General features: G+C 43.8%; 1 protein-coding gene across 1 annotated transcript; it reads right to left on the bottom strand.

The window, feature by feature from the left end:
* Nucleotides 1-2,069: 2,069 nt before the first annotated feature.
* Nucleotides 2,070-54,749, bottom strand: JAM2 (junctional adhesion molecule 2). Its single transcript, XM_006264132.4, has 10 exons — nucleotides 54,547-54,749; nucleotides 24,598-24,669; nucleotides 17,587-17,700; nucleotides 15,251-15,403; nucleotides 13,745-13,947; nucleotides 8,338-8,440; nucleotides 6,553-6,660; nucleotides 5,401-5,416; nucleotides 4,045-4,084; nucleotides 2,070-2,906 (listed from the first exon to the last, which is right to left on the bottom strand). The coding sequence occupies exons 1-10, from the start codon at nucleotides 54,599-54,601 to the stop codon at nucleotides 2,874-2,876; spliced, it is 897 nt and encodes a 298-aa protein (XP_006264194.2). The 5' UTR covers nucleotides 54,602-54,749; the 3' UTR covers nucleotides 2,070-2,873.
* Nucleotides 54,750-62,576: the final 7,827 nt, after the last annotated feature.

Raw genomic sequence — 62,576 nt, 5'->3', positions numbered from 1 at the left:
CTTTAGATGCTTTGAACAGACTGAAGAAACAGGCTATTGCCTATGAAAGCTTCTATGAACCAGTTAATCTCTAAGAAACCACCCTGTTCTACCTTCTGCTTGGAAGTCCCCAGGAAAAGCAGGGTTACCTCCACTTTATCAGATTCCTGGTATAGGCAAGTTTCCCTTAGCTTGAACTTCTAAATATGTCCAGAATGAATATTTCAGCTCCTGTGCCCTTCTTGTAGCTTTTACTCCTGACAGGTGAGAAACCAGTTTTCCATGAAGGGGGCTAATGTCTTGTATAGCATACTTGAACATAACTATAAAGGTAATCTCTTTTTGACTGCTTTTAAGTCCACAGTGTGATTCTTCAGAATGTCAGTCCAGTACATAAATGAAAGAGATGAAGAGTGAAGGGTTGCAGATTCTTGGTGGAGTTAACATCTTAGCAAAGCTGCATCATTTATAAGCACTCTCCTATAATGTTGTGGGACAGCATATAAAACCCTTGCCAAGGAAAAAAGGGGGATAGGAAGAACATGTTTGACGGTATGGTTTCTTTAATCTCCCAAAGATTGGGAAGAGGGTAGAGCACGTACAATGTACTTGGTTGAGGGGAAGAGCAGGAGACTTGCAGTGAGACTGCAGCTGCAGAAGATAGGAAGGTGGTACACAAGGAGCTGGTGGAAGTGTGCCCAAATCACCTGGTACATGCAGTAAGGTTGACTGACGGACCTTACGAAGTATACAAGTCACTTCACATACCAAGTACTAAGGCAAACATCAGAATGCAGACAGCCTGAAACAACAGTTGAAATGGATGACATGCTATTAATCCTGATCAGCTGAGAAAGAGAGGTGTTTTAATGACAACCAATTCATCTACTGGTCCGGGCACGTGCCTGGTATTAAACAACTCAGATTCAAGCCCCTGCTCCAAGTGGTGCCTTAATTTCCTGTTTTCCTTGTAATATACTTTTTAAGGACTGAAATGTTTGGCTTAACCTAATGGCTTTGCACTTGATCTAATGTGTCAGGTAGAACTTCGTGGTGTGTGATACACAGATCAAACTTCATAGAACAGGCACTCTGATTTATAAATCTCAACCTGTTTATCTGGGTGCTAAAGAGTTCAGCCATTTAAAGCTGTTGCACTGTTTCTATAAAGCAGTTTTATATTGTTGATTTAAATAGTTGCAGCATGTAGATAGAAAATGTGAGGAAAAAATTGTTACCGAAGTGTTTCTGAAGCTTATTCTACAGTAGTAATTAAGGGCACTGACAGACATGGAAAAAAATAATGCACTACTACTTCCAGTAGAGCGCATTCTTTGACCCAGCTCTGCAGCATCTGTAGAGATTAGGTGCTTCAGCAAGGCTTTTTGGTGCTTTTAGCTAAAGCCGATTCAATCAGCTATTAGGTAAAAGCACCAAAAAAGCCCCACTAAAGTACCTGATCTCTTTGGAGTTGGGAAAGCTGGGTGCAACTAATATGCTCCCTCTTCTGGGCATATGCTGGGCTCGGCATGGGAATGCCATGAGTTTAAAGTAAAGCACCACTTATTTTTTTCCACATCTGCAAGCAGCCTATCTCCCCTGAAACTTCCAGAGTTATGCCCTGCTACCCCAGCATTTGAAACAATGCATGCTATCTGAATTTCAGCAAAAGGAACCAACCTAGAGTACTGTACCTGTAGTCAGGACAGGTGTTGGATGTGTTCACATTTATGTCAATGAAACTTAAGCACAAGTAGGTCTATGGTGTCCTGAATGCAAATGCCTTCCTGCAATGAAACCTTAATGAGTTCATGTGAACAAACCTATAGAATCATTGAGAGACTAAGCAGGTTGTGTACTAGTGCAGGTACTAAAGCAGATTTGGTAAACCTGTTACTTCCCCTCCCTGTGGCTAAGGTTCTTCATTACAGAGTTAGATTCAAAAGGGCTGGCGTTAAAGGTGACAGCTGCGGACAGAAGTGTTCTTGCTAAGGCAACTCCACAGATCTGGAAAGCCAAATTTCTACACCGTGGCAAAAGTAGTGATGTCTGCGAAGCACTGAAAACAAGTTTGCAATAGACCAATCATGTCAGACACTACAGGCCATTTATTTCTTAATACTGTTCTAACAGAAAATCCAGGCAATAATGCTGCATTAGTTTTGTTGGCACCACTTTCCATCACAGTGCAATGTACACATACAAATCTGTAGCAAAGAGAAAGCTTAACAAATCTTTATACCTTCCAGTAGAAAAAGAAGCTACAAACATTAACACTTGTTATACAGCATAACAGTGGTTGGAAGCTTTCTATTACACACAAGGTAAACAATACTTAGGACAGCCCAAGTTCATTCCTGAGCAGTTTCAGAGTACTTGTTCACTGACTGCCTGTCAAATAGGTTAGAAAAAGTTAAGGCACTAGTAAATGTGGAACACTACTACTAAACAGCAAAACTTGGAGCCCTTCATATTGCCCTTCAGGGGCAGACAAGAAAGACACTACTAGAGTAGCCTTCAATAAAGGGTCGTAGAAAATCCTAACCTGTAGAGCTCATGATCCTGAATTACTGACTTAGCAATAAATTTCTTTGCTAAATACGCATGTAAGGAGGATGAAGAGCAGCTTTCATAGACACGATTTACTTTATAATCCACTTACTGCTATCCATAAATTAAAGAAAGTGATATTTAAAAAAAATAAACATGAACACAGCTGGAATACTTTTCACAACAAAGTCTGTATCTTTTGATCCTGAATATTCCAACATTTATTTTCAGTATGTACCCCAAGAAGAACAAATAAAAATATTTGCAGAATAGAGTTTAAAAATCCCTTTGATGTTTTGTATAACAAGTAGGAATTTGGTGTCCCTCACAGAGGCTGAAATCTTCTAAATAACAAAAGACTTGGTGTGCTTGAAATCCTAAATGAAAAAAAGAAAAGAAATGGGCAAGGTGACGAGTAATGGCTCGGATATTTTCAGCAGAACATCCAGCTTAGCATTCATTGCATGCATTTCAGCAGAACTTTATTCAGGATTCCAGGCTGGAAAATGGAACCAACTAACACATCATGCATATTCTACCCAGAAATGTGATAAAATATAATGAAATGGAACTCCTCACAGCAACTGAATACTGGACCTTGAAGACTGACCTAGGTGTGTCACTAGGAGGTATTTAAGAATAAGAAACATAGTTAATGCATCTATAATAATGTTTGCTATCTTTAAAATACTTTTCTGTTGAAGTACAATTTCAGCAGAACACAATTATGTATATTGTCAAGGTCAATGAATATTCCTCAGATTCTCTTTCCCTTCCCTCTTCTTGGAATTAAATGAAGGGAGGGGGCATGCCAAGAAACTGGAAGAGGAAATAAGCCTTGTTTATAAGGTTTTGATTTAGGGGTAGAATAGAATTTCACATAAAAGCTAATACTTTTTGACAGAAAGTCTAATACATGTTCATTTGCTGGGATCGAGTACAGCAGTCTCATTTCAATGTTGGAGCGAGAGGTAAAGCTCCCCTCACTCTATATCCCTTCAAACAATGGAGGAACAGCTAAATCCCTCTCTCATGAGCTAGGAGAATGAAAATTAGCAAGTTTTGGACTGTTATGCAAGTGGTGTGGAAGATGAGAGGTGTTACTGACTGAAGCAGAAGAGAATGAGAATTGCAGATACTGTGTTCACAGGTTTTCAACTTGAGCATTGGCGATCATTTGGGAGGAAGAAACTGGTAATATGCAATGCACATGTCAACAAACTTCCATTTATTAAGGCAGGGCAAAGATGGTTCTGATTATATTCACCATACAGCATGGGATGTGTGGCATCCCAATATTTAATTCCTTTGAATTTCTCATTTTAACAAGGTTTTCTTGGGACAAACACTGTGTTAGTCTTCAGCTAAAATGAATTGGGACTAACCACTACATCTAAATACCAGTTGTTTAGCAGTCTTTACTCATTTTAGCATTAAAGTGGGTAGTTAGGAGAAGTGGATTGGTGGGCTCAGTGATGAGTCTATAAATACCCGAGTTAAATGTAAAATACTTGCCTTTTCACTTGCTGTAGGTGGATGGTCAGAACTCTTCTTCCTGTTAATAGAGCAAATAAAGAAAGATTAGCTGTTTGATGTCTCTGCTTATACTTTTACTTTCAAGAATAACTTCTTTTAGCACAGATTTGTCCACTGTACACAGAACCCCATCTTGACTTCCAGTGTATAACAGTCATTATGTTGCAGAAAGATTATTAACAAGACTTGGCAATCAGCAAACATTGAGTTTGGGAATCCACTGAATTTCAGAATAGAGTGTTTGGCAATGGGATTTTTCATACTCTTAAAAGTCAGATCAGAGCATCTCAGTTAAGGATAGAAACTTAACCATTTTTAGTGATTACAATTAACCAGCTCAGTGATGGAAGAAGGGGGGGAAATTTTTGCTAAAAAGAATATTCTTTTTCAGAGGCACAAAATAATAGCAACATTTTCTATTCTATACTAAGGGCATGTTCTTTGCCACTTGTCCACTACGATACCTGTAATAAATACTCTGGAAGCAGCTATGCAGCCAAGTCATAACACCAGACTAGCTTTTACTAGCTTATCATATTAAGGCTCCTACATGTGCTGCATATGCAGTTTGTAACCACTGAAAATAATTTCCAAGAAGCTTTTTAAAGTAATCTTTAAAGATAAATTAATAAATTACTTGTTTCCTTTTTTTTACCCACACATGATGATGCAAGCTATAAAAACTGAACTTAGCAAGCCAGAAAAAAATGCCAGCCTTCATTCTAGCACAGAATTTTAGCTCCATATGTGGATATATAACTCAGACTGTCTCATAAAATAGACTGGCAATTGTCAATTTCTCAAAACACATAGTCTGGTATATTTCCTAGGGAAAGACTGAGGAATATTATTTCATCCTGGTTCACAACTAATTTTCAGACAGAAAACACAGATGCAGATTTGGGTACCAATTTTTGACCTAGCTAATTAGCTACTAGGCATAAAGGCAGACCCAAATGTATGTCTGCGTCTGAATCAGGGAGCTGAATTATAATCCTGAAAGTTTACTTCTACGTGTTTCACAACAGTGTTTGGCTCATTTATTACAGCCAGTCTGAAGTTTGTCTACAGATTATTAGAAAACATACTGAGAAAAATCCAGACACTCTCAAGAGAAAGGAGCAACCTGGAGAATAGAGCAAATAATTAAAAGTAAGATTCAGAAAATCTCACACAACCATGTCTTAGGATCTCACAGAAAACCCTTCCTCCCACCCAAAAAATAAATCACATTTTGTACACCATCAGAAGTAGAAATGAACTTAACCCTTCCATTACTAAAAGTGATATGCAAGAGAATGAACAAACAAATGAACATCAAGTAATTATACTTACCCAGAAGAGCTTTCTTCTGGGGGCAGAGGGGGAAAGAAAAAGAAATATCTTTTTAATGTAAAATCACTTTCCCAGCTGACAAACATCATTTGATATATCTGCTGTGGACTGCTGATTCTTGCCCTTCCTTTTCCCTTAATTTCTGGCAGCACAAATTAAATTTAGCTTCTCACTTGTGGGTGTGCAAATGACAGACTCTTGCATTAGCCCATCACGACACTGTTCTAAAGCTGGACAACTCCCCTCTAAAGTTACTGATTTATTTCTGAAGGCTTTCAGCTGCTCGTTTCCCTGAATCTGATTGCAAAAAAAATCAGCCTGCCACCCTAAAGCAGGAATTTAATATTATCTTTCAGACACAGATTAATTTTCATGCATCAATGTCTGCCTACTGTATTATACTCTATGGCCTCTAATGTCAATAGCAAAAGCAGACTGCCCTGCAATGCCTGCAACTAGCTATATAATAAAACTCAATAAAAGCAAAAATTTTCTTGACACGCATTTTTATTACTGCCCAGCAGATGGAGCCAGCAAGTCCATCTTTATCCAAATGCAAGGGTGAATCTGAAGATTTGTCTGCAGGCCAAACTCCCCAGAGGTGCTCTCATAACCACAATGGCGCTCTCTCCTTCCATGGCATACTTGGTATATAACTTCTTTCTTCAGTTAGACACTTTGTACCTAAGTAGTCATCCAGGTTAGATTCTGCCTCTGTTGAAGTCAGAGTTAATTTTCTTCAGTGACTGACTAAGCTCAGTTCCTGAGCACTGGGGAAAGCCATCAGTAAAGATTTAACACTTTCTAATATTCCTGAACATTCTCATCTTTGCATAAGAAAGAAGCTTCAACTGCCTGAATTCCTGTTCAGTAGTCATATGAAACTAAGCTTGGCAATTCCATCTCTTTTTCTATTGCAAAAACCAAACTGGGAATGATAAAAATAAGTAGGCAGAACAATTAAATATAGATGAGCTCCTCCATTTTCAATAGCAATGCTCTTCTTAACTTTAATGGTGCAAAATCAGACCCTACAAGAATAGACTTTTCTTGACTACCGGCTATTTTTTTCCTGATTACAGTCAGTAGAAATATTTAAACATAGCAAACCTTCTGATGTTCATAACACAAGAAAGATTTCATTTTACTTACTTGAAAAGTAGCCCTTTCTTTGTGCATGAAATACCCCAAGTCCACATAATGCCATTATCAGAGCCACAATTACTACAGCAGCTATGATTCCGCTTACATTAAGGTCGTCTATAATTAAGAACAATGAATCCAGTGTTAAAAAATAATCTTGCCAAAGTAGCTATTTTACACTGTAAGAATTCCTGGCAGCAGAGGCACTGATAACTATAGAAAACAATATGTAGATGACTGGGACATATAAGTTATCAGCAACCCAAAATGTTGACACCCCCCCCCCCCCCAAAAGGAGAGTATATCCTGAAGCCTGTAAATGGAAACAGCTGCTCCAAGTAGATTTTTTTAAAAACTAGTTTGATTAAAATAGTATTAACATACCAGCTGATCAAAGTGTTGGGACAGAATTACATTTGTGCCACTAGGAACCTTACATGTGGGTGAACAGTATTTACTGCCCCAGGGCTTCTGACATGTGTAGAAGAGAGGTTTTTTAATAATGAAAACATCAAGGCCAAAACTTTCCATCCCCCATGCCTAAAGTTATACTCCCAGAACCACATTTGGCCACCTAAGTAGAAGCAGCCATATTTTTCAGGTGATGAGCAATCCTTAGTCCCACTAATTAAGGAGAGCTAAAGAGACATAGCACCTCTTAAAAAAAAAAAATCAAGTGACTTCTAGTGAAGTACTTTTTATTTCGAGGCCTGACTTCAGGCATGCACATTTGAAAATTTTAGCTCGAAAGCTTATCATTGCTCATCTCAAGACACACCAAAGTTTAACTTGGATTAATGTTTGCCTAATAGAGGAAGTCTTTCTTGATAAAATATAGTATTTGCCCAAATGTACTAGAAGTGGCTTAAAGACCCGATTAAAAAACAACATTCCATTCAGTTTAGTGGGCTTTCATCCAGGCCCTGAGAGTAAGAGATGTAAAGAACTATTTAAAAGGTTCCTGGCAAAATGCATCAACTTTCCATTGTTGATTATAATCCTTTTGGAAACCTAAAATATTTCCTTACTAACTTCTCTCTATCACATGGACAGCACTTATTAGTATTTTGCAGAGGTAGTCATAAATGCTGGCCTCCTGGCACAGATTTTTTTTTCTTAAGGGAAAAGACATAGTTGTACTTGTTTACAGAACAAAGTCTACATCCAACAAGTTACATGGATATTGTAGACTTGATAAGAACCAGAAAGCACAACATTTTTTTTGGTCTATCAAATTTGACAGTGTTCCCGTAAACAGATATAAATGTTACTTTTATTTATTTACTGTAGTTCTTTGTTACTGTTTTCTTATAAGAAATACTTTTTTTAAAACTTGCTACATTAAAGGTCTTTTTATAAAAGCATCTCAAAAGGAAAATATCTGTAAACCAAGACTTGCAGATAATGCTTTATCGTGTCTGCAAAAATACTCTTAAATGTTAATATATCCACAGAAGGCACTATTGTTCTGTGACGTTAATGCATAATAATCTTCTGGATGTTGGCCACTTGATCATTCTAAAGCACTCCCTACTAGCCAGCCTTTGGTAAAATTCGTAAATACAATCTTCTGTACTGCTGCTTTTAAAGTGGAAAAATATAAACATACAAAATGCCTCTCTAAATGGCACTCATAACAAACATCACATAACTGCCTTTTATTCTAGTACTAGGTGGACTTAATAATAAAAATACGTAACTTCAACCCTATCTTAGCTTTTTCTCACATGTAATGTACAACAGAATATTTCCTGTCAGAAGGTTTGTTGGCCTGGGTTCGCTTTTGACACTTACCCACTTGCATTCGCTTCACAGAGCACTTCTGGGGAAGTCCGACTCCATTAAAAGCTTCACAATAATATTCTCCAGTGTCTGTCTTTGAAACGGTGTTAAACAACTTTTAAAATAGAAAAAGCAAAAGCAGAAGAGGCATAGTTATCAAAAGGGATAAGGAAAATGCAGTTTCCTGCAGGATGAAATTCTGACCCATCTATGTTTATTTTTATCCCAAATTAGACAAAAATCAGGGCAGCAGCTTTTAACTTTTGACTCAGGGGTTTGAATCAGTGTCTTCCTCATCTTAGATCAGCTCCTAAACAGATACCCCACTATCTGCCTCTGCTAAGTTAACAGTTAATTTCCTTCAATATTCCAGTCAGTGGTTAGCCAAGGTCAGTTTATGAGCCCCCAGCCACAAAATGTTTTAGTCTTCATTCAGCATTTCCCAATGATAAACATTCCATGAAAAAAATCCTGAAACATTTCAGTTTCAGCATTCCCCAAATAGAAAGGTTTAATTCCATTTTATGGATTTTACCCCAAAATGAAGTGTTTCATATTTTTGGCAAATCAGTATTTTCTGGTGAAAAAAATGTCAGCTTTACAGAAGCTACACTTTCCACCAGAAATTTATCATAAAGGAAAAATCCCCAACCAGCTCTAGTTATCAAATACTATCAGTAGGTTGGTTAGAGCTAGAGAATAAAGGAAAGGGACCCAGCACTGACACCATCGAGACCAGTGGTTCTCAATGTTTTTTGTACCAGAACCCATTTGTAAACATAGATGGCCAGTCCCGACCTAGTGCCCCTCACTCCTGACCTGCTGCCCCCAGGCCCCAGCCCCCCAGTGTATGGGGCAGAGGGGTGTGAGGGGATTGGAGGCCCCAAGCAGCCCCTCGCAGGCTGGACCTCTGTCGGCCTGCAAGGGAAAAGCCATAGTTTCCCACTTTTTCTCCTTTAAAAGAGAATACATTTTTGAAGTTTGACACATTTTTTAAATTTGTTTGTGACCCTTTAATATATTCTTGCAACCCACAGGTTGAGAAACTCTGATCTAGACCAGACAGGGTTGGCAATCCATGGTGCCTGGGCCAAATCTGGCCCATGGAGTCATTGGATTTGGCTTGTGAACATTGTGCTTTGGCAGCAGTTGCTCTCCCCATTAAGCTGCAGGGAGAAGCAACAGCAGCGGGGTCCTAGTATCCATCTTCAAGTCTACCCACCTCTGATCGAGGCTGATTCATTCTGGCCTGTCTCTTGAAAAGATTACTGACCTTTGATTACACAATCAGTTCTCAAAATTATTGGTTATTTTATTCTTTTTATAAAATGAAGTATGCTGGTACTGATGTCAGTTTCATATGATAAATGTCAAGAAAGGGAGAGGTAGCTTTGATAGATAATCTTAACCTGAAATTAATGACCTTGGTGATTTAAAAACTGTTTCTGTCTGAGAGCCACAACACTGACATGTTCTCAAGTTGTCCACTAGCATATGTAGCAAGTCTCAAAGCTTTTGTGCATTTGTGTGGGGTTATTTGCAGCTTCTCTTTCTCTATAAAACAAACCCATATCATTGTATTTGTAATAAATCTTGTTAGGTTTTCCCCTACTCATTCTATACCTAAAGATGGTAACGGAGAGCTATGCAAAGTCAAGATTTATAAAATACACTAATACTTCTAGATACCCAGCTCAATGCACCTTAAAGAACCCTCATTATCAGACAGGCTTCTGGTCATCTACCCTCTAGAACAGAGGCATCAAACATGGCCTATGGACTGGATCTGGCGCATGGAGTCCTGCCACCTGGTTCCTGGTGCTACCCCTGGGTCCAAGAATACCCCAACAGGGCATGGTATGTGCTGGACTAGCCCCAGGGGTAGAGCCTGGGACACACCCCACACAGTGCCTGCCCCAGATGCTCTAAGGCTGCATCACATGGGTGGGTGCATGCAGCACAGATCCCACAGCAACCAGAATATGTGATACATATGGCACAGTCTGGCTGGGGGCTCTAATGTGGATCTTGGACAGGCCACAGAAGGCACCAACCTACAAGCAGTACCTGCTCAGGCTAGACTGTACGACATGGTGCCAGCTCTGGGATGCACACTGTACATGGTGCCTGCCCCAGCAACTCCAGGACTGTGTGACACTTGTAAGCTCCAACTCCATGGGTGCTTTGGGGCTCGAGCACCCATCCAAAAACTTAGTGGGTGCTCAGCACCCACAACCCATGGCTGTGTTGGCACTTGCAGATGTTAAAAACAAACCAACAAAACCAACCAACCAACCAAACCATGCTTTGCCAGAAGCAGCAGCACCTTACTTCAATCTGGATCTGTAGCATCTGTAAAGAATGGGCGCTTCAGCAGGGCTTTTTGGCACTTTTAGCTAAAGTAGATTAATCAGCTATTAGATAAAAGTGCCAAAAAAGCCCCACTAAAGCGGGCAGACACTGTGGGTTGAAGTAATGCACTCTCTCTTCTGGGTATTTATCGGGCTTGGTGTGAGAATGCACCAAGTTTAAAAGTAAAGCACCATTTTTGGCGGGGGGGGGAGGGGGGGGAGGGGTATTGCTGGAGGGTAGGGGGGGGTTGTTTTTTTACATCTGCAAGCACACACTGGCAAAAAACAAAGTCAGCACCTATGACCACAAGTGATGCCTGATCCAGCCAGTCCAGGACCCAGGCTGCGTGCAACTCTGACAAGCACTGCATGCATCATAGGTCCAGGACAAACTGAAGTGGGCACCATGGTGGCCACCTCATATGATGCATTCTGGCCAGGGAAGGCACTGCATGCAGCATGGCACCTGGTCCAGCTGCTCCAAGTTCTACACTACATAGAACAGGGGCGGGCAATTATTTTGGGCGGAGGGCCGTTTACCTATTTTGGCAGGGCGATTATTTTGTCAAGGGCCTCATGAGTAGCCCCGCCCCTTGACAGGTGCCCTGCCCACTGGTCACCATCTTGGGACCAATGTCCCAATGTCTTGGGACCAATGTCCCAGGGCCAGCACCAGTGGTGCCCAAAGCGGGGCACAGGCTGGCAGGGGTCTGTGAAGCCAGGCTGGGCTGCACCAGCAGGGAGAGGGGGGAGCTGACCCAGCTGATCCATAGAGCCGGCTAGGATCCTGGACTCCTGCTACCCTGCTCTGGGCCCTGCCGGCAGTAGCCCTGGGACACCGGTGTGGGCCCCATGCTCCCACTGGCTCCCCGCCCACTCACTCCCAGTGCCCCCCAGCCCCACTGTACAGGCAGGGGGACAGCACACAGCCCCTACCTCCTGCTTGCTGGCAGGGAAGAAGCTGGTGCTGAGCACAGGGAAAAGCAGCCCCTCGCTTGCCCCATGACCCTGCTGCAGGCGCTCGCAGCCCACGCAGGGCTGTCTGGAGCAAGCACAGGCAGCCCCACGTGGACTGCAAGCAGCTACATCATGGGGAGCTGACCATGGGGCGAGCGAGGGGCCGCTTTTCTCCACGCTCAGCACCAGCTTGTAACCTGGCCCTGCTGACAGCCTGGGCTCCAAACCGGCTCCGGGCTCGCCCATTGGTGGCAGCAGCTGCAGCCCCCCCACTTGCCATGCCAGGCAATGCTGGCTGCTGCTAGGCGCCCAGAGCTCATGTGCTGAGCAGCCCACAAGCGGCAGTGGCAAACACTGCCCAGCTCAGCAACTGGAGAGGGCCGCAGCTGCTGCTGCCATGAAAAGCCCCAATGGGCATGCCCAGAGCCACATGGGGCTGAGGCTGGTAATGGGGCCGGGTTACAACCTGGTGCTGAGTGCGGGGAGGGAGGGGGGAGCAGCCCCTCCCTGCCCCGTGGCTGGCGCCCCACACTGCAGCCACTCGCAGTCTGTGTGGGGCTGCCTGTGCCTGCTCTGACAGCCCCACACGTGCTGTGAGAGGCTGCAGCAGGGAGTGCCGGCCACGGGCTGCTTTCCTCTGTGCCAGGAAGGAGCAGGGAAGGACCCCGGGGAAAAGCTGAGCATGGGGGGAGTGGGGTGGGGGGGAAGCGGCCCTTCCCCCGCTCTGTGGCCAGCACTCCCTTGCGGGGCTGTCCGGAGCAGGCAAGGGGCCGCTTCCCCCCCGCCGTGCTCAGCTTTTCCCCAGGCTCATCCCCTGCCCAGGCTCCTCCCCTGCCCTTCCCCCTTCCCTGAGGTTCCAGCACAGGGCAGACATGTGGTGCCAGGCCAGAAGCGGGGCAGCCTAGGGCTTCTGGCTGGGGGGGCAAGCCAGGCAGGCCCTGCTGTTGTGGGAGCCCACTGGGCTTCCCTGGGTCCACTGCCCTTGGTTCCTGTTATTTTTGACAGGAACCAAGGGCAGATAAATATTAATTTTCTACATTTTTTAGAGGCCTTGCAGGCTGGATAGAATGGCCTCGTGGGCTGGATCTGGCCCGTAGGCCGTATTTTGGTCACCCCTGACACAGAATCATAGATAAGTTGGGCTGGAAGTGACCTCCAACGGTCACCTAGTCCAATTCCCTGTCTGAGGCAGGATCACTCAAATCCATAATCTTAGTAAAACTACAGTCAACCCTGACACAACACCCTAACCTGCCGCAGATAAAGCAGGGGGACCACATCAGCTACATCTTGGTATAAAAAAAAGAGATCCCAGGAAATGACCCATGCTCCCTGCTACAGATGAAAGCAAAACCCCCCACATACCAATTTGACCATAGGGAAAGTTTCTTTCTGTCACCAAATATGGTGATCCAACCTGGAGTGGAGGGGCAAGACCCTCTAGCCAAACTGCTCTGCATGCAGTGCCTGTCCCTGCCACTCCAGGATCCATGCTGCACACAATGCAGGTCCTGGACCAAATGGAACAGCCGCCAGATCAGGGTGGAGGAAGGGCCCATGAAGCTGGAAATTACTAGCCATTTTTAAAACCTTACCTTAGAAGATATCATTAATAAAAATAGGTTTTGGTCATCTTCCAAATGTTCTGGAAATGATGCCTCTGCTCACTTTGTACCTATTCCTGTATCCACTGATTTCACTGGTAAAGGACTGAACCCTTTCCGGTCCAGCTAGATATTTTTATTTCCATTCACAAGCTGTTTCTCCCATTGGCCCCTTCTAAAAAATCTCTAATTGCCATTTTATCTTATTAAAAGCCTCCTTAACACCTACCTCTGTGGAGAGATACCAAATCATTCACAAATGGCACAGTTCAAGTAAGTGACAACTATAATGCTGATTGTTTATTGCTACCTCATCCTTTCAATCCAGCCTCACTGGATTTTATCCATTTCATCTACTTGTCTTGTCATGTAATAAGCAAGTGATGTTATTCCTACTCTACGTAGCTCAATATAGCCCCTGTTCTCAAGCGAACCTCCCATACACTATTGTAATGCCTCTAAACTCTTTTTAGATAACAAGGAAAGAATTAGCTAAAATGATCTTACCAGGGTTCCAGATTTTTTATTTAGGACATAAGTAATGTTTGCTTTTGCACTGCCTGTTCCTGAAGTTTCCACTAAAGCGACACCATTCTTAAACCACTTGTACTCAGAAGCAGGAGACCCTTCATTTTCTTTGCATCGCAGTTCTACTACTGTTCCACTCATTGCTGAGCTGGGCACTTCGCATGTTGGAGTAGCTGAAGCCACTGAAGAACAAAATTATTTGTTTTTCCAGTTGTACAAGTATTGTCAAGTGGCATTCACAGTTCTATTGCAACTTCTACTTAAGCATAGAAGGAGTGTCGAAATTGCTCAATATTAAAAAGAATAAGATAGATGAATGGGGGCCAGCCAAGAAAGAATGGTGCTCATTGGGCAGTAAAGGCCAAAAGACCAGGAGCCAGGGATAGGAAGGAACAGCTTGCTCTCAGCCCCATAATGCCCTACTGCATCTCCCTTGCTCTGCCCCACTCATTACCATATAAATCTAGTCCTAGATCAGCTTCCAAACCCTCACTCCCTTACTCCATCTACCAGCACATAGCTTCAAACAGGAAGCAGTGCATCAAAAGAATAAGGAGATTAGAATTTTCCATTTAAATTTTCAACTTTTTATTGAAAAAAAAAAATTCTAATTTCAGTTCAATTTTGCTAGAAATACTTTTAGGAGTGGTGTCTCCTCCTCAGTCTATTCCTTTTTATTAATTAGTTGTGAGGACTGGTCAAAAGAGGGTAAGTGTTTTTTGAAGCTTTTTTTTTAACCCCTCCCATTCTCTCTTTAAAAGTTTTCATGTAAAAATTCATTTTTAAAAAATAGTTGTTTTGAGAGAAGAAAACCGCTTTTCCACTTTTTTTTCTTTTTGTAAGCTCTCCCTCCCCAAAGAAGAGAAGGATGGAGGAGTAAAAATATATGCATGTGTATACACATACCTGCTCCTTCCTCTGCACTTTTTCTTAATGGGAAATGCACAGAAAGTGAAAGAAAGGGCTCTGAGGTTGTCTTTAAAAATAGTCTAAATTTATCAACCGGTATCACAGTTATGTCAAGGGTTTACTTATTTAAATGCAGGGAGGAAATTGTGGCATCTCCAAACAACAAATAAGAAATGTTTGAGAAACTGATAATGGTGACAAATGCTGCTGACAAATAGATGACACTGTGATGTACTTATCTAAACCATCAACAACTGAATGGCAGTAATTTGGATAAAAGTAATTTTTCCACATAATGGGAATTAGTATGCTTGCTGAGTGTTGACAACTGGAATAATTAGTAACAATATTTATTACTGGTATTAGTTTCTTATTCATAGTAACGTTTTCAATCAAAGAAACTATATATTCAGCATTTTCATATTTACAAAATGCAAACATGAACAAATCTCCTTTGCTAACAAAGAGAATGCCTGAAAAACCCACCCCACACTGATAGTGGGAGGCACTGACACTGGTTGTCTCTACCTGCTACCCTCTCAACAAAAACCCAGACAGTGAAATTGAAGATTCTACCCAACACTGTGAGAGTAATGGTAGCCTCTGCCAGATCTTGTGCCTGTTTGCCTGGTGCACTAACTTCACAACGGTATTCTCCAGAATCCTTTCGGGTCACATTTCTAATGCGAATGCCGATATTCAACATTTCCGCTCGGCCTTTAAGGTCACCTTTAAAAAAGGAAACAAAAAAAGTAAAGAAAACAAACCAACCAACCAACCAAAAATCCCCAAAGATGATCTGACAGATAGAAGTGTATTTCTTAAAGATCAAGTCCATTCTAGAAATTAAATATGTCACGGATTTTTTAGCTTGTTTTACATAAGAACATTAGAAGTGCCATACCGGGCATATCTCGAGTGGTCTATCTCCTACCCATTACCCTTCCTGGTATCCACCAATGTTGGTTTGGAGATGCCAGAGGAAACATCTACAAGTCATTCTGTTCAACAACTACCTATCACCCATAAATCTGTCTCATCTCTAGTGTGGTACTGAGTTTTGACACCACACAAGACATTTAGATAGGAATTATTTTTTGCTTTTTGAGGGTTGAAAATATTTACATCTCACTTTTCAGTGATAAATATTTATTTTTTATACATATAAATAAAATATTAGGTATTATTCTAGCTGCCCAACTTTAGCTCAATTCCCCATGGGCTGGAAGTTGTGCCTGTGCCACAGACAAGAGGTAAGAAGAAATGGGGAGGGAAGCAGCAGCAGCAGTAGCATCATGGGTGCAGCTCCCAGATCCTTGACTCAGGTGCAGAAACAGGCACATATCTCAGCTTCTGATGTGCTGCCCAAGTTCCCCTGGCAACCCACGTCAAATCGGTGCAGGGTTGTCCCCACCTGCAACTTGTAAAGGTTGTTAGCTGCTGCTATAGACTATACAATTTCAGGATCAGAATGAAATACTCTAAGGTGAAGACTATCCCTGTTGAGCATAAGGTAAATTAATTACCTATGAAATGCACACAGTGTCCAGCAACTTAGGCGCTGGAACACTAAGATTTCCGATTTTGGCAGCACAGTGAACCTCCAACATGCTTTTATAGGACTTCGTAAACTCTCTATAGTTTAGAATTAGAAGGTTTAATATAATATTCATGATAGAAGATGTAGCCTTACAGGATGATTTTCTCCATAGTGGATGACTGAAAGATTTTTTTTTTTTTTTTTTTTGCAGGTGGCAAAATTCTTTCAGAAGTTTTAATTCTGAGAAAAACATGGGAGAGGAAGATAGAACAAAACCCTACAGTAATTTTTTAACAGAAGATAGAAAAAGTTCATAATAAAAAAATCTGAACTTTGTGATTATCAGTTTTCATTACAGACTAAAATTTTTGCTTGGCTTGAAAAAAAGTCAGTATCTGATGAAGTGAGCTTCTGCCTACGAATCTGTGCACTAAATATATAAATTACACACACACACACACACACACACACTTTGGTTAGGCTATATGGTACAAATCTACCCTGCCTTCTACTTAGAAAGGGAAAAAAAGTCACAAAAGTCACAAAAGGTTTAGTAAATATATGGCCATATGAAAGCTCCGAGTATATTTGGAATGAAATATGCAACATGGGCATTTAATACCTGCACGTAATTGCATACGAAGTTTATAATGTCTATTTGCCAAGCTTGCCACTTCCGTGGACAACACATCAGGAACGTGCAAGTCTAACAATAAAACCAGCACTGCTTGTAAGTTCTGCAAACCAAATAGCTCTAGGTTTATTATTTTCCTCCCCAACCTTTATTTACTGTCTGTGGTGCCATAAAGACACATTTCTTCCTCAAAATTTAAAAGCCAGATAAAATTATTTTAAAGATGTGCATATATTCTTGGATTCTACTCCTATAAAACGGGATGCATTTAAAATGTATTGTTGAATTGTATGCATGAACTGTATGTTGAATTGTATTCTAGCCATTCCTAAACCTTTGGCTTTATATTAAAAATATCTTTTAGATGCATATCTAGAGGATTGCAAAGCTGCAATAAGAATAGGTCATTTCCTCTTTATTGACGTATAGCTCAGTTTCTGGAAGGATATAGGCTTTTCAAGCCTAAACAAAAGACACCAAAAAAATTTAAAAGTTAACTTAATCTATAAATCAAGAAGAAACTCATTGTCAAAGGCTCAGTTAAAATAAATTTTCTCGGGCTTTCTCTTCTTGAAGATTTAATTAGTCTAGGAAGCCACTTACATGGTGAGGGATATTCTTCATCATGAAGAAAGTCTGGAAAGTTTGTTTGTCATTAATATTCAGAAAAGAAACCAAGTTGCATTTTAGCAGTTTCATCATTTTAACCCATAAATCTTCAGGTTTGCAGCCTCCTACCTGTAAATGCACTATTATAGTAGACAAATGAGACTCCACCAGGTCCTCTTTTCTTCCATTCTATTCTTGGAGTAATAGTCTTTGGAACCGAGGGTCGGCAGCTAAGAATAGCCTCTATGAAAAAGAAGCAAGGCAATGATCAGTATTTTACCCCAGATTTAAGCCTCAAAAAGATAAGAAATTATACTAATATTTCTTGTATGAAAGCAAAAATATTCAGTAAGAGCCAAATTGTCCTCTCAAAAGTGACTTCCAGGGTTTAAAAAAAAAAAAAAAAAAATGTAACAGAGAACAAAATATAAACAGTTTCCCTTGCCAGCCACAAATATTTGGGGTTAGATCCTCATGTGGACCAGCTCTGCACGTACTAGCTCTGGAACCACAAGTGATAGAACATTGATTCTCAACTTTCAGATGCAGAGCACGCCTCCACCACTTTTTCAAATGTGAGGCACCCCTGGTTGAGAGCCATTGTTGCTGTTGCCACAATTAACCTCAATGCTTCTCAACTAAGTATTAGTGCCTCCAGAAAAAAAAACTTTCCCCCATTGCCTGCTCTGGTCCACAGCCAGCCTGGGAAAGGCTGCAGCACATGTGCACTCCTCCTGCATTAGGGCTCTCGGAGAACCCTAAAGCAGGCTGGCTGCTTGGGCTGTAGCCCTTTCCAGTCTGGCCACCGCATGCTCCTCCCAGAAGCAGGTGTTAAAATGTGTGGAACTGTCCTGTACACTTGTTTCTGGGAGAAGGGAGAGAGGGAAGAAGGAGAGGTAAAGGAAAAGGAGAAAGGACCAAGCAGGGCTGCAGCCCAAGCCAGCTTTCCTGTCCTGCTTTCAGATTTAGAGAACCCAAATGCAGAAGTGTGTGCACGCTGCAGCCCTGTGCATGGGGCAATGGCTCTGTGTTGTGGCACTCCTGAGGAAACCTCATATTGTGAACCTCTGTTCTTAACCCCAGTTGAGAACCTCTGTGGTAGAACCATGTTCATGAGATGCTGCACGTGAGCTAATAAACTAGTTCCAGAGCTAGCGTGTAGAGATCCTGTTTTGGTAACCAAGGCACCCTTGCACCAAGTTGAATGCAAGTGTATGTATGTGTACTAGGATGTATGTGCCCTACAGCATTCAGAACTAGTTTAGGACCTCTGTTCTGAGCTACATAGATTTACAGACACAGCATTTCATTTCTAGGTTATCCACTATATGCAGAGCAGATTCAGAAAGACCAAAGGTCATTTTGTCTCCAGTGGTACCTATCTACTTTTCAGTGGACACATCACAACACACACAACCACCTGCATTAACTCTCACTTGTTGCCAATCTCAGAAAGTGTGCCTGAGGACTGAATAAGTGAAGACAACAAAGTCGTCCCTCCAGACAGAGACCAAGATGCATTAACAGGGTATTGTAGGGAAGTCTGTACTGTTGTTTTCCCTGCTCTGCCAGTGAATAGAAGGTTTCATAACTCCAGGGCTACCAGCAAGGCACCTTTCATGAACAGTGAGATTACATACAAAACAAGACTGCTTAAAAAAAAAATCCAGCAGCAGCGAGAGGGACTCCTTTTCTACAATAGTTTTCTTTACAAAAGCATGTGTGTACTCAGGAAGTCTGAAGTTCCTGAATGCAGGTTGAATGGGATGGGTTGTGGCCTTTCCTGCACTTCAAGATTTGCTTTAAGTTTCCTTTCCATTTTATATCATCTGCTCTGTTGCCTTTATAACAAGGTAAACAAATCCATTACTCACAGTCAGCCTGTCTTCACTTTTGGCCTCTGTGTGTGTTGGTTGCCTGACTGAGGTGGGAGCAGCTGAGTTACAGCATTTTAAGCTCATGAATTTACCTGTACTTTGTGGACAAGATTTACAGTATACTGTAGTTGTTTCTCTCACTTGCCCAGACTTTTTTTTTGTTTTGGGCATTTGTTTACTTTTACTGCAGAGCCAGGGCTGAAGCCACCATCAATGACCCTGTCCTATTAGGAGGGAGAAAGCAGAGCCCACTGCTGAGCTCACAGAATGCTTCCTGCTAAATTCAGAGGTTTATGTATAGCAATGAACGTGCAGCACAGGTCTCTTCACTGTAAACCCAGGGGAGGCAAAGAACTCTAATGCAGGGATGTCAAACATGCAGCCCGTGGGCCGGATCCAGCCCCTAAACCCAGGTCATCTGGCCTGAGGACTTTTCTCCTGCTCCTCAAACTCAGTATCTACAATCTCACAATAGCAGAGAGTGGATGCTAAGGGAAACCATATATATGCAGGGCCTACCGAAACTTATCTGGTACCCTCCCCTTTTTCCCAAATAGCCTCCAGTATTCAGAGGCCTAGGAAGTCCTCATTTGAAAGTTGCACCCCATGGCTATCATGTTTATTATCTGCTGATGGACCTATCCTGAACTAACTGATTCCATCCTCTTTTCAACCTGGTAAAATTATCAGCCTCTGCAACATCTTGTGGCAATGAAAACTGGAAGACAAAAACACTGAATGGTTAAAGGGAAAAGGGTATGAATGGAAATCCACTTGTTTACTTAAGTGTAAATTATTAAAGAAAAAAGTAACTGAAACTTACTCCTTATTGATTGTTTCCAATTGCTAAGTGAAAGGTAGGAAAATCTATTAATTTGCACACAGGAATGGTATTTAAAGATCAAATGGAAAATTACATATTTTATTTTTACAACAAAAAACTTATTTTAGAGGTAAATTTGCAGTATGCTTTTTCTCATTTCACTCCTCAAACTTCTTGGCATTATTTAGGTTTAAAATACACAGTTCTCTGCTCCAACATTATATATTGCCTAAATAAATACATTATTTTATTAGCACTGGACAAATAAAAAGTCATATTCTCATCATAGTCAAACACAGACATGGGCTGGTGGATTGAAAGTTTGCACACTTTTCTCAATATATATATCTTGATCTATATCTTGAGTGTGAAAGGATTTTCCACAATTCATAGTTGTGCTAAAAGCAGTTCATACACTTCCACAGCTGCTCCTTTGCACTAGATGCAGCGTGACAAACTTGGCACCATTTTCTATTTCCATTTTGTTCAGATACTAGTGCTGCTAATAAGGGAAATGCTGCTACATAAAGACAAAGATATCCAAATAAAATTCAACAGGAGGGGAAAGCAGAGAAGAAAAGGATTGAGATACAGGGAGTACAAGGAATGTGTTATTAGGCACCAGTGGGGAATAAAGAGATGATATATGAAACCAACACATAAAACACACTAAATTAGCGTTTGTCAAAACAGGATATGTAGTGACAATCTAGAAATTTTAGGATAGAGAGGAATAGGAAAGAAGAAAGGAAGGGGTACTATTCTTTATTTCTCTATTTCTCCATATATAACTATGATATGTAGGTTATTGGAGTTGCTGCAATGATATAAAATGTTACTTTTAACTTATCCATCATGTGGAATTATAGCAATAATAACCTTATAAATAATAATGATAGTTTAATAACCACTAACTCACTCCACTCATACATAGTATATATCTTGATCACCCCGCTAAGGGGTGTATTTCAGGCAGCTGCACACAGTGGGGAACCAAGTGGCTTATATTTGGGTTCTTGTAAAGCTTAAATCCGCTGTGTTGGTAGACAGCAGTATCGGAGTGCTCAGTCTAGTATATGGATTAAATAATATTAAACACAGTGTCTGAATGACAAGAAAGAACAATGGGATGCTGAGACATACAATTATACTACAAAAAAAAATGCATACCAGGTTTAAGAGTGCCTAAGAGCAAGGATAGTAAACCATTATTATTCTCTCACCCTTTCTAAGCCCTGAACACTTATGTTTTCAGCCTTCATTTTTTTTTCAAAAAACACTATTAATGCTTGTGAGAGATGCCAGGTTGATAGCTTTGTAGACTAAGAGCTTTTTCATCTCCAGTAATATACAAACTTTTCCCAACAATATTTTTCAAACTTGACTCCAAGGAACCATTTTTAGAATAAAAAAAAGACAGTTTTTGCTTATTTACTGTATTTGCCTGATTAACCTCCAATACCTACATCATAGCATTTCAAACAAATACAAACACACAATTGCTAAGACTCCATTCTCCACTAGCCAATGGGAATAGGCACCAGTCTGTCTAAATCCCTTCACCGATTCTTCTTCCTCCTCAAGAAACTCACACTTCTTGTGAAAACCTCTAAATCCCTACAAGAATCCTACCTCTCTAGGTCCAAATCTTGTCAGTCTGTTCATTCTGACAATGACACTAGCCATGTTACCTTGTTCTTCTGGTTCCCCCTCAGTCACCTCTACACTTTCTCCTGCTTTACTAACTACATGTGCACAACCTTCCCTAGCACACCAGACGAGTGCCCTCTCATTGAGATGCCTCTGGAAGGCCCACTGACTCCCCAAACTCTATGTGAAACTTGGAAAAACAAAACAAAAAACAACCTCCTGAACTCATGGAACAAGACAAAAAAACACCTCCTGAACCAATCCATGGGACACACACCAATGCAAGAGTCAGCCATTAATCTAACCATGATGGTGGTTCTATACAGGTTTTTATTTTTCCTCTTCCTCCTTTTAATTTATCGTTTTATTTCATATAACAAACACCTCTGGGCAGGAACTCATTTTACAAATTGGAATAAATTCAAATACAGAGAACAGTTCCAATCCAAATTCAGAAATAATGCTACTAATAGTTTCTTGGGTTGCCTACTGAGACAGCTAGTATTGGTGCTATAGTGGCGTGGACACTTGTTTGGTAGAAAAGATACCTGTTAGATTGCAGTTACTGACTTTGGTTGATTTTGACTAGAGTTTTTGAGCTAAAACATGTCTATGCTTCTCTTTATACTTGTTCTTCATCACTGTTTGGAGGATGATGTGCTAACTGTGACCAATCTCCTAACATTATAGGTGGGGCTGATAGCATCCCCAGTGATTAAGGTTGCCTGATGCTTTCCATTGTAATTCTAATTCTTTCACTTGCAAAAACTTGTTTAATAGCTTAGACTGAAATGTTCTATGCTGGGCATTTGCCTCAAGTTGAACTTTTTGCAAAATTTCAGCAAAACGTTTCACTTACTTTTGAGAACAAAGTTAGGGAAAATATATTGTTGTTTTTTTTCTATGTCATGTTCAAAGTTCTGGTGAACCCTAGTTTGAAAAACTCCAGTGGCCCCCCCCACACACACACACTCTGGAGCAGTAACTTGTAATTTGGCACAATGATAGTATTTGTGCCAAGGACACTCCTTGACATTTTTGTGAAATTCTCCAGATTTTAAAAGTAACAACATTTTCCAAAGATGCTATCCACACTGAGCATACTCCCACCTTCAGCTGAACAGGACTTCTTACAGCTGCAGTTTTCCACTGGTTCCAAACCTTGCCCCAAACGGCTGTTACTTCTGTGTTCCCAATGGCCTTGTCATGGGTCCAGACACCGCAGGCAAAAAAGCTGACTAATTCAAATGGAAAAGCAACAAGCAGCAGGGCTGTAGGGGTTGGAAGAAATGTGGGGCAACCCTGTGTGGGGGCAGACTAGAATTGGAGACTGGAAGGCAGAGTAAAATAGACAGAAAATATATGGGAGGAGTGTTAATTGGCTCTTGGAGGTGAGGAAGGGAGAATGGGACTGGCTGGTAGGACTGTGCAAAGCTGTGGGTGCTGATTTGATTCGGAGGAGATTCACCCAATTCGGTGGCCAAATCTCTGAATCTAATCAGGAGACCAATGAAAAGGTCCGAATCAATTTGAAGCTCTCCGAACTGATTTGGAAAAGATTCGGAGAACTTCGGAGATTTGGCCAGTGTCCACTTGCTGCCGCAGGGAGTGAACCCAGACTCCATGCTGGTAAGTAGGGGGTGGGGGAGGCTTGGCTGGAGGCAGGGGGAGGGAACCATGGGGGGGGGCCCCCACCAGGCCCCATCCCCTGCCTGCTCCCCCAGCCCCCCTGAGCATCCCCAACCCCTGCCCACTCTCCCAGCCCTGCCATGGCTGCCCCACCTGGCCTCAACTCCCAGCTGCTTTAAAAAAGAAAAAAAGCCCCCACTCACCGGCTGATGCCAGGTGGGGGGGCAATCCCCACTGCCCCATGCAGTGTGAGAGGCTCTGCCACAAACCCCGAGAGCGCTTGTGCACCCTGAGAGCCACCGTTCCATGCTTAGGTGATGGGCGGGGGGGCAGGTGAGAGTGCTGGTGCCCCCCCTGAGAGCACCATTCGGGGTGTGGGGACACAAGGAGAACTGATCCCCGTGGTCCCCCCGTGGCCAATCGTGCTGACCTGGTAAGTGCCAGTGGCATGCCGCTGACACTTTTGGGTCAGCACGATTGGCCACAGGGTGACCCCCTCCCCACCCCACCCCAGTTGGTGCGATCAGCCATGAGGGACCCCCCCCGTCACTGCGACTGGTTGCAGGGGAACCCTCCATCCCGGTTGCTGACTGGCCACTGGGGAGGCAAGTGCCCCCCCTGACTCCGGAGGCACCAGTCACCCATGCATGTGGCCTCATGGCAGAAGCCGGTGAGTGCATGGCCTTTTTTTTTTTTTTTTTTTAAATTAAAGAGCCAGGATGCTGGGGCCAGATGGGGCAGCCATTGACAGGGCTGCGAGAGTGGGCAGGGGATGGGGCCTGTTTGATTTGGAGATTTGGCTGATTTGGTGACGACCAAAACGATTCGAGACAGCGATTCAAATCACCAAATTGAATCACTGTCCCCTGAATTGGCTGAATAACTCCAAAGCGAATACTAGCCACTTCACACAGGGCTACTGGCTAAGTAAAAAGAAGACTAGGACTAAGATGTACCTAGGTGTATAATACATCTGCACAAGGGGCCTGAAATAGCATTGTACTGGGAGCCTTAATTCTGGCACTTCCTAACTTCCAAATTCTCCACTTTGCATCCTTAAAAACATTCTTTTTATATTTTTGGTGTTTCACATATAAATATTTTATGTGCATATATATGCACACACATACACACTTAAATGTAGTGATGCCCATACTGTACCCTTAAACTCCTCTGCTTGAACATGATTATTGTCCGTTCTGACAGAGATGCCATACGCCATACGATTATGATCTGTAATGAGATGGGAGGAGGGAAAGAATTCAGACAATGAACACACTTTTTTTCCATAGTCGCCTCATGAGATTTCATGCATTGCTTTTAAACCTGATTATAAAAAATAGACTGACCTTGCCTGATGGACCAGATGCTAAGCTAAAACTCAGGAGACCTGACACTTTCTTTCTCTCTTCATCACAAGCATCTCTTCATCTCTGTGCCTCAACTTCTCCATGTGCAAATGCAGATATTTTTAAAAGAACGTTTTCCTCTTTTGTAAAGTACTCATGGAACTACTGATAAAGAGTACTATATTGGTCCTAGGAATTTGTAAGTAAATGAGATTAGGCTTTTAAATCCATATACATGGATAGTGTCCTTCAGAATCTACAGTGTACAATACAGCAGAGCATCACTTTTTCTTCTTACATGCATTTCTTACTGTAATCAGGCCTGCTCTTTCATAAGAACAAATAGCATTATATACTCCAAAAGCAGGATTATGCCTGTTAGTGCATAAACTCTCTGAACAAAGGACCTTTATCTTTTACTAGAGAACTTCCCATCAAAAATGACAGATGAATTTCAAACAATAAAAACAAACAAATTTTACTTTTTATATTTATTTAATAAATATTTATATAATTTAAATAAAATAGGCTGAAGATTTGAAGATACCAGTCCCTTCCTGCACTTGCTCTTGTCCAGTGGACTGAAGGTGGACCTGCTCATGCTGCTGTCCAGCTGCCGCCTGCATGCCTCTTTGCTGGGCAAGGGCAAGGTCCACGCTTTGCAACAGCTTCTCACGCCCCGGGACTTACTCCGCGCTGCCCCTGAGCGCCTCCTTCCCTGCTTGGGTTTTGGGACGGGGCTGCTGCTGCTCATCTACTGTCTTGTGCCTCTGCCCGGCTCCCACTTTTCCTCAGATAGCCCCTCCCTCTGCCTTTCCCACTGCACCGGGCTACTAGTGCCCTCCTGGGATGAGCTCAGTAGAAACAGCTCTGGCCCCTGACTTTTTTCCCCAATTCTGAAAGTTGGGATCATCCTGATATGGTCACTAAACAAAAGGTAAGGTTTAGGAAAGACATTTCTCTGAAGACACAAATGTTCTCTCTCATAGTTTTCAAGCTATTCTCATCTAAAGAGTGTTACAGACAGACAGACAGACACACAGACAGATGGACTAAGCCTTTTATTTATATATAGATTCTCAACTCAATGCACTTTATTGTTTCACATATGCTTTTTCTCTCATACAAGTTCTTGGACATCTCTTGGGAATTCAATATGGCAGCTACAAAGACAATGCAGCCACTCATTTCACAGTAAAAACTCAGGTAGCACCCATCCTCAAATTATCAGACAAAATGTCGACACTAGATCTTCTGGACAAGACCTACCTGTTTGTGGAGGCATTCGCAATGCCTAGCACAATAGAACCTTGAACTCAAACTGGAGTGTTAAAGCACTATTGCAGTACAATTACAATAACTACCACCCAAGTCCAAACCATGCTAAACTATAAACATATGAAGCCACAACCACAGTTAAATGCTGTTGTTTCAATGCAGTTATTAAAATAGTTTTGTTTGTATTTTGCAGATATACGACAACATTTTCAAATGGCTTCTCCTATGGGTCTGGAGTACTTTTGAAAAATAGGATCCAGTAGTCAGTGTATTTTCATGGACTTTCTCCCCCATTCACCTTGAAACATATAATCACCTTTCCTTGAAACAAACTTTTTTTCTATTATATTGTATGAGCAAGTTTACAGTTACCATTAACTTGATCATGGCTACTCAAGGCTGGTGCCCACATATCTCCACTGCAGTGAGACCCAATATACTGCTGGTGGCTAAAATTCAGCATAGGCACCCTTTTTTGAGGCACACAGATCAGAGAGGAGATAGGCAGCACAGAAGCAGACAGGCCAGGAAGCAGAAAGCAGAGCCGGCAAGGGAAGGGAATCAGAGTGGCACCTGGGGAAGTTGCAGGGCCAATATGTGGCACACCTACCAAAAATGTTGGCCCCCAGTACACTACACATTGATGTAAAGCTGAAGGAATGTAGTGGTTAATCAGGCCTTACTTAGTAGGGTTTGAATTATGGCTTACTACAAAGATACTAAGGATCCTTTTTCTAGCTGCTACAGACTTGGTCTTGTCCTTGCTGATCCCACTTTAGGGAGCTTAAGGTGAGATGATCTAATGATCAATTCTTGCCTGAGCTCCTGTTTAAATCACAAGCCATTAATTTTTCACCCAGTTGATGCTGTATGAAGCCCCATAACCCAGCAAGAAAGTTAGATAAATCTTAGTAAAATAGCTACAATTCACACTGCTGTTTCACATTTTTATTAGTCAGAAATATATATACTGTTCTCACCTTGAAATTTTAAGTTTTTAGTAGGGGTGCACTGATAGCAATTTTTGGGGCCAATACTGATAGTCGATTTTCAAGGAGGTATATCGGCTGATACCAATCCGATTTTCAATACAGCATGGAGAACTGTGTGCAGCTGGTAAGTTGGTTGTGGTGGAAGGGAAGGGGGTGAGGTAAGAGGCATGCGGGGGGGGGGGGGGCAGATCAAGGCCCCTGCAGTGAGGGAGGGAGGGAGGCTGGGGCAGGGGCTGGGACAAGAGCTGCCCAGTGGGGCAGAGCAGGGCATGAGATGAGGCCACAGCCTGTCCGAGGGCAAGGCTCCCGCTGCTCTGCGCTCCCTGTGAGGGCATGGGGGGGGGTGCCTACCCCTCGGATCTGGGTGGGGTGGGTGGGATACCACTGCAGACTGGGGTTAGGGCTGTGCCAGGCCATTTCCGGAAGAGGCTGGGCTACACTGCACTTGGGGTGGGCGGTGGTAGCCACCTAAAAATTCCCCATACTCCCCCCCCATAACCTCCCCTCCCAGCACTGCCACTGCCAGCCCTGAGTGTAGCCCAGCCCAGCCTACACTGGGAAGAGCCCAGCACAGCCCCAGCCCACAGTGGCATCCTGCTCTGCCCCGTGTAGATCCAGGGGTACCCCCCACCCCATGATATCCCCGGGTGTGTGCAGCAGTGGGAGCTGCCCCCCTTCCCTGCACCCCACAGACAAGCCACAGCTCCATCCCACACCCTGCCCCACCCTGCCTCTGCTTGGCAGTGCCTGCCCCAGCCAGAGCCCCAGCCCCACTCCCTTCCTCACTGCAGGGGCCTTGATCTGCCCTCTCCATGCCCCTTACCTCCCCTCTTCCCTTCTACCACAACAGACTTACCAGCTACACGCAGCTCTCCAAGCTGCCAGGCTGTGCTCCTTGCCATCTACATGCTGTGCTGTGGCTGCACACATGCACGGGCCATTTATCGGCCAAATTATTGGCCACATCAGGCTGATTTCCGATACAGTCAATTTTCTTTATAGCGGTGCACCTCTAGTTTTTACTTCAACCTTATTCCAATGAATATCCTTTTACATCTACTGATCCTTGCTTCCCCATTTAGAGGATGTCAATTGTAATTTTAAATCATTGCTTTCTCACTAATTTGATTTATATTCTTTTTTGGGGCTAGGGAAGAATATAAAAACGGAAATATTTGTGTTTCTTCCAAGTCTAAAGTATGTTTCTGTTACTATAATTTCTGTTAATAAATATTACATATTTTTTTTTTCGTAATCTCCTGTTTCATATTTCCAAGGGGTGGGGGGAAAAAAACACTAAATATGGCACAAAGTGCTTTATTTAAAGCCTGGCTAACACTTTATTTGTAGTTGGTTCAGAAATTTTAGGAATCGTGGATATATGCCAGATTGTTAGGCTTAACTGTTTATAATAATTCACAACCATTTAAAATCTGAACATTTCTGTAGAGTTGAGTATGAAGACAGTTTTGCTCACCTTTAAAAAAATCTAACCTTTTAAATTCTCATAAATAATGCAATACCATTAATGCAATGCCATTCTAATACCAGTCAAAGTAGCTAAGAAATAGAACTGGGACCACAGTAAGAATTAATACATATTTTATGCCTACCAGAATGTGGCACATTCTTTGTGTTTCGCTATGAATAATGTTGTAATACCAATTTTAATTTAATTTAATTTTTTGCATAGCACATGCTGATCTGGAAACTACGTTTCCAGAAAGACTGCTTACTTTCCTTCATCAAATGAGTTGAATGATATCCAGTTAAAAAGTGTATAAAAATGTTAGTTTGCAGTGTATTATAATCAAGAAACATTTTTAAAAAATCCTACTTCCTTGAAAGGCATTTTGTAGCCCTCTAATAAGAATTTAAGTCAGAGAGCAGCAGTAGAGAGGAGGCTGTTTAAGATAAAGAAGCCAGTAAAGTATTTTGATCAAATACCAAGATGAGGAGGCAGCTCTAAAGCTATGGCAATTCCTTGTCTCAAGGGATGGGATGCTGCTGGCAACTACTCAAAATCTAAGACTTGCGTATTTTGAGGCTTTTTATCCTTTATGTAAAGAAAAGTAATGGAAAGATACTATATGACAGAACAGCCTGTCAATAAAACTTTCCTACCAAATATTTGGAGAAACATTTTACATTGCCATAATCTGTCCATGTGTTTGCAATCAGTCCTGTAAAGAACGCACATTTGCTCTTCGTGATTTGAACAAAAGAAAAACACATTAGGTACTTTCAAAACCACTATGTTTCCTCTGATTTGATTTCAGGAAACTGCAGGAGAACAGATTCAAAACAGTGATAGGGGTACAAATGAAAACAGTCATGCAACGTTTGTTTTGTAAAGTCCTAGATCACATGTTTATAGCAAAGGTTATCACAAGGTTTCTAAATATACTATAGGTTTAGGAACCCAGCTGTTTCAAGAATAAAATGATGGGAATGAAAGTTGTCTGTGTTAAAATCCCTAAATGTGGGTGGGAAAGACTAGCCGTCTATATCTGAAGTCAGCATCCCTACAAAATGTACAAAGTGAGTTAAAATATCTGTCTAGTGCCCTGGGTTAAACTGTCAGAGGTGTTCTTGTTTTTTGGCATAAGTCTTCTCAGGTCTGTAAATCCTTGCCAGAGATCGTCACATACAAGTCATCAAAAGAACTAACCCCTTTGCTAATATTTTCATGAAAGATTTGTTGTTGATCTTATTTTATCTATTTAAAAAAAATACAGGAATATAATGGGTACATTAAAATTCAGTCTGAAGTTGCAGGGGCTGACTATAATAACATTGTTTTCCCCCTCAAATAGGATGGATCATAAGTACCATAAACATGGTATAGTGATAGTGACTCCACACTTTTAGGAAGAAAGGAAAAAGCAAACGTTTGGGGAAATCAAACCCAGGATTTGATGTTCACACTAACTACTGGAGCTCAAGGCAGCATGGTAACTGCAAGACTCAATAGTCTGAAATTAAGAGTTTTCCTAAGACTCAGGCACTAGAATTTTTGTAACAGTGTATGAGAAGAGTTGGATACATAAATGCAAATCCTAACATTAAACAAAGTATCTGACAGTGCAAATGCATTAATTGAAAAAAAAAATCACTTTATAACTTTCACAGGTGTTAAAGTTAGAAAATTAAGTTTCTTGTAGGTTTCTGATTTTATTAAGAAAGGATGTATTCATGTGCATGGTATGGAAAAAAATCACTTTGCTGCAGGTGAGTAGATAAGAGAATAAAAACATCCCCTCTGTAGTGGGTTGAGGAAATTAAATTTATTATAAATTAAATATTTTTCAGGATTAAATTATTCTTTTGAACAGAAAAAAAAAGGGTGGCATGCTATTCTTCTTGGCTAAGTAGTCATCTACATGGCATTTTTGGTACTTACAAACCCAGAGGAATTCTACATCTCAATGCTTAGCCCTGTGCATGTGGACAACTACATATGCATACCAAGTGGGTGAGCACAGTTGCAGCCAGGGAATGTGTGTGCGCCCCTTGTGGATGCATAAAGGCCTTGGATGACCAAAATACAGTCAGCCAAAAAACCATAGAATCCTTGACTAGAATGAGGACTTGCTCCCCCTGGGTTAGCAGCAACCCTACTGAGCCACACACCATGAGCTCTCTTCTCCCTGCTGGTCCATGGTGTGATGGTTAAGAGTGTTGTGCTATGAAGTCAGATGAATCAATGTCCAAACCGCTACCTGTGTGAGGGCAGCTAAGCAAGTCAGAGGACCTGGGCTCCAAGGCGAGCGTCCTAGTCATTCAACTATTGGGGGCAAAACACAAGAGCTTGCTCACTCATATGTCTCATCAGTGCACACACCCAGTTTTCACATGTGTTGTTGTTAACACATGAAGGGCTTACACATCCAAGACTAGAACTCCTTTGGGTTCCTAAGTGCCAAAAGTACCAAAGGCTGGACACTTGGATAACCAGGAAGGGAAAAGAATGCCACTCTAAGTTTTCAGACTTTGCATTGTCAGAGAAAACTTTCCAAATATACAAGAAGATGTGATGCTGACTTCCTGAATCAGCTGCTGCTTCTTCTTCAGCAATGCCTAAAAGGCTGATTGTCTTCTGTGATGTCTTATCTGTGTGCTTAGCCAGTGACAGCTTATTTGTGAGAGTTACCCCTGCTTATTTCACAGCTAACCTTCTCTTCCACTACCCACCACCTGCAGATGCACTGGGTACCAGTACAGTTCTGCCCCACAGTCCTGAATCAGCAGACAAGTGGTCATTATTATTTCTGCTGCTGCTTAAAACTTTTACATTTTAAGCATCAGCAACAAGAAAGCATCAGTTAGCAATGACTAACCCTCTAGTCATTTTCACATATTATTTACAACCATAAATCAGATTTACTTTCCCTATTCTTGAGAAAGATGCAAGGAGAAGCAGCAATGGCAGCCACTTGCTGCATTTAAAAGGAAGGACTGTTAGGTAGAGGAGAGGGGGGGAGCAATGAAGGCTATCATGAAGCAAACTTTAAGGGTGAGAGAAAAACTGAATTTTCTCCGCTCCAACAGCCAGGAAGGTACGTATGCGCTCAAATTTGCTAAGTACCTACTAAGAAAAATGAAGCAGGGACAGTATCTGATAGAAATCTGAATACACTGCAATCTTGCACTGCTGTGCAGGGGGAAACAAGTCTGCAAGGCACTGCTAATGCACCTTGTTAGTGGGAACACTTTTTAAAAATCAGCTTCCCACTTGCAGTTGTCCAATAATTTCTCTCAAAGCCTTTTTTTCCAGTGTTTTAGAAACTTCTCATCTTAGGAGAAAAGTACTACATTGTAAAGAGGGAACCGGGGGGGGGAGGAAATATATTCTGAAATATACTGGAGCCAAGGGACTGGGTTGCCTGGTCCCAGACTTCTATTTGACCATCTGCCCTGCGGTATAACAGGTTTAAAATTCCAGCTCCCCGACAGGGTAACCTATCGAAAAAACCCAATGCACCGTTTACTTCTCTGCCCCAATCTCAGAGCCACACACATTAGGCTAATCCTCTATTTTTCCTGCTCATTCAATTCCTCTAAGCAGACAAGAATTTGAAGCTGATTAATAAGAATAGTATTTAGAAACTAGGGAGATGGATGGTGCGTATATGTAAACAGCTGGAACACTTACTCAATAGCAAAGTCATTTAATGCTGCCTTCACATTTAGTATTAAAGTGTTTTTTTTATTATTAGCACTCAAGTTAAAAAATGCAGACAATATGCATACTGGGTTGCCTAGTTAGCCAAGTGAGTCAGAGGAGAATTCTCACCAGTTTGATAACCCTCCAGGATGCCTGTACTAGAGGGAAAGTTTCACTTTCCAGAAAGACAAAAGGATCAGGAAAAAAAATGCCTTCTTCAGACATTCAGATCAGAGTTGTTAGAGACTTTTCTTTTCTGGTGGAAATTGAAAGAATCCTATATTTTTTAAATATAAAATTTAAATTGTGGGGACAGAAGAGGCCTGCTGATTAATACTTTCAGGTTTTTTGCAAAGCAAGTCTTTTTAAAACACCAGGCAAACAAAAAAGACACTCTTTCTACTAAAATGGTTTATACCATATAGATATTTATTCCTACTCTGCTTTCACAGGTCAGTAGGATAGATAGGTTAATGCAGGGGTGGGCAAAATACAGCCTGTGGACCAGATCCAAGGGATTCTATCTGGCTCACACCAGGACCCTCACCCTTGCCCAGCCCTGGTGCAGGGGCAGCCCAAGCCATAGAGCATGTGGCCAGTCCCACTGTCCCTGGGTGCGTGGCGAGTAGGAAGTGGCACAGAGACTTGGCTTCCTGGCAGCTCCCACGGTGGTGATCCTTCTAATTGCCACTGCCAGCATCTCCTTTGCTGCTGCTGGACCCAGCCGCTACCCAGGCACCCTGGCCCGCCCACCAGCAACCACTGGCAGGGGTCCCAGACAGAGCAGGCAGGTGGGATCTCCATGGAGAGCAATCTGGGACCCCCACAAGCAGGGCACGCTTGGCTAGGTGGATGGGATGGGGTGGCAGGTGGGCAAGGAGCAGTGTCTGGGAGTAAGATGGGCAGACAGGGGCCAGGATCATGGGACAGCGACAGTACAGGGCCAGAGCCCAGGGTACAGCCATGATCTGTTCCCCACACGTCCTTGCCCACAGACTCTGCACCTGTCAAAGGGACATGCAGGGAGTGGATTACAGCTCTGCCTCAGGCCCCAGCCCCACCCTGTAACAGCCCTGCGATGCCAGTCCTAGCCCCAGCTGCCTGACCTTCTCCATGCCAACCCGTGGCCCCATCCCATCTGCCCAGCCAAGCATGCCCTACCCACAGGGGATCCTAACCCAGTCTCCATGGAGACCTGCCCACCCACATGCTCTGTCCAGTGGCCCTGGCAGTGGATGCGGGGTGGATGGGCCTGTGGCCAGATAGGATCAATTGCCTCCCTCCCTCCTCCCCGCGCCAGGCTGGGTCAGCAACTTCCCCCCTCACCAGGCCCTCAACAGCTCACCAGAACTCCAGAAGTGCCTCTCCAGCCCAACATAATTGCCCACCGCAGCTTAATGTATCAATCAATATCTAAAGAATGGCCACTGTAGAAAAATAATGTCGAAAGAAGGATTAGTTCATCACAGTGACTGAGGAAGTACTGGTTACAGTTCATCCAAAGCTAATACATAAAGTGTTTGACATTTAATAGCATCCTTCAACATTTGAAACATAAATCAGTTTTGTCATTTATTTTATCCTATTCGATCCAATTTCAAATGCCACATGAGAGGAGCACTATATAACAATGTCATCAGAGAAATTACATACAATTTTTTTTGTCAACAAATCATAGCAAGAGAAATATAATTACATGTCCCCTGGATATACATTATGATAATGTTAATAAATATTTTTATGTATATTATATTGCGATGTAATACATATACTGTATGTATATTGTGGCATGTGAATTGTGCTGAGGGAGCTTGCAAACATAATTTTTTCCATATATAAATTTTCAATGTTTTGGTACAGGACAGTTTTCAAAGGAAATTTTTCTGCAGGTCTTCATGATCTTTCTTTGTAGCAGAAAACTATCATTTCAGTGCACAGCAACATTTTCCTCAAGATACAACTGCACAGCCAACTGCTGCCCCTGTCCCAAAAATAAGTCCCTCAACAACAAGAGAATCAAGCAGAGGGTAATGATAACTACATCATTGTTCCATCAGCACTATGCAGGAGTGTCATTCCATATTCTCACACATGATGTGAGAACATTACCAATCCCACTTTAGTCTCAAGGGGTGTTTATACACGTGCTCTGGGAGTGGGGGGCACTTTATTTAGAGCAGCTCTCAAAGAATGAATGCAGGATGCCGTCATTTTTCAGCATGGGGGAGGCCGATGCACATGACGCTTCAGGCCCTTTAATTAGAGCAGCTCTCAAAGAAATGCACAGCAACTTCTTTGAGAAGTTACAAATTTCAAAAAGTCTTTGACATTTAATAGCATCCTTGAACATTTGAAACATAAATCAGTTTTGTTATTTATTTTATCCTATTGTCACGTCTATCAGCCTCCCCCATGCTGAAAAAGTGGCGGCAGGGATGCTTTAAAGCTCACTTAACAAGCTTTAATTAAAGTGCCCCTGCCGCCATTTTTCAGAGCAGGGATGTGGATACACATGACATCGGGGTCTGCTGGAGCAGTCATTACCACACTCCAGCAGACTCAATTAATCAAGTCCGCTCCAACACACTGGAATTACAGCACATTGGAGCAGCCTTACTACACCTGTATAGGCACCTGAGGTGCTTTCCTAAATCAGGGCCTTCAATTCATGTTTAAGCTTAACTGTGAACTTAACTTTCACTGACTATCTGTAGGGCCCATATGCTATCCTGGGGCCAGAAAGCAGGCATAATGAAAAGCAGAGTGGGTGGGAGGGGGCATAAATGAATAATAAAAATAGCTCTCCTGGTTTCATTTTCAGCTACAGATATTACCCTTTAGCAGTCCTCAGGGTGGTATTGCCTGGGCCTGTGGAGGCAAGAAGCTACACTGCCAATGAGCTCTTGATGGCCAGAACCAGCATGAAGGTAGTGGGTCCCTGTATGACTAGACCAGGCCATTCCCTGGATTCAATGCACATATCTAAGTAACTGTTGGATCTGGGAAGGGCATTTAGCAGTTTTCCCAATATACAATTACTACATTTCCCAGAAGGGATGCCAATAGTTCTATCACCGTTACAGATTAACCAGCCAAGAACACTGCAACAATTCACACTGAGGTATATGTTGCTGTGACTCGTCAGTTAAAATAGACTGCTCCTGTGTCTTCTGAACCATTTGAGATTATGTCACTGTCTTGGATACACAATATTTATCGCAGCTTCCAGATATGGGGCTACCTATGGGGCACCATCCTGCAATTCATTTTACATTTGCCCAGTTGTGGCTTGCATCAGGGTAGAGTGCCATTGATTTAAATGGGACTCCGTGGCAGCACAGCCATCTATACATATAATGTAGGTACATGTACACACACGCTTATGAACTGCAAATGATATTATCAAAGCCATAGTTGGCAAGTGACTGAGACATCAGTTCTGTAATACGTTAAGTTAGCATTGGGGGCCATCTCCACAGGGACAACTGCATGCAGAGGCAAAGTACTTTAATTTAAAAGACAATTCCACAAGATTCAATTTGCATATGAAAGACAGCTAACTATGCTAATTTTGTTGTTAGGCTACAATCCAATGTTGTTTATTTATTTTACTAATTTTTATTCTGTTTTGTCTGGAAACTTGGAAACGCATACACACAAATCCCTAATGGAAAGAGCCTCAAACTTGAAAGACTTATGCATGCAAGTAATATGTAGTTAGATGTCAAGTTCAGTGACTTGCTGGTTATGTTCGCTGCTGTTTTACAAATCCACAAGCCAAATGCTGACAACAATCTAAACGCTATAGGATTTGCCACATAGTATCCGAGTTAATCCAGAGAACCTGGCTTCTTGAGAGATGCATTATCTTACTGCATGTAAAACAATTAAAAATATTAGTCCTCTATTTCTTTTAGGTATTAAAAAGGAAAGTTCTCTTCCCCTCCCCCTCCTCTAAAGAAAAAAAAATTAAATTTGCTAACTTTGTACAAGATGCAGATTTTAAAAGTCTGGGGGAACTCTATACCTTAACAGGTATAATTAGACAAATTATGAATATTATAAATATATATTTTTAAATGATCAATTAAAAAAAAAACTTTTTAACAAGTCTGCTACTGTTCCTGTTCCCATAGTAACCAACGGGGACCTAAAGAAAATGGGGGATGGTGTTTTAAACTAGTCAGTTTCTCACAAAAAAGCCTGTTTTCCAGTTTTCCAACACTTCTGCTCAAACTCGGTTTCCATAGCAACAACGTGGCAGCCCAGTTGTGGGACAGCTTGTAAATACAATGAAAGTCTAGTGCTGCAAGTGCACTGGCTTTAACCGTTGCCCATTTTAAGATGAAACACTTCTGAAGGCTGTATGTGTTACTATTGTTATGAGCTGCCCTTGAAAACCAGTAAGTCACTACAGGAAAAGAATCTGTCAGGTTACCCTCCCTCTGTATTTCCCTTTTAACCATAAAATGATGTGAAGAAGCAAAAATCATTTTACTAAGCACATTAAGTTCCGATTACTCTAGATAGCAAAATACCCATCTGTTGGTATCTCTTTTTTATAATACTTATCCATAATATATTTTAAATTAGGTAACAATTTCAGTAATAGTGATTAGCACTGAGACCTACCTTGTCAGATGTTATAGAATAACATAGCTCTTTTCAAGTTCAAGGTACTACACCAACTGAGATACAGGCCTTGATCATTTAAGGTTGCAAAAGAGTTAGGAAATTGAAAGCTACACCAATTTTTTTTCTAAATAAGAGCTGAATAGCAGATTTCCAAATTCATATATAGAAGTTCTTAAATAAAAGCAGTCCAGTTTTCAAAGGGGCCAATAACATAGCAGAACTTACTGAAGCCAACGAGAACTGAACACTTGAAAGAAAAATTGGGGGGGAAAAAAATCATTGGACCACTTATTTAAAAGTCTAGACATCAACTATTCAGCTCTAGAGCTGCAGCCAGCAACTTTAAGGCTGTAAGCAGAATAGACCCAGTTCAGGTCAAAGGCAAGCTGGTAGGCAGGCAGTAGGACCCAGCTGCCACCAGTACTTTTCCTCCAATGGCAATATGGAGAAAGTGCCCTCAGCTGAAACCCCCTACCACTGAATGCCACCAATTCCCCATGTCCATGGGGCTGAGGTAAATGGTACCATGGACTGAATCCAGCCTGCAGCTGTAGGCAGCTGACCCTGCTATAGAGATTTTTCTTCTAAGCAGGGATTGTATTTCCAATCAAGGCACAGGAGCATTTCATTATAGTTTTGCAATATTTGTATAAAAACTTTATTTTTTTCAATTTTTATTAATTCAATAAGGCAAGTAATTATCTACTGATAACAGATGACAACTGTGATGTTTCAGAAATTAATTGTATCTGAAGTTTCAAGTACAAAAAGATCCAACCTTTCCTCCCTCTAATACATGCAAAGCTGAAAAACACTTTTCACACACTGATTTTATAAAATAAGTTCTGTCGTTTTTGATTCTCCCTCCACCCCATCCCAATCTTCTAGAAAATGTCGTGCCCCATAGGAATATGGGACAAGATTCTAAGTCTCAGAAACTTGAGTTTTAGAACAACACATTTCCTCAATCTCGTGCAAGTGGCCATAAATATGAACATAAATGGTCCCCTAGACCAAAACTTTACTTATATATCTGTTGTTATTTAATGAAAGTTTACATAATTGATTTCACATTTAAAAACCCAATTCTACAGGAAGATGACTGAAAGCACAGTCTGTAACTGTAAAGGTCCATGATGCTAATTGAGGTCTGCACAAGTGCAGGAATCTCCCCAAGCCTTTCTCCTGCCCAACTTCTCTTCCCATATGCCTGCCATTACTGGATCAGAGTTCCAGCTTCTAAGGCATCTGAAAGGCTCTAAAGCAGCAGTTGGCAATGTCTTTGGGCAGAGTGCCAAAAACACCTTCAACCTCAACTTGCAAGGTCGGCAGGGGAGATACAAGGGGCCCGATGCTTGCTGTGGCAGCACAGCCCTGGCCTCTTCCCCACCATTCACCCTGAGGCATGCATGCCAAGCAAAATGCCTTTATGTGCCACGCTCTGGCACCTGTTCCAGGGGTTGGCTACTCCTGCTCTAGAGGTGCCACAACACTTAGGTTGAGAAAGACTGTTCAAGGGAAAGAATTAAGTTTCTAGGATAAGATATGTTATGTTGACTCCCACATTATTGCTTTCTTCCACTCATGGAATGACACTTCAATAGCTATTCCAGCTCATCTGACAGAAGACATTTCCTGATTTTATGATAGTTTTTCCTCACAACTAGTCCTTCCAATCCATATTTGATCAGCGTAGGCTGATTATTTTGACTGTGGAGGGTGAATGAAGAATGTGTTTTGACTTCTAATGCCAAAAAGGTACCAGACTTGAGAGGATTATACAGAGCAAGCAAATTTTACTAGCAGAAGGGCTACTAAATATACCCTATTCACCCAAACATTCCATTTAAAGGTCAATTTTGAATCAATCACAGCATCCCTGACAGTCAGCTGAGCTTGCCACTAAAGAAATATATATATATATTTTAAATTAAGGGGAAAATATATATACACACACATTTCTTTAGGGGAAAAATAATTTCAAATGATTTATCTGTTTTATGCTAATATTATAATGCTCAGAGAGTAATTCTGGAATAATCTGTGGGATAAGTGTGCAAAGCTTCATACTGACATTTACCTGCTCAATTCCCATTGAGTGAGGAAGTACTGAGACGTCAATCTATGAGACACCCTTACTGAATCAATGGAAGTGTTTCATACGTATCAACGGCAGCATAGGTGTTAAATGAAATAACTCTGGGCCCTGCTTATCTTGCTGGGGTGATCTGACCCCAGCGGACTTCCTGCCCCTTGGGCAGGGGCTGGACCTGATGGTCTTGTGAGGTCCCTTCCAGCCTTAATGTCTATGACTAATGCTTTGGAAATATAGGAGTTTTTGTTTTGATAGTTCTCTATAATTCAGTAGTTTATTTCTAAACCTCTAACTTCCAATACAATCCAAACATGCATTTTAAGACTGCATCCTACATAGGTTAAACTGGCACAGTGGAGCTAGTCAAATACTGTTTATATGTAATTTTTCTAGAATTAACATTTTAGGCCAAGTTCTCAACTGATACAGACCGATACAGATCCCTATTAGTTCAACAGAGCTGTGCCAAACTACACCAGCAGAGAATCTGTCCTCTCTAGTATTAAGCATAAGTTAGGCTGTACTGAAAACATTTGGTTGATCTTATCTTAATTTTGTTCAAAGTGTGTGTAACTTAACTTTGAACTTAATGTGTAACTTGAATATTCTTGATTCTTATCAAAGAACACAAGATGTTTTGGCAGTCAAAATTAAGGAGAAGTGGAAGAGCTTAATTAAAAGTTATATCCTGCATCATTGTTATTTCAACATGTACCACATGTCCCTTTTATAAAGCCATTTTTTTTAACGTTAGGTACAGACAGAAGGGAAATATCATATGATGATTTTGATCAGTACATATTCCTGTCCTGAACTACAGAGGACAATAGTGCAAAACAAACAAGAATAAAAATAGCACAGTAGTTTGCTTTGTATTTCTGTCATGTTGTAATATTAAACAGTGTGATCTTTACCTCTCAGCTTTTGAGCAAAAACACATGTTGCTAAAGATGAAGCATTTAAAACATTTGGGAAACACTAGTTACCAAGCAACTCTTTGCTGCTCTACTTGAAAAGAGGAAAGAGCTCAACAAGTAGACTAACATTCATCATGACTCACTAACTGGCCCAGTTTCACAGAACGGAGTTTTGAGGTCTTGTCTACAGACATTCAAACTCAGAAAGCAGTAACAAAATGAGAGAACAGCTTTCCCGCTCCCACAGAGACAAAAAAAGAAAAGGCTGAGATTTTTTTTTTAAATGCCGAAACACAAAGTAGCTGGAGAGAGATTAGTATGGTGAGACAAGGAATACGGAGCCAAATAAACTATTTGGCTGTGAAGGGAGAAAGACAACTCACATTTGTAAAACAGTCGTTTAACACACCCTAAAAATAAAAACATCCAAAAAATTACTTTTGCCATTCGTTTTGTGATTTGAGATCAACTCCGTTCATGAAGCCAAGTTTTATACTGCAAGGAAGCAGTTGATCAAGAGTGCTGTACTCAGATTACTTTATGGGTCACAGTTAATGCCAAGGTAACATTTATAAGCAGTTTAAAGTAGTGTTTTCCAAAATGTTGATATGTGGGACACACTTTCTCTGGATCAAAATTGGTGCCACATTTCACTCTTACACCCAAAAGGTTTACTTCTTGTCTTCAAAGCACAACATATTCCATTCCCAGGCCAGAGGAAATGATACCACTTCTGACATGTACTGTTAAAAAGTGATACCAATTACATCTTTCTTTAAGCAAAGGATTTAGGCTCTATCCCAGCGGTTCTTACCTTTTTTAGTGTCAAAGCATACCTTCATCATTTTTCTGTAGCCCTAGCCACTCACTTACGGGGGGGTAAAAGTGTTTGTTTCTCTCATTTGGTTGCCACCACACATACCTGGACTGCACACATTCATAGTCATCCACATGCATGGGGGTACACTCCCAAGAGTAGAATTCCTCTGGGCGTGTAAGTATCAAAACTGCCATTTAAACAACCAGGAGGGGAACAGAATAGTACAACTGCTGGATAAAAGCAATCTGCTCTTTAAAAAGTATTCATGTAAAACGGAGATTGTTAATTTAAACAAGACTCCTATCTGAATCTCATTTGTACTACTCCCAAGAGTCTTTAACACTGGTAGGTAAATGATTTGTGTGGAGAAAGAAACTACTTTTCCTTTGCTCCTGAAAGCCTTTGACAGCATTGTGTATATTACCTATTTCCCTCCACAGTCAGGAACTGTCAACATGCCCAGCTGCTCAGGTTTAACTATATTATTCAAAACATAAGAAGTTAACCCAGTGTAAAAGCCTAAAGGGACACACCTATATCCACCGAAGAGTGGCCCGATTTTTTTAAGGTGACTGGGAACAGGTTTGCCTGAACTAGAACAAACTAGTCTTAGGTGAAAAATGTGTGCCCATACAAGGAGTTACACAGGTTTAACTACAGGTGTAGTTATCCCTCACAATTAGCTCATGGTAATTTTAGTTGATGTTAAAATTAGCATGTGCTTTAAGCAGGCACTGTATCTGGCTGGCTCACCTGCTCTCAGAGGCAGGGCAGGTGTCCCCGACTGCGGGCAGCCAGGAGCTGGCAGGGTCCCCTCAGGCCTGCCAACCCATCTGCTGTTTGGGTCCCTGCTGCCCTCTACCTCGGGTTAGCCAAGGCTGTCACCCCATCCCCAGGGCTTCCCATCTGCCTCTCATCCCTCAGGGCTCCTCCTCCACATCCCCTGGCTTACCTTCACTGCTCCAACTTGGCTGCCACCGCTGTCATGGGGCTGAGTCCAGCTCAGAGGTTGGTAGCAGCATGCGGGAAGTTTTGCTTCCCTGCTTGCTCCCCAGAGGCAGTGCCAGCCACTCAGGTGAGCTGGGAGCTGCCAGGAGGGCAATGAGTGGGGATCTGGAATGCCACAGCTACCCCAGGCTGCCAGGGGAAGGAGGTACCATTCATTCCCTGCCAGCCTGGATCAGGCCTGTCATTCACCACTTGCCCCTCAAAAGCCTGCTTACCACTCCCCACTGCAGCTCCTGGCTTACCTGTGGCTGACAGTACTATCCCAGGGCAGCAAACAAGAAAGGGGAATCCACCCACCACTGCTACTGCTCTCTGGGCTGGGCTCAGTCAGAAGAGTAGCACCCCAGTGGCAGGAGCTGGGCAAGTGGGTTCCCCTTCCTTGCTTGCTCCCCCAAGGACAGCACTGAAAGTCACAAGTAAGCCAGGGGACACAGAGGGTGTGGGTAAGCCGTAAGGGCCTGGAGACAGCTTGGAAGGGGAGCAGAAAGGAGGGGGGAAATCTTACCTTTAGATGCTCCCTCAGGTGCCCTGCTGTCATTGTGGGGAAGACAGAGGGTGCCTACAGATGTTAGGGCCCCGTTTTAACTCATGGTGCTTTACATAAAGCACCATGAGTTAAGAGTTCCCCCACAACCCAACAATGTTGCGGGGAAGCAGGGGGGAAGGTTGGAGCCTGTCTTCACAGGCCCTGGCCAGCAGGTGCGGGGTGCTCACTACCTTTCTCCCCAGCCCTGCCTTCCCCTCCAGCTCCACGGCTGTCAGTGAAAAAGGGAGAGGGATGGGGGAGCTGCTGGCTGCTTTGAATGGCCAGAGCGGGGGGCTGGGGGCATGGAATGGAGCCACCTTGCCTAATGGGACCAGCCCAGCTCCCCCCAGTACCCCAGCTGGGGTAGCTGGGGGTGGCCTGCAAGGCAAGGGGTCTCAGTTCCATCCTGCCCCCCCTCTCAGCTCTAGCGCAACTCTGTAGGGCCACTCTCCTCCCCTCCCCTACTGACAGCCCTGCCTCAATGCGAAAAATTAACCCTGAAGGGAACGCAAGTGCACTGAAGTGCTCTGCTTTACAGTTCCTTAATGTAATACCTGTTCTGACCAGGGTTAATTTAAGTGATCAGCCATTTTAAAAGCATTCTGCAGCATGTTAAGTCATGGCTATAGAGCGCTTTCAGGGGCCTGATTGCGCAAAAAAAGTAACTTGTGTAAGCAAAGGGAGTGGCTGGGAGCGGTGCCTCCTTGGATGCTGGATGACCACTCCCAACTGGTTTTGGGCCCCTGGAGCAGCCACATGACTGCAGCACAAACTGCCCAAAGCCAGTTAGTGATAAACCTTGATGGAAAAAGATTATCTCTAATTTGCTTAGAGGGCCCTTTCCATGCATTTTCCTCCCCTAATACATAGATACTCCTGGTTAAAGGGCCATAAACACATATCCAAGTTACTGTGCAACAACATCCTAAATTAGCGCAAGTCTGTGTGCAGACCAGACCCCAATAACTTCCAATTTTGCAGCCAGCTCTATGTGGACAGCTTGCTATGGGACTTTGACAGAGCTCTACCAAGACATGGGAGTCCACATGCACTTGCTGGATTTCAGGGGTGGGGCCCGACTGATCCATTTCTTGTGTTGCTAGTTCTTGCAAAATCAGCAAAGAGAAAGTGTTGAAGGGAGAATTAAAACCACAAAATTGTTTTGGGATTGCCAACTTAAAGTTTGCTTGGCACCTCATGAAATCTACCATTTCCCATACTAAAGGTTCAATAATTTACTTTAAATCAGAGCTTGGAAGATTACCTTATCCTTTAATCCAGACCATAATGTGCATTACTTTTGTAATAGCCATTTGTTAAAAACCCATTCCTTTCTGAACTGCCAGTTTTAGATGACTCACTGTTGTTATTCATTTGGGTTGCAGTAGCATTCAGAGACCTCAGTTAGGGAATTAGCACCCCATTATACTAGGCAATGTTTACATATGTATTAACAAGGCAGGAGCAAGGCATAGGAAGATGGAAAAATGTATAAAAGGAAAATAAAAAAAGACAACAATAGATGACTGATAGGGACTGCAGACTGGCTCAAGTTCCCTAACAACTGAGATTTTTCTAACCAGCTCTACTCAGTGTTCAAGAATATTCCACGTCCTCCAAGAATTTCTCACAGCCAATATAAAGCACTTATTCTCAACCAAGGTGCACTGAAATCCTTTCAAAGATGCAACATAATGTTCACACTGTTAGGTGTATGAACATGATTCAGAAGATACCATAATTGCAGAGATTTCAAATAAATGCAGAGAATGCATAGTGTCAAAAAGATTTTGACCTGTTATGGGCTTTGAGTTCTTTGCAACAGGAGAATTGTTTTATTCTTTTTCTAAGGTCTAAAAAGGAGTGAAAAGTAAGAGCTGGCATTTCCAAGAGGCACCTTCAGATTAACCAGGGGTGCCTTGAGCCTAAGAACTGATGTAGAGTAACCATTGCTTTCAGTCCTTCAAGGCTTAGACTCATCACTGCAAGTAGAAACATTATTAAAAAAATAAGAAAGCATATTCATATGTGCTGCTTCAGGAGGGATTATATTCTGGTTTACTTCTATTATCTTGCCAGTCATTTATAACCAGTGAACAAAGTAGTCATTGACTAGTGCTAAGAATATGGTTAAGAAGAATATGTTTGTTTCCCAACAGATGATAATTCATCTAGTTTCTATACATGTCTGTTCCAATATGTAGGTCAGCTATAATCGTTCAACCTTTAGCAATGGATATAAACTACTGCTGTTCAAGTCTAAAGAGGCCTGATAACTTGGCAATTTTAAGTGCCACTCTTTTCCATTCAAGTAGTTAGTTGCCCATCTTACTTAGCTATTAGCTTCCTGATATCTTGAAGCTAATGTAGGTTTCTCATCCTTTTGATCCTGTATTTGTTGCAGCAGAAAGTCAGAACCTTACAATAAATATCTTATCAAATAAGCTTCTGCCATTGGAAGCTTAGCTTGGAGAGAAACAGGACACACCTCCTTTAAATCTTGACCATTGGCCTCCAATTAAACATTGTAGGAATATCTTCAAGGGCCTAATATGCAACTCACTAATGGATCAGCAATTGTAATTAAACTTTACATCTCATACAACATTGTTGTTTTGAACTGCCCATTTTTTCATCTATTGTATAAACTGAAAAAAAGAAAGAGATGAACTTCACCGTTGATCAGAAAGTAGCAAACCAGCTAACAGTTATTTGGCATACCCTTCTTTTGTCTCTCCCAAGACTTTTAGTTGTTAAGTCAACAGGGTTTGGGGAAAGGATTTATTAATTTGGCTTGATTGCTAAAACCATGATTTCTAAACCAAGCTTTATGCAATAGAGATCCCTGCACAATGCTCTCTACCAGTGCTAGTCAGCAGAAGACATGACAGCCTCTTTTAAAGAGTGGTGCTGCTTTAATTAACAGTTTTTGGTGAATACCTGAATTTCCAGGGTGTATGAATTTGTAGCAACTTGTATTTGCCTAGTGCATGGGCAACAAAGATACAGCCCATGGGTGAGATCCCACCCATGAATCCCTATCATCTGGACCATGATGCTGCTTGTGGGTCTCAAACCGATCTATATGCCGCACATGGGGCTGGATGTGGTATGTAGGATATGGTATGCAGGGCCAGTGTGCAGGGCCTGATGATTTTGACACCCCTAGCCTAGTTCCTGTCTTGCAGTGAGATTAGCTGACTGCGGTGTGCCAGGGGTGCAATTATGAGTAGTGCTTTGTTTCAGGTGGGCCTTGTCTGCCTACCTGAGGTGTAAACCACAAAGGCTTATAAAAAGGCACCCCTTGTAAACAGAGGAGAAGCAAACAAAAGGCACCTAGAGCTTATGTTTTTCCTTCTCACAGCACAGGTGTTTTCCAGGGACCAAGAAAGCACAAATGGAGACTGGATCAGCAGTTGTTACTTGCATGGGATGCACCATGTTTGTCCGCTTCCCAGAGGACAAATATGACTTAATCTGCACCAAGTGCAGGCTGGTGTCCTTTCTGGAGCAAAAGCACTCATTTGTCATCCATATATTTGTTGTCCTGTGAGGTGTGCTGTTTGCCTAGAGCCTATTTTCAAGATGTTACAAACCGATTGCCAGATCTTATCTGTCCCTTGGACCACTACTCCTTTCTGCTTGTTCATGTAGGCACCAATACAGAATGCAAAAGGTAACCTAGTTATGGACGATAAAGAAAAGGCTAAATTATTTAATGCCTTTTTTTTTTTTTTACTTCAGCCATCTCAAATAAGGTCAGCTAACAGATGGCAAGCATAGCTGGCAGCAAAGATAGGGAAGGAGATGAATAGCTTAAAGTAATGGCAGAAGAGGTTAGGAATTACTTGCTGCTTTCAAATCAGCAGGGCTAGGTGGGATAGCAAGGGGTGGCAATATTTTTGGGCTGTGCCAAAAACACCTGCAACCTCAACTTTCAAGATATTGGCATAACAGGGGCTGACAGTGGGGGAGGCACAAAGGGCCCAATCCTTGTTGTGGCAGCACAGCCTCAGCCCCTTCTCTGCCATTTGCTCTGAAGTGCACGTACACCTGCCACCAGCAGTGAGCCAGACCAGGGCTCTGCAGACCCTGGTGCAAGCTGCTTGCAGCCTCCTGGCTGCCTGCCACAGCTGGTTTGGGCTCTGGGCAGGACCCTGCCATCTGCTATGGAGCCCAGGCTGCTCACAGGAGGCAGCAGTGAGGTCTGTGGAACCCTGGTTTGGCTCATTACTGGCAGCAGGTACACACACACACCTCGAGGCAGACAGCAGGAAAGGGGCTGGGGCCGCACTGCCACAACAATGATTGGGCCCCTCACAGCTCCCCTGCCATTTGCTCTGAGGCACATGTGCCGAATAAAATGCCTTCTTGTGCCATGCATGCCAGGGGCTGCCTAGCCTTGCCCTAGGGAAGTGAAGGAATTGGTGGAGGTTATTTCAGAGCCACTGGCTATTCTCTTTGAGAACTTGTGGAGTTCAGGTGTGGTATCGGATGACTGGAAAAGGACAAATAAAGTGCCCATCTTTAAGAAAGGGAAGGATGACCTGGGGAATTACAGACCAGTCAGCCTGGCCTCAATACCTAGAGAGATCACGAAGTAGGTCTTCAAGGAACCTACTACGAAGCACTTGGAAAAAGAACAAGGTGATCAGGAATAGCCAGCATGGATTCACCAGTTGTAACTTGATTTCCTTCTATGATAAGGTGACAGGCTTTCTGGATATGGGAAGAACAGTGGATGTGGTATATCTTGACTTCAGGAAGGCTTTTGACACTGTCTCCCACAACATTTCTTTTTAACAAGCTAAAAAATAAAAAGATAGACTAGATGTAAATATGGTAAGGTGAATACACTGTTTGGATCATCGATTGCTCAATGTCTAGATGGGAGAAAGTATCAAGTGGGACCCCCAAGGGGGCTGTCCTGGGATAGATATTATTTAACATCTTCATTAACAATTTGGACAATAAGATTGAGTGCACACTTAGCAAATTTGTGGGTAACACCAAGTTGGGAGGAGCTGGAGAAAACTAGAGAAATCCTTCAAAGCAAATCAGATGAGATTCAACAAGGACAAGTGCAAAGTCCTGCACTTGGAATGGAATAATTACATGCACAAATACAGACTGGGGAACTATTGGCTACACTGTGGTACTGCAGGGGACCTGGGGGTTACAGTGGACCATCAACTGAGTACAAGCCAAAAGGACAAAAAAGCCAACAGCATACTAGCTTGAATTATTAGGAACATCACCACAACAATCAAGGGAAGTGATTCTTCTGCTCTATTTGGTACTGCTGACCCTCACCTGAAGTACTGCATCCAATTTTGAGCCCCACACTTCAAGAAGGATGTGGACAGATTGGGGGTGGCAGAAAGAGAGTCCACCAGAGAGCAACACAAATGATTAGAGGCCTGGAAAACATAAGTTACAAGTTAAGGCTGAAAGAGCTAGGGGTATCTAGCCTGAAGAAAAGAAAACCGAGTGCGTGGTGGGGGTGCGGTGATTAACAGTCTTCAAATACCTGAAGGGCAGTTACAAATGATGGAGACAGACTGAAAGGCCTCAAATTGCAGCAGAAGAAATACTGGTTGGAGACTGGGTGGTCAGGCATTGGAACAAGCTCCCTAGAGAAATGGTAGAATCTCCAATCCTGGAAATTTCCAAAAGCAGGCTAGGCAGACACTTGACAGAAGGTTTAGTTGTGACTGATCCTGCCTTGAGAAAGGGGCTGGACTAGATGAAGTCTCTTCCAGCCTGAGTCTCTTAAGTAGGACAGAAGTGGAAGAAGTACAAAGATCATGCACAAATATGAGATGGTATTAATGGGGGGGGGGGGGGCGTTAATACTCCAGATAGCTGCTGGAAAAATAACACAGCAAAACATGAAATTTCAACTCAGCTATCCCAAACCTACATTGGTTCTGTGAACTGCCAGGAAGGAATACATCCTTATACTTCCAATAGTTAAAGTAGATCATGTGGAATACAAGGAGTCTCAGCAAGAAGAATTCTGTTGCTACAGTTGTTTTCCAGAGTAAATTTTGATGAGCTATTCCAGATAACTCTAATATATAACTAGAGATAGTCTTCCATGACAAAAATGATGGTTGAATTCATTCATTAAAAAACAAATTAATCATTGTGTGAACTGCTGTCATTCTGAATATGCGTTTAAATGAACCTATGCGTTTAAATGAACTGGACTCATCTCCGTTTTTGTTAGATAATGAGGCCAAAGCAAGCCTCCCTCATTCTTGTTCAAAAATAGGTGCTCCTTAAAAAGGATCCTTAAATGGATTTGAGAGATGGAATCTCTTAAGTGGATGGATGGACTCTGTTCCTCCCCTCCCCCCATCATGTATTCCGGTTTCAATAAAAGAGATGAAAAAGTTGTTACGTTACAGTTGGCATGTTTATACATTTACTCTGCCTTCTCATTCCAACAAACTCTGTCTTTCTGCAGGTTAGTCAGACACTAATAGTTGATTTGTGGGCTGAAGAATTTTAAGACCGATTCTCTTACAAGGAAAACTGAAGCTACATTATTACAAACTGTCCTGAGTTTGATTCCATCCTTCCTGCTAACTTGTATCTTTAGGAGCAGGTACATTGGTATATTTCTATAAACTTGTAGTTTTGAAACAAGTTATGAAAAGGAATCCTTGTCCTTTTTAAAAATGGTATCTCTCTCTCTCTCCTTTTGAGGCCATGGTATTAGGTATGTTTTCATAGCAATAAGATGTAACATTGAGGTGCCTCTCCAGTTCATGGGGTACCTCCCATTAGATGGAACACCCTACCATAGGGAACATGCCATCACCATGGCTATTTTCTCAGGGAACAGATTCTGGGGGAACTCCCTAACAATGAGTAGCTAACCAACAAAAAGTGACCTGGAACAATCTCTACATCTCTAGTTGCTCCTTACAGGCACTTAACAAGAACCTAAATTCCAGGTAAGATCCTCAGAAGAAGCCACACATAAGCACATCATATTTGTAAGATTTAAAAAATAATTATTCTATACGTGGGATAATTCTGGTTATGTTAAGTTGAAAGTCTGGCAGAAAACAAAGTCCAGAAAAGAGGAAAAAAAGCAAGTATTATTACAACAGCTGAGAAAAATAAGGAAACAGCAGAAGTCGTAGTTGAGCATTTATCTTTAAATTTTCCCTTTGTGCATGGAATATCCCCTTTAGGATGATTTAACTTTAAATGATGGGACATGAATACATACTGAAAATAGCTTTCCTCAGAACTTACAATGAAAAGTTTCTGTTCAGGTTGTTCCAGTACATAGAAATTGCTCACACCTTTTTTCCTTTATGCTGCATCATCCAAGCCACGTCACAGAACGTGTGCTATGTCCTGTGTTTCCATACAGGACAGGGTTGCCAACTCTGACTGAAGCTATTCCAGGAGATTTTTTTCCCCAACATGACAGTGTCATTAATTGAATGTATTTTCTTAAAATAGCCTATTAAAATCTCCCGGATTGCTTTCAACAGTCACCGAAAGATCAATGACTGGGAGTCTGTCAGAATCGGCAACATAGGAGAGTTGGCAACCCTAATACAGGAAGAGTAAGAAACTATACTGGTATACTGAAAGAAAGCTTCTAAAAATTGTGGCCATAATTGTGGCATAATTATATTTCAGCGTTAAAAAACAGAAACAAAACAAATTACCAAAAAAAATCCTAATCACCACCACCAAAAAACAATTACTTCCCCCTATAGCAAAAACAGGTATCCTTTTATGGTTGTTAGTGGCTAATGTGGCATAGTCAACAAACAACCTCCAGATTGTTTTCAAAGGGTTAAACTCTGGCTAGGTCCATCCCTTGACCTTAGGGGATGTGCCATCTTTCCTAAATAAAGTGATTACAACTGTACTGCAGGGTAGGGAAGCCCGTGCTAGAGGTCCTTCACTTCGGCTGCTCCTCTCTGCAGGTTCAGCCTTGGAAGTCTCAACTCTGCTCACCACCTCAAATGTGACTCGCAACTCCCTTCTAAGTTCATTAAAACTTACTTGACCCCTAGTACAAGTTAGAACAACAGGGGCATGAACAGTCAGGGCTTAACCCCAAAGAGCCACAAGCCAGGGGGTCAGGAATAGACAAAGTCAGGGGTCAGAAGCAGGGGGTCAGACTGGAGCAAGGTGTCAGCAGTAACAAAGCAGGGATCCAAGCTGTCATCAGAAATGATAAGTCAGAAGCCCAAAATTAAACAAAGAAGCTTCTGCTCTGTTGAGTAGCCTGCTAGGTAGTGCAAGAGCTGCTGCTTGTAAGCAGACAACCATGCTCATGCAGGCAATTGGGTCTACATGGAAGTAACTGGGCCACAGGCAGTCACGCCCACTCAAACAAGGCCAACTGGAAGTTAATTAGCCGGCCTGGTTCCCTGACTCCTGACACTTGGCTTAGATTGTGATGACCTCTTCCCCAGACTTCATGAAGGTTGCTCAAAACCTGAAAGGTGCTCTCTTAGTTCTCTGAACTATAGAAGTTGAGCAAATAAAATGATCTCACTTCACAGATAGTTTCTGTGTTTCCATCACATTTTATCTGCAAGGTGTTTTGACATAGTCACTCCATATTTGGTAAAAAGGCACTGGTAAAGCCTGAGTGCAAATAAGACTATTTTCAAGAACTAGAAGTACGCGTTCTGAGATTATTCAGTTCTGAATTAAAAGTGTTTTTCTATGATTCTATCAGACTAGCTCTCCGAGTTTCAATTGCAACTTGGAAAATTTACTGAACATATTCTTTACCGTCTTTTATGATCCTTATGTGGCCAGAGTATCTAGTGAAAATGAAAGGAGAATCAGATTCAGAAAAATGTAATTTCATTTACTTCAGTGAAGTTACTCCTCAGATACACCTGCACGAGGAAAGTCAGATTAATGATTTTGGGATGCTTTATAAAGAGATCTGGTGCACATGCATTCAGTAGTGCTTGTCCACCAGTCCACTCACAATACTAGTAGGATGATTACGCTCATTCCTGTAGATTTGTACCTGCTACCTGGAGAACTCAGGAGCCCTATGAGGACTCTGGGGTACTATCACACCACCTGAAGAATACCAACTCTTAAGGAGTTTACTCTGGCATCATCAGTATACATAGGGTAAGGTTTGCCACATCCCTGCAACTTCAGTCAGTTCTCTACTCCCACCCATCCAAAAGGGAGATTTGAAGAAAAAAAAAGGCGCATTAAGATGGAGGGAAAACTGTGACTGTGTATCACAGTTTAAAAGAACATGGATGTTCTTTTAAACCTCTTTCCAAAAACTAGAAAGGCAGGAAGTTAAATTAAGGGTAGGCCCCCCACCAAAAGAAACTGACCACCAAACCCCATACTTGTCCACAAATATAGAAAGACTGATTTATTAGGTGTATAAGTCCTACCAACAGAAGTATTAGGAGAATGAGAAAAGGGAAGAACCAATACTGTGTACGACTGTGGCCATCTTTTTCATCTCTGACCCAACCCCACCACTAAAGGAAACTGAAGACTTCATTTCCTTCCATGTTCAGACAGGACAGGGACAACCATGTAGATGGAAACCTCAGAGACTACTATTGATATTTAAGGATATACTTCAGAAGGTATAACCATAGCTGGCCATGTTAAATTAGCAAGATTCTGCTACAAACATCCCAAACATTCCAAGACTGTTTATATAATAAGAAACAGATATTAAATCTCCTTGCTAAAGTGAGAACATTTAAGGAGGCACCAGGATGCCTGATATGATATCTTAGGCATGCAGTAAAATAAGTTCTACATATGATATTGTCTTATCAGATGCCTGACATATTTTGCTGCATTTTAATCTACCGTTTATCTACAGCTGTGTTTTCATATCTTCTGGTATCTCACACTTACGTTCAGCCTGCCCTCTAGGTCAGGCAAGCTTTTTCAGATTCATTTTATTATGCCCTTTCTTGTTCTTTTTTAGTGAGCTGAGAAAATGATTCAAAAGTAACAAAAACACCTGTGTTGCGTTTCTGAACTTGCAAGATCCAGTTTTGTTTTTCCATTGGCATAATGCATTCAAACCACTTCACAGAAATGCAAAAATATTTGGCTCCCACCTGTTAATTTCTAGGAGAAAATAATATTCTGAAAAGCTGCATTACTGGGTAAAAGCACTATCATGGTTAACCACAAGCCTGCTTAACAGTGTGGAGCTCCAACAACTGTAGTTGAGCATCAGATCAGGTCCCAAGAGACCCAAGCTATTGTTCTCCTTGACTGCCGGCATCTAAAAGCCAAAATATGTATTGAACAAAGAAAGAGCAAACAATAGCTTCACTATATGCTCCCCGCAGTTGTGCTGAAGCTATCGTTTGTTCTTTCTATGTTGGGTACATATTTTGGCTTCGGCTGCTGGAGTCAAGGAGAAGAATAGTTTCAGACTCTGGGGTCTGACCTGAAGCTGTACTAAAGCTACATAGGGCTATAAGCAGCTATGGGGATTAAAGGAATGCAGAAATCAGCTCGGTATTAAGAAAGGCAACATTTGCATTATACTGCTGATTACGCCAAGCGCCACTCAGCTGCCACCGGGATGGCAGCAGCAACAAGAACCTAGGGGACAACTAAGCAGGTTGGTTTCATGGGAAAAAAGCTGCTTGAGTTTCTAATTGCTCTGCTGGATGTCTTCCAGTGGCACCAGTATGTTCCTCCAGGTTACTACAGCACCCAGGGGTGCCTTGAGATCCTTTCAAAAGCAATGTGAGCCCTGTTAGGGTGAGACCCCCCCCCCCCCCCCAATGGCAAGAGAACCAGAGAGATTTTTAAGGCCTGGCTAAACAAAGCCTCGGCTGGGATGATCTAGTTAAGGATGGTCCTGCTTTGAACAGAGGGTTGGACTACATCAGTGTTTCTCAACCCATGGGTTGCAACCCAAAAGCAGGTTGCAAGAATATATGAAAGAGTCATGAACAAACTTTAAAAATGGATCAACCAACTTAAAAAATGGATTCTCCTTTAAAGGAGAAAAAATGTGGGAAACCATGGCTTTCCTCTTGCAGGCTGGCAGTCCTAGCCTCTAAGGGGCTGCTTGGGGCTCTCCATGCCTCGCTTACACTCACCCCCTGCCCCACACACTGCAGGGCCGGGGCCTGGAACAGGGGCAGTGGCTCAGGAGCGAGCAGGATTGGGTCAGAACTGTCCATCGATGTTTACACATGGGTCCCGATACAAAAAAGGTTGAGAACGACTGCACTAGATAACCTGCTGATGTCCGTTCTAACCCTCATGTTCTAGGAATCGAATGATTTTGAAGAGGGAGTTTAAGTTAGAGAAAAATGCCCTCAGGAGCAGGGCAGTAAAGCACTGGAAAAGAGAGACTTTTCAGTGGTAGCAGATGACAGAGGTGGCACAGTCACCCACCCCCACAATCTTCAAAAAGCATCTTGCCACTTGCCTTGCTAGGGTCATCTGACCCCAGCAGTCTTTCCTGCCTAAGTGCTGGGGGACTGAACCTGATGATCTTGTAAGGTCCCTTCCCAGCCCCAGCATCTATAAAACAAGGAGTAATGGTCTCAAGCTGCAGCAAGGGGAGTTGAGGTTGGATATTAGGAAAAACTTTCTCCCTAGGGATGTAGTGAAACACGGGAACCGGCTCCCCAGAGACTGTGGTGATGCGTAGAGGGTGCATGTGCACCCCCTGTCAGGCTACACTCCCCACTCAAGCAATGGGCAGGGGTGCAGGTGGGAGCGCCAGTGCCTCCCTGCAAGTGCCGGCTGGGGAGTGGGGACTTGCAGGGGAGTCGTGCAACCAGCCAGGGGAGGCCCAGGCAACATTTGGGGGAGGGGGAATATCATATGCCCCCCTGACTAAGGCGGCACCAGTCCCCCATGCCCAGAGAGGTGGCAGACTCTCCATCCTTGGAGGCCTGCTATGACAAAGCTTTGTCTGGAATGACTTAATTGGGGCTGGTCCTGCTTGGAGCAAGGGGCTGCACTAAATGACCTGCACAGGTCCCTTCCCACCCTCCTTTTCCCCTAGGGCTCTGGAGCAGCTGCTGCCTGGAGGCAGAAGTGCCATGAAACGTGAAAACGAAAACGAGAGCGTGAGCACAAGCAAGCAAGCAGCATTTGTTACCCCTCCCTCTCCAGGACCCTGCGGCTGCGAGGCGGGAGGAGGCGGCAGGGACCCCGCCGCCGCGCCGGCCGTCCCGCGCTCCCTGCCCGAGCGGAGGAGGGAGGCGAAGAGCGGGACCCCCCGGCTCTCCCGGCCCGTGCACGGCTGGAGGGGTCCCAGCAAGGCCCCCGGGAGGGAGGGAAGCACCGCCACTTACAGCTAAGAGCCCCCAAGGCGCCGAGCAGGAGCAGGAGGCAGGGGCGACTCGCCATCTTCCCGGCTGCAGCCGCTCTGCGGCCGCGGGACGCTGCTAATGAGGCGGAGGCTGCTCCGAGCTCGGGCTCCTGCGCGGCGGGACCCCCGCCGCAGCCCCGGGAAAGGCAGCCGCGGGCAGCGTCCGGCGCGGCGCCGGGGGCGGGGGACGAGACAAAGGAGCGGCCCCTGCTCCTCGGGGCGGCGCTGCTCCGCGCCTCCCGTGGCCTTGGGCCAGCCCCAGGGTGGGGTGGGGTGGGGTGGGCGCCACTAGCTGGGAGCAGAGCCCCTCTCCCTCGTCCCAATCAGCCCCGCCGGGCGAGGGTCCCCGCGGAGATGGGAGCGCTTGTATCAGACCGACTGACTTGGGGGGGAAAGTTCTTCTGTCAGCTTCGAGGCGTTAGCACCCTTCTTCAGGCAGTAGGAATACCCTGCCGGTGTCATGTGAACGAGGAGCCTCTGATAACAAAAAAATAAATAAATAAAAATCCGTAATTTGGGGTTAAAAAAGGTAAGCCAAACGCTACATTTTTCCATGATCAAAATGAACCGCCACTAGCGTATAGATACATAGATTCCTAGACATTAGGGCTGGAAGGGACCTCGGAAGATCATCGAGTCCAGCCCCCTGCCCCAAGGGCAGGAAGTCAGCTAGGGTCATAGGATCCCAGCAAGATAAGCATCCAAATGTCTCTTGAAGGCGTTCAATGTAGGTGTTTGAACCACCTCCGGTGGCAGGCTGTTCGAGGCCTTGGAGGCTCAGACAGTAAAGAAGTTCTTCCTTATGTCCAGCCTGAAATGGTCGTGGAGGAGTTTGTGACCCTTCAACCTCATCATGACTCAGGGCGCTCTGGTGAACAAACGTTCCCCCAGATCCTAGTTAGCACCCCTGATAAACTTAGGGGCCACCAGATCACCTCCAAGCCTGCGCTTTTCCAGGCTGAAGAGTCCCATAGCTCTCAGCCTTTCATCGTAAGGTCTGTTTTCCTGACCTCTGATCATGCGCATGGCTCTCCTCTGCACCCTCTCAAGCTTCTCCACATCATTTTTTAATTGTGGAGCCCAAAACTGGACACAGTACTCCAGCTGCACCCTCACCAAAGCTGAGTACAAGGGGAGAATAACGTCCTGGGATTTGCTTGAGAAGCATCTGTGGATGCAAGCCAGCATTTTGCTCACTTTACTAGTCGCAGCATCACATTGATGGCTCATATTCATCTTGTGGTCAATCATGACCCCCAAGTCCCATTTGTCCGTAGTGCTAGCCAGCGTAGCGCTGCCGAGCCTATAAGCATGCTTCAGGCTTTTCTTCCCAAGGTGGAGAACCTTGCATTTTTTGGTGTTAAACACCATCAGGTTCTTATCTGCCCATTTCCTGAGCCTGTCAAGGTCAGCCTGGATCACCCTCCTGTCCTCAGGTGTGGATGCTTTACTCCAGAGTTTGGTGTCGTTGGCAAACTTGGCCAGTCCACTTCTGATACCAATGTCCATATCATTAATGAAGATATTGAATAGTATAGGCCCAAGGACAGAGCCTTAAGGGACCCAGCTGGTCACAGGGCACCATGACAATTGACTTCCGTCAACCACCACCCTCAAGGTCCAACCACAGAGCCAATTCCCCACCCAGCAGACCGTGGTGGATCTGAGGCCACAATTGGCCAGTTTTGCTAAGAGGTGATCATGGGATACCAGATCAAAGGCTTTTTTAAAGTCAAGATATATGGCATCAGTCTTCTCCCTTGTCCAGGTGATATGTCACCTGGTCGTAAAAGGAAATGAGATTGGGCAAACAAGACCTACCCGCAACCAACCCGTGTTGCCATCAGCCAGTCTGCTAAGAATGGCCTCTTTGATAATCTTTTCTAAGACCTTCCCCAAGATAGAGGTCAGGCTGATGGGCCCATAGTTTGCCGGATCCACTTTCCTCCCTTTCTTGAAGATAGGCACCACATTGGCCTTCTTCCAATCATCGGGCACTTCACCAGAGCACCAGGAGTTCTTGAAGATCCGTGCCACGGGCTGAGCTAGAATGCTAGCCAGCTCCTTGAGTACCCTGGGGTATAAACTGTCAGGGCCAGCTGACTTGAAGGTGTCCAGCCTCTCAAGGTGTTCCTTCATGAGGTCGGCATTGATGGAGGGTAAGGAATCTCCCTCACCTGGGCCTCCCTGTCTCGTAATGGGTCGGGGTGTCTCATGGGACTCGTGAAAGACCGACGCAAAGTACCTATTTAGCAAGTTGGCTTTTGTACGTGCATATACATATAGTAGAGTTTCATTTTGATCATGGAAAAAATGTGGATTTGGGGTTACTTTTTTTAAGATAGATGTATATTGATCTCTATATCTATAGATGCAGAGAGAGAGAGAGAGCCACATATTTCTGTGATCAAAATGAAACACCACTAGATCTATAGACATGAACAACGCGTGCCCCCAGAGGCTGGGGGGGCATGGCAACCCCCGCAGGGAGCTCCCACAAGCAGCCGTGGCAGTGGGGGGGGGGGTGGCAAACTCTGATTAGCAGTCGGCAACCACTCACAGGCACCACTGGCGGAGTCTGCAGTGAGGGTTGGGGGGAGGAGGGGATGGAGAGTGGCAACTGCCCACAGGCGCTGGTGGCAGCAGCCAGTCGCAAGAGATGCACCACCAATCTTGGGGGGTGAACGTGCACCCACGTGCACCCCCTACATGTCGCCGATGTCTATAGAGAGAGAGAGAGAGAGCTAGATCTATATAGATGTATAGATATAGTGGCGTTTCATTTTGATCACAGAAAAATGTGTATTCGGGGTTACTTTCTCTCTCTCTCTCTCTCTCTCTCTCTCTCTCTCTCTCTCTGTGTATAGATAGACAGATAGATAGATACAGACAAGCACCTAGCTGGGGTCTGACTCCAGCACTCTTTTCTGCCCAGGGCAGAGGGTCAGACTTGATCTAGTAAGGTCCCTTCAGACCCTAAAAATCTATGAAATCTATAGATAAAGATATAGAGAGAGATATAGATATAGTGGTGTTTCATTTTGGTCACAGAAAAATTTGGATTTTGGGTTACTTGTTTAACCCAAAAATTGGGGATATTTTTTTTAAATCAGAGAAAACCAGGATCCCTGGTTATGAGTCTTCCATTGACTGAAGAAAAGTGTTTGTGCCTGAAAGCTTGCAACAAACTTTTTTCCAACTATTTAGTTGGTTTAATAAAAGAGATCACATCTACCCAAAGAACCTTGCCTGCCTATGTGCTTAGACCAACACGGCTACAACAAACACCCTTTCAATGCTGCCAGGTATATAATAATTATCATATTTGTATGATAATTCCAACCCTGGTACAATCAACAATAGTAAAAGTGTTCAAAAGGTAGGATAGTTTTGGAGATAGCTAATTGATGCAGCCTACGTGAAGCCCAAGTCACTCTCAGGGAATCTTATCCAACTTTTGGGTTTGCTGTCAGCACTTTCTTATGACTGTTTGCGTCAAAGTAAAGAAATGATTTAACTCTGATGACCCAGTTCTCACTCATTCACTGGCAACTGATAGTGATTAATATAAAGTAAATAAGAAGAAGGCTTATTTGCATACTTACTTGCATAATTTTTCAGTGTAACCATAGTTTTTTTTCAGCAAATACAATAATTTTGAGCTTTCAATACAATAATTTCATATGTAAGACCTGACGATGCTAAGTGCATTTATCATTAGTTGCAGCCTAAAGAGGCTGCGAGCTGCAAGACAACCCTTCACCCAATGATCATCTGGGACAACCCCGCTGTGCCAGCAAACAGCAGGCGGGGCCAGCCCATCCTATACTGTGAAACCTGTGATTGCAGGGGGCCCCACAGCTAAGGGGCACCCTGTGTCCAGCCACTCACCACCCCCATCCCCTCCGCCACTGCCTTCTTTGGCGGTTCACCATCCCCCGCCGCTGCTGCCACCGCCAGCTTCACATCCGGTCGCTCACCACCCCCGCCCCCACACCCTCCCTCCATTGTCACTGCTGTCACTGGTGCTGGCTTCTTCAGGGCAGGGGGCCCTAAAACTATTTCTGGCAGAGGCCCCCACAAATTGTGGGCCAGCCCTGACAGTAAGGCACTGACTAGGAAGCTGCAAGCTTTGCCAGTGCCTGCATGGGGAAGATGGAACCCTCACACTGAGTCACAGTGCCACGCAATGGCTCAGATGTGGAAGTTGGTCTCTGATGCCATATTAGAGAGAGCGGTGGAGTTTCAGCGTTGGTTCCTGTTCTTAGTTGCTGCCAGAGATCCTCAAGCAGGGTGCCACAGCCCCCTGGGGTGCCCCGAGAACCTTTCAAGGGTGTCACTGGGTCGGCAATCCCTCAATTTGAGGGTGATCTCTACCACGGCTCATTCAATGGCCAAGAGGTGAATTCAGAATCCAATCCTAGAGCCACATTGCAGAAGTTGCAGGTCTTTCCCCATAGGGTGCCCTGTGACGTTGGCATGGTTGGATGTGCAAGCAGAACCAACCTTACAGGTGGGCAGTGTGGGTGACTGCCCAGGGTGTTGTGGTCAGAAGGCTGCCACGCACACATATACATATACACACACACACAGGTGCAGTGAGTGGCAGGTAGCAGTACTGGCCTGGTGCATTGCTTGGGCCTCTGGCAACACTGGGATTGGGGTGAGGCAGGGCAGGGAGGGGAACCACATGCAGGAGGCCCTGGGTTGGGGCTGGCAGCCCACAGAGGGGAGCAAGGGAGGGCTCCGGTGAGTCTCGCCTGCATGTGGCTAGTTGGGTCGGGCCCTGGAGGACCTCTGTGGTGACCACAGGGCACTGGAACCCCCATGCCAGACTCACTGGCCACTCATCACAGCTACTGCTCCTCTGCTTCAGCTCCATGTGGCTGCATCCAGCAGTCCCTGCCACAGGCAGATGTCCTGCCCAGCTTCCTAGCCAGTCAGATGGAGCATCTCTGCTGCAGAGCAGCAATGCCAGTAATTGTGGGGGGGACATTGGAGGGGCGCTAAAATTCAAGTTCGCCAAGGGTGCCATTTTCCCTAAGGCTGGCTCTGTGTGCAAGCACGATTCAGAAGTTAAACCCAGAGATTTCAACTGGGTACTCATTGGCCACGTCCAGAAGAGCACAGCCGTGCAGTATATGGTGCCGCAGAAACGTCTGCAGCTCCACATACCGCTCTCCATGCTGCAAGGGAACGCTACCCATGTGTGCGCTGCTCTGCTTTTTTCCCCACAGCTCAGGGGTAAAAAAAATGTGGAAAAAAAGTGGAGTAGCACATGCATGGGCAGTGCGCACCACTCAAAAGCAGAGCCGGGTCGCCCGGAGCTGTGCTGCAGCTGCTGGCCAGGCTCCACACAGCAGAATCACCACTGCTGCAGCCCCAGGAGGCCTCCAGGACCCCAGGTAAGGCTGCTGAAGCCAGTTCAGTGCTGGCCTCAGCCTCCCCTTCCCCACCTGGAGTAACTTGCTGTGTGCCAAAGTGCATGTGGCACAGGCGTTCCCTGGGGACAAGTAGCAGCAGTGTAAGTGTGCCTCTGCTACTTGTCCCTGGTGGGGGGGCTATAGTGTTCAAACCAGTTGGACCCACTGGGTGCTCCCCAAGTTGTTTACTACAGAAGAATGGCACTATTATTTTTCCCCAGATTAAAAAAAAGCATAAAAACAAAACACAGAGGTTTTCTGAGGTGTGCCTGGAGCCTTAAAGAAGCTTGAGAACCACTGATGTGTATGATAATTTTCAAAGTAGAAAATACTGTATGTACGCAAATCCAAGAGATCTTTGAATTATTAGGATGCCCCGCCCCTCCTTCTACTCCCCCAATAATTAGATTCTAGCCAGCAACAGGGGGTAGGCGTTATACGGGCAGGTGGTGAAGGAGTCAAGTAGCCTGCCCCCTGCCTCCTGCTGCCTGTCCCCCAAACCACTCACCCTGCCACAGTGCCTGCCCCTCTTGCCACTTGCCCTCCCTGTGACTGCACAACCTGGCACCTCCTGCCTACCACTTGCCTCCCCTGCTACCTGTCCCCCTCACTGCCTGACCTCATCCCATCACTGCCAGTCCTCAAGATCTGGCTCCAGCTCCAGCCTTGCTCCAGCCAGGGGCACAGAGCACATGGTTACTCCAGCCCCTACCTGGCCACACAGCAATGGCAGCAACAGCTCTGGTCCCAGCCCTGGATCCAAGGATGGGCCTGGGATTAGTACCATAGCAAGGGAGGGGCAAGCAGGGTGACTGCCCCAGGTGCCAAAGTGAAGGGGCACGAACAGGGGCTGCCCAGCCCAGGGACAGAGCAGTAAGTGGCTCGTTTGGAGGGGTATGGGGATGGGGGGTGCTCCCACCGCTGCATGCACCCCTAGGCAAGCATGGGGGGGGGGGGCCGTATGCCCCCTGGATCTGTGCATGGGGTGATTCATAGATTCATAGATTCATAGATGTTAGGGTTGGAAGGGACCTCAGTAGATCATCGGGTGAGGGCAGGCTGCTGCTGCGGGCTTGCCTCGGGCACCAAACTTCCTTGCTGTGGTACTGCTTGAAGTTGCTACCATTGCTGCTCTGTCACTGGGTGGGTGCCATAGCCAGCATGTGCATGGAGCATGGATTGGATAAGAGCTGGAGGGTAAGCTGGGGGCTGGGGGGAGGTGGAAATGGGGGCAGAGGCTATGGGGTAGGCGGTATGGATGGTTAGTGGCTGCAACTCCAACACTAACCCCAACCCTTGGAGCTGCAGCAGCTGCCTGCCCTGCCTCTGCCCTCCCCTCCATACTCAAAACCAAGATGAGGGGCTCCCCACCATGTTAAATAGGAAAAAACTTCATCTTGGATTTGAGTAAATACTGTGCCCCACTTTTAGTTTGATTAGGAAAAGACAGTATCTTGGATTCCTTATAATACAGGTTTAACACTAGTGTTGTTATTATAGTCAATTGTTCTTCAGTGGCATGTAGGATATGCTAAACACTGTCCCTACATGGGGTGAGACAGGGTTCTTTCTCCACAGATTATATAGGTACTTAATTTTGTGATCACTGAAGCCACCGTACCTCACTGGTACTGGATACAGTCCATAAACAGGAGGGTTGTTATTAAATTTGAGAAAAGGAATTTGAATCAGAATAGTAGCATCCTCCAGCTCCTTTACAGTCCATTTGCCCAGGGTGTAGATGATTGGGAAACAGGAGAAGCAAAGCAGTGGAAAATGAGGTGTAAGGTGATTCTTTTTTCGAATTTAAAGATGTTCACGGTTAAAAAACACACACCTGTTAAAATGGCACTGTCGCAGGGCACTAAGGTGCCTGCTTCTATTAGAGCAGAGATTGCCTGGGGAGGGAACACAAAGGGTCAGATAAGAGCCCAGGTGTAAGTTGCCATGACAACTGGCTAATGAGGGAATTGGCCGCACCTGCACCTGGTTAGCTGGACGGAAGAGGCAGGGCCCTAAGAGAGGGTGCAGCATTTGGGGGTCACAGACCCCTGCGCCAGAGAGGGCGCAACATTTGAGACAGGGCTGCGGAGAGCCCAGCACCAGAGAGGGCGCAGAGACAGGGCTGCAGAGGGCCCAGTGAGGACAAGGGGCCGAATTGTAACAAGGCCTAGGCAAGACAATGCCAATACCATCTGCAAGCCTTGGGGCATGGTAAAGGGGTGGTTGGAGCCATGCATATAGCCCACGCCCCCGCAGGGTGCCCCTGAAACACCCATAGTGAAACAGGAACCCATGGGGTTCAGAGAGTCCAACAAACCATGTCCAAGAGGTCTTAAAGGCAGCCTCCCTATTTTTATATTTCCATCAAAGACATGGCAGGTGAGAACCGAGGGTGCCCATCAGGCCGGATTGGCATAGTCAAGGGCCCTTGGGAGATCACGCCCATCCTTAAGGACTCCGTCCTGTGACAGGCATGTTGTCTTTACAATGAGATATTTCTGAGTCATTTTCACATTTGACCTCGGTTAGAGTTGTCACTTAATTCTAAAACACTTTCCTTGTATTAGAATTAGCGATTTGTGAAAAC

This window comes from Alligator mississippiensis, chromosome 1, assembly GCF_030867095.1.
Source record: "Alligator mississippiensis isolate rAllMis1 chromosome 1, rAllMis1, whole genome shotgun sequence".
Taxonomy (NCBI): domain Eukaryota; kingdom Metazoa; phylum Chordata; order Crocodylia; family Alligatoridae; genus Alligator; species Alligator mississippiensis.
This window is presented reverse-complemented; position numbering and strand designations above follow the sequence as displayed.

Coding starts and splice junctions, on each gene's coding strand:
- JAM2 (XM_006264132.4), bottom strand. CDS start 54,601: ATGGCGAGTCGCCCCTGCCTCCTGCTCCTGCTCGGCGCCTTGGGGGCT. Junction 17,701..24,597: donor TCAAGCAGAGGAGTTTAAGG/GTACAGTATGGG, acceptor TCTTTTTCATAG/AGGCTATTCTTAGCTGCCGA. Junction 6,661..8,337: donor TGTGAAGCGAATGCAAGTGG/GTAAGTGTCAAA, acceptor TCTTAATTATAG/ACGACCTTAATGTAAGCGGA.